This window comes from Trichosurus vulpecula, chromosome 3 (genome assembly GCF_011100635.1).
Source record: "Trichosurus vulpecula isolate mTriVul1 chromosome 3, mTriVul1.pri, whole genome shotgun sequence".
Lineage (NCBI taxonomy): Eukaryota > Metazoa > Chordata > Mammalia > Diprotodontia > Phalangeridae > Trichosurus > Trichosurus vulpecula.
Genome location: NC_050575.1, coordinates 168812397 through 168884485, shown reverse-complemented (window position 1 = coordinate 168884485; position 72089 = coordinate 168812397). Strand labels below are relative to the sequence as shown.

Sequence of the window (72089 nt, the reverse complement as noted above, 5' to 3'; positions counted from 1 at the left end):
TTCTTCCTATATATCAAAAGTAAATATACCTTTGTAAGAGCTAAAAACAAAAAAAAACCCTAAAACCTAGAGAGAATCCAGGAGGAAGTAGTGATCAACAGTTTCAAAGGTTGGGGAGAGGTCAAGAGGATAAGGACTGGTCTCCCAGCACATACAAATTCAGCAAGTCCATTTAATTTACAAGTAGTTCCTAGCTCAACATAAGGATCATTGATTTCCCCAGATCTAGTCCTGGTCTTCCTGGGTTTATATGACTACAAGACAAATAGATTTGTTTCCTCTCATTCTAGGTTTCTAATATCTCTTTCAAGATAGAAACTAAGAATTCAGGCATAAACCATGTTGACTACTCCATACTTCTGCCAATTTCTCTGCCACCCATTATGGGAAAATAGAAATTTTGAACTGGAAGGAACTATAGAGATCATCAGATCCAGAGGTATCAAATTCAGTGTCAAACCCCTTGCAGCCAGCAAAACTCCAGGAATGAAGCCCAACCAGATGAGAATGCAATTGGGAAATATCTTTAAAAAGTAAATAAAGGCATATTCAGAAACAGGGGAGCCAAGATGGAGAAGTAAACAGAAAATTGCCATAACTCTCCCATATTCACCTCCAAACAACCATAAAATAGTGTCCTGAAACAAATTCTGGAATAGCAGAACCAGCAAAAAGATGGAAAGAAACAATCTTTTAGCCCAAGAAACTTGAAAGATCAGCAAGAAAGGTCTGTCTCATTTGAGCAAAAGGGAAACGCAATCCAGGATAGGAAATATCCCAAAAAGACTGCAGTAAGCTCCACCTCAGAAAACCAGTGGGAGATCCTGAGCCCCAGAATGGTAGAGCAGGAAAACCCCAACACCAGGACCCCCCCCCCATGTGCCTCAACATAGCCAGGAGAATGGGCAGACTCCAGTTCCAAGAACCACTTCATGCTTCAGCACAGCCCTGGGCAGCCCCCAATGGCCAGACCACATGCTTCAGCACAGCCCTGGGCAAACAGGTGGACACCAACCTATAGATGCCTAAGCAAATAGGCAGCCCAACAGCCAGCACCAGCTAGTTAGCTTCACCATAGCCCCAGGTAAATAGGCAGCCTCCAGAGACCAGACCACATGCTTCAGTTTATCCCTGGGGAAAAGCAGAAATATCCCACCAGCCTCAGCACATGCCAGACACTAGCACTAGAACTCTGGCTCTGCATCAGGTAAGCTGCCAGGCCACTCTGACCTCCAACAGTGCCACCCAGCCCCTACTCCAACCCTCTAGGACAGCACCAGATACCAGGGTCCCCCATGGGCCTCGGGGCAACATCAGTGTAGCACTAGGAAAACAGCCAGGGCCTGCAGCCACTGGCACATGAAGCCTAACACAATGTACTTTCCACCTGGGAACAGAGCTCAAATGTAAAAGAAAGGTAAAAGGCCAAAAAAGATGAGCAAAAAATAACAAAAACAAAGAATTTGACCATAGAAAGTTATTATGGTGACAGGGAAGATCAAGACACAAACTCAGAAGAGGATAACAATGTAAAAACACCCGTGGGCAAACCCCCAAAGAAAAATAGGAATGGTCTCAAGCCCAGAAACAACTCATAGAAAAGTTCAAAAAGGAGCTCAAAAATCATATAAGAGAAGTAGAAGAAAAAAACTGGGAAAAGAAATGAGAGTAAAGAAAGGGAACTATGAAAAAAGAGTTAACAGCTTAGAAGAAGAAAACAACTGCTTAAAAGGTAGAATTGGCCTAATGGAAAAGGAAATACAAAAATCCACTGAAGAAAACAACTCTTTAGAAGGCACAATTGGCCAAATGGAAAAGGAAGTACAAAAGCTAATTGAGGAAAAAACACCTTAAAAGTCATTATTGAGCAAATGGAAACTAATGACTCTTTGAGCCATCAAGAATCAATCAAACAAATTCAAAAGAATGAAAAAATAGAAGAAAATGTAAAATACCTCATTGGAAAAACAACTGACCCGGAAAATAGATCCAGGAGATACAATGCCAGAATCACTGGACTACCTGAAAACAACAATCAAAAGGAGGACCTGTACAGCATCTTTCAAGAAATTATCAAGGAAAACTGCCCTGATATCCTGAAACAGGTGGCAAAATGGGCATTGAAAGAATCCACTGATCACCTCAGGAAAGACATCCCAAAACAAAAACTCCAAGGAACATTATAAGCAAATTACAGAACTATCAAGTCAAGGAAAAAATACTGCAAGTGGCCAGAAAAAAAAATTAAAATGTTGGGGATTACATACTACTTAGCAGCTGCAACATTAAAGGATCCAAAATCATGGAATATGATATTCTGGAAGGCAAAGGAACTAGGACTACAACCAAGAATCACCTACCCAGTGAAATTAACCATAATACTTGAAGGGAAAAAAATGGTCTTTCAATGAAATAGGATTTCAAGCTTTCATAAGGAGAAGACCAGAATCGAACAAAAATTTTTATCTCCAATATCAAGACCCAAGAGAAGCCTAAAAAGGCAAAAAGGGAAAAGAAAACATAAGGGATTCAACGGAGCTGAACTGTTTACATCCCTATATGGGAAGATGATACTTGTAATTCTTAAAAATTGTACCACTAATACTATAGCTAGAAGGAATATACAGACACAGAAAGTATGGGCATAAGGTGTTTTTGGTTTTTTGCAATGTAATTTTTTAAAAATTTTTTTCTTTTAAATTCCATAATTTATTATTTAATATTTTTTAGTTTTCAGCATTGATTTCCACAAGATTTTGAGTTACAAATTTTCTCCCCATTTCTACCCTCCCCCCCACTCCAAGATGGCAAATATTCTGATTGCCCTGTTCCTCAGTCAGCCCTCCCTTCTGTCACCCACCCTCCACCTCCCCCCCATACCTTTTCCCTTTATTTTCTTGTAGGGCAAGATAGATTTCTATACCCCATTGCCTGTATATCTTATTTCCCAGTTGCATGCAAAAACAACTTTTTTTTTGAGTATCTGATTTTAAAACTTTGAGTTCCAAATTCTCTCCCCTCTTCCCTCCCCACTCACTCTCCCCAAGAAGGCAAGCAATTCAACATAGGCCCCACATATATCATTATGCAAAACACTCCCATAAATAGTCATGTTGTGAAGAACTAACTATATTTCCCTCCATCCTATCTTGTCCCCCTTTATTCAATTTTCTCCCTCAAACCTGTCCCTTTTCAAAAGTGTTTGCTTTTAATTACTTCTTCCCCCTATCTGCCCTCCTTTTCTTATCCCCTTCCCTCCTACTTTCGTGTAGGGTAAGATACCCAATTGAGTGTGTATGTTATTCCCTCCTCAAGTCAAATCTGATGAGAGCAAGATTCACTCATTCCCCCTTACCTGCCCCCTCTTCCCTCCCAATGGACTGCTTTTTCTTGCCACTTTTATGTGAAATAATTTACCCCATTCTATCTCTCCCTTTCCCCCTCTCTCAATATATTCCTTTCTCATCCCTTAATTTTATTTCATTTCTTTAGATATCATCCCTTCATATTGAACTCACCCTGTGCCCTCTGTCTATATATATATATATATATATATATATATATATATATATATATATATATATATATATGTATGTATGTATATGTTTATACCCTTTACCCTTCAACTACCTGAATACTGAGAAAGGTCTCATGAATTATACACATCATCTTTCCATGTAGGAATGTAAACAAAACAGTTCAATTTTAGTAAGTCCCTTATGATTTCTCTTTCTTCTTTCCCTTTTCGTGCTTCTCTTGATTCTTGTATTTGAAAGTCAAATTTTCTATTCAGCTCTGGTCTTTTCACTGAGAATGCTTGAAAGTCCTCTATTTTATTGAAAATCCATATTTTGCCTTGGAGCATTATACTCAGTTTTGCTGGGTAGGTGATTCTTGATTTTAATCCTAACTCCTTTGACTTCTGGAATATCATATTCCAAGCCTTTCAATCCCTTAATGTGGAAGCTGCTAGATCTTGTATTATCCTGATTGTGTTTCCACAATACTCAAATTGTTTCTTTCTGGCTGCTTCCAGTAGTCTCTCCTTGACCTGGGAACTCTGGAATTTGGTGACAATATTTCTAGGAGTTTTCTTTTGGGAATCTTTTTCAGGAGGTGATTGGTGGATTCTTTCAATTTCTATTTTACCCTCTGGCTCTAGAATATCAGGGTAGTCCTTCTTGATAATTTCTTGAAAGATGATATCTAGGCTCTTTTTTTGATCATGGCTTTCAGGTAGTCCAATAATTTTTGAATTATCTCTTCTGGATCTATTCTCCAGGTCAGTGGTTTTTCCAATGAGATATTTCATATTGTCTTCCATTTTTTCATTCCTTTGGTTCTGTTTTATAATATCTTGATTTCTCGTAAAGTCACTAGCTTCCACTTGTTCCAATCTAATTTTTAAGGCAGTATTTTCTTCAGTGGCCTTTTGGACCTCCTTTTCCATCGGGCTAATTCTGCCTTTCAAGGCATTCTTCTCCTCATTGGCTTTTTGGAGCTCTTTTGCCATTTGAATTAGTCTATTTTTAAGGTGTTATTTTCTTCAGTATTTTGTGGTCTCCTTTAGCAAGTCATTGACTTGTTTTTTGAGATTTTCTTGCATCACTGTCATTTCTCTTCCCAATTTTTCCTCTGCCTCTATTACTTATTTTTCCAAATCCTTTTTGAGCTCTTGCATGGCCTGAGACCAGTTCAGGCTTTTCTTGGAGGTTTTTGATGTAGGCTCTTTGACTTTGTTGACTTTTTCTGGCTATATGTTTTGATCTTCTTTGTCACCAAGGAAAGACTCTAAAGTCTGAGTCTGAATCTGAGTCCATTTTCACTGCCTGTTCATGTTCCCAGCCAACTACTTGACCCTTGAGCTTTTTGTCAGTGTGTGACTACTTGCAGAGTAGAGAGTACTTTGTCCCAAGCTTTAAGGGCTGCACTGCTGTTTTTAGAGCTACTTCTACACAGCAAACTCTGCCACACCAGCACTCCTCCTCCCCCAAGAACTGCCAACCTGGACCGGGACCCAGGTCCAAGCAGACTCTGCACTTCTGCTCTGATCCATTGCTTAATTCCTCCCACAGGGTGCACCTGGGGCCGGAAGCAACCAGAGCTGGAGCTCTGGAAGCAGCCCCAGAGCTGCTCCACCTCCACTGCCCCTGGTGCTAGGGCTGACCATGCACTCCTTTCACTCTGATCTAGCAGTTTTTCCACTAACCTTCTCTGTTGTCTTTGGTGTTTGTGGGTTGAGAAGTCTGGTATCTGCCACAGCTCAATGATTCAGGGCCCTACCGCCTGTTCCACCCCATTCCCGGTCTGCTTGGTCCTGGTGCAGCCCATGCTGGGCTGGGCTGCACTCCACTCCCAGCTCCGTGCAATAGACCTTTCCCAGAGACTATCCAGGCTTTCCTGGGCTGGAGCCCTGCTTCCCACTGCTATTTTGTGGGTTCTGCAGCTCTAAAATTTGTTCAGAGCCATTTTTTACTGGTGTTTGGAGGGACCTGGGGGAGAGCTTAAGCAAGTCCCTGCTTTCCAGCTGCCATCTTGCCTCCATCACTTGGGCATAAGGTGTTTTTGAGGGAATAACATGAAAAAATAACTAAGGAATGAGAAAGAGGAGTAGACTGGGTATGCATGGAAGAGAGAGGTAGAATTGGGGTAAATTATTTCACATGAAGAGGCATGGAAAACCTATTACAATGGACGGGAAAAAATGGGAGGGTGGGTGATGGGCATCACTTGAACCTTCTGATCAACAGTATTGGCTCAAAAAGGGAATAATATACACAATCAGTTGAATATACAAATCTATCTTACTGAACAGGAAAGTAGGAGGGGAGGAAATTAAGTAAAGGGGAGGGAGGAATTGACAGAAGAGAGGGCACATCAGGGGAGGCAGTAGACAGAAACATAACACTGGTGAGGAGGGAAAGTGTGAAAAGAGACGGAGGACAAACAGGAGGAAAATAGGATGGTTGGAAATACACAGTTAGTAATCATAACTGTGAATGTGAATGAATGAACTCTCACATAAAACAGAAGTGTATAGCAGAGTGGATCAAAAACCACAGTCCTACAATATATTGTTTTCAACAAACATACTTGAAGCAGAGAGAGATACACACAGAGCAAGGGTAAGGGGCCTTATTATGCTTTAGCTGAAGTAAAAAAAAGAAAAAAGCAGGAATAGCAATCCAGATCTCAGACAAAGCAAAAGCAAAAACAGACCTAATTAAAAGAGATAAGGAAGAAAACTACATCTTGCTAAAAGGTACCATAGACAATGAAGTAATATCAATACTAAACATATATGCACCAAGTGGTATAGCATCTAAATTCTTTTTTCATTTGTTTTTTACTAGGCAATCAAGGTTAAGTGACATGCCCAGGGTCATACAGCTAGTAAATATCAAGTGTCTGAGCCTGGATTTGAACTCAGGTCTTCCTGACTCCAGGGCTGCACTATCCACTGCACCACCTAGTTGCCCCTAGCATCTAAATTCTTAAAGGAGAGGTTAAGTAAGTTACAGGTTCGTGAACAAACAAGAGACAGAAAGCATTACAAAATGTGAACTAGATAGTTTTAATTTTATTAAATTAAAAAGGTTTTGCACAAACAAAACCAATACAACCAAGATTAGAAGAAAAGCAGAAAGCTGGGAAAGAATCTTTACAGCAAGTGTCTCTGATAAAGGCCTCATTTCTCAAATATATAAATAACTGAATTTATATGAATACAATGCATTCCCTAATTGGTAAATAGTCCAAGGATATGAACAGGTAGTTTTCAGATGAAGAAATCAAAGCTTTAGGCATATGAAGAAGTGCTCTAAATCTCTTTTGATTAGAGAAATGCAAATTAAAACAAGTCTGAGGTACCACCTCACACCTATCAGATTGGCTAATATGACAAAAAAGAAAAATGATAAATGTTGGACGAAATGTGGGAAAACTGGGACACTAATGCACTGTTGGTGGAGTTGTGAACTGATCCAGCCATTCTGGAGAGCAATTTGGAACTATGCTCAAAGGGCAACCAAATTATGCATACCCTTTGATTCAGCAATACCACTACTAGGTCTGAATCCCAAAGAGATCATAAAAAGGACCTACATGTGCAAAAATATTTATAGTAGCCATTTTTGTGGTGGCAAAATATTGGAAAGCAAAAGGATGCTCATCAATTGGAGAATAGCTGAACAAGCTGTGGTATATGAATGTCATGGAAAGCTATTGTGCAATGAGAAATGATGAGCAGGCAGATTTCAGAAAAACCTGGAAAAACTTGTATGAACTGATGCAAAGTGAAATGAGCAGAACCAGGAAAACATTGTACGCAGTATCAGCAACATTGTGTGATGATCAATTATGAATGACTCAGCTCTTCTAAGCAACACAATGATCCAAGACAAGTACAAAGGACTCACAAAGGAAAATGCTATCCACATCCAGATAAAAAACTGATGGACTCTGAATGAAGATTGAAACATACTTTTTTCACTTACTTTATTCTTTGTCATGTTTTTTTTTCCTTTTGAAATGTTTCTTCTTTCACAACTGTTACTAATTTGTAAATATGTTCTTCATAATAGCACATGTATAACCTATATCAAATTGCCTATCATTTTAGGAAGAGGGGAGGGAAGAAGAAAAATTTGGAATTCAAAGTCTTGTAAAAGTGAATGCTAAAAATTTTCTTGACATGTAATTGGGGAAAAAATAAAATATCATTTTAAAAGGAAATAAAAATACAGCATAGATAATGTTAATTTGTGGTTTTCTAAATTAATAGGAAGACCACAATGACTTTGATACCCACTGATCTGATCCTCCCGTCTCACATTTCATATGAGACAACTGAAACCCAGAGAGATTATATGACTTGTCCCAGGTCATACAGGTAGTTAGGGACAAACTCAGTTCCTCTAGATTCAAAAGTAATGCTCATTCCACTGAACTCTGCTGACTCAGAGAGTTCCAGGAATTTTCTGAAGGATGGGGCATTGAATATGGATGGAAATGCAAAAGCAACCACAGGACATAAAAGAAACCCATACATCACACTGAACTGCATGAGGGAGACACACCCCAACCCTTTGTGTTCTTTGGAAATACTGTCGGAGACTAGTTGGGAGCCACCCACCATTTTGGTTAAGTACAGAGATGCTGGAAGGGAAAGAGGAAGCAGGGGTTTTCTCCATAAAGACATTTGAGAACATGGCAGACTTGGCTTGACTTGATGTTCCCAATATCCACCCAACAGAATTTTTCCTGGAGTTTAAAATCCTTCAGGCTAACTTTAGTAGTCTTAGAGAAGGAGGAAAGCTATAAGGAGACAGGGTACAAGGATGGTACCCCCTGAGAATATGCCAAGGGCCTGGGCAGCTCGCAGGGAGCTGTTGCAGAGATCAGTCTGACAGCAGTGGATGTGCACCCCAGGTAGTTCCTGCTGCTGGCAGTGGCGAGAGGTGGCACAGCCACTGGTAAGCAGGATTCCCAGGACCACTGTGAGGATACAAGAGGAGAAGAAAAGTACCATGTTAGGAAAAATAAGAGCAGAAAAGGAGACTTAGCCCCAAACCACCCAGAAGTGGGTCAGAGTCCCCCTTTAATTTCACGATCTATAATCATGGAATTGTAGAATTGTAGAGTCACAAATTGGGAGACTAGTAGGATCCTAGAGCTGAGAGAGACCTCCCACAATCCTCTGGCCATCTAAAATAGCCTTCACCAGCCTGGTCTGCCCAGTTTGCACCCATCTTTTCAGTCCCATACAAATGCTGAGAAGCTTTTCCAAATCCATACACCTACCAGGGATTCCCTCCCCGTTTCAGGTCCCTTAGTTCTCTGAACCTCTGTCATTGTGCTTTCACATGATGCCTTACTTATCTCATTGTGGTTTGTTTGATGACTTTCCTGTTAGATCATTAGCTCCTTGATAGGAGGGTCTACATCTCACCCATCTTTGTTTACCTTCAATGCCCAGAACAATACCTTGAACATACTAAGACTCGGTGAATGTCTGTTGGATGAATGAATGAAGCCCATGGTCTGCCAGTAGCTTGCTGTGTATCACTTTGAGCGAATCCCCCTCCTCCCTCTGAAAAGAGGGTGGAGAACGGAGAGATCCTCCCAGAACCTCCCTTTAAAGAGGGTGCCAGACCAGTCTTCTCTTCATTTCCCACCCAGCTGCATGCCTCTGGACTTTTCCATCTTACCCCTAAACTAGGACTCCCCCACTCCTTCACTTTTTATCTTTTTGGTTTTGTCTTCCCCCATTAGATTATAAGCTCATTGAGGGCAGGGACTTCCTTTTGCCTTTTTTTGTATCCCCAGCACTTAGCACAAGTGCCCAGCACATACTAGGTACCTAATAAATGTTTATTGACTGATCTCTTTCACCTCAGTTTCCTCATCTGTAAAATGGGAATGATGTTCTTCCTCCCTCACCACAGAGTTGTGATGAGAGCCAAATGAGGTCACCTATGATGTAGTGGACAGTGTCAAATTTGGAATCTGAGAGCTGGGCTCAATCTCATCTCATATTTGTTAGCTATGTGGCCATGTCATTTAATTTCTCTAAATCCATTTCCTCATCGGTAAAATGAAGGGTTTGGACTAGATGTCCTCCCTCAAAAGTCTCATCGAGATCTAAATCTACACTCCTGTGATTTTAATGCATAAACAGAAAGTGCTGTAGAGTTCAACAATAATCTGATTCAGCCAAAATACAGTAAGTGCCTGTTATATGTGTGTAAGGGCCTGAGTTGGGCACTGGGCATACAGAGTCAAAATCCCAACAGTTCCTGCCCTCAAGAAGCTTCCATTCTTTTTTCATATACGCCATAAAGAGATACACGAAGGGGAAGAGATGTGATATGCCCTAAACTTTCCTTTGGAATCATTTATGGCAGAAAGACTAGACAGAAGGACTCACCACTTTCAGTTTTTATGCAGAATTTGTGCTTGAAGCCCTGGTGTGACTCGGAGCAGGTGATAATCTCTGGCTTGGAGCAGCCCGGGTCAATGTGCTGGGTACCAATCACGATATTGCAGGCATAACACTGCAGTCCATGAGCTAGGGAAAAATGGTGGCCAAGGTCAGGCTTTGGGGAGGTAGGCCCTTTTGGGCTTCTGGGTCATGGCGGTAAGGTCCCAGCTGCTAACTCCCCTCCTCTTTGCCTGTTGTTCAGTCTCCTTTTTTGTTTCTTTCTCATTTTCCACTCACTCCCATATACAAAGAAACTTTCCATGATCCCCCATTGTTGATTGCAGGAGACTCCCAACTAATTAACTGTTAAATCCCCAAGAAAGCTGAATTCGGAGTTATAGGATCTAGATTAAAATCCTAGCTTTGTTACTTGCTACCTGTGTGACCTTAGGTAGGGCATTTCCCTCCTCTTGGCAGAAGCTACTTACTGACAGAGAGGTGATGACACCAGGCACAATCATTGTAACATTTATTAAAATCAAAAAATAAGCAATATAGCCAGCGTGGTAGTACATGCCTATAATCCTTGTTACTAGGGAGGTTAAGGCCAGTGGATTGCTTGAGTTCAGGAGTTCTGTGCATCAGAAAAAAACCCCAATGTGCAAAATCCCAGTTGGCGTTTTGCATTAAAGTCTAGCACCAATATGGCAGACCTCTAAGAAAGGGAGGTAGGCACCAGGTTGTAAGAGGAGGACCAAATCAGCCTAGGTAAGAAATGGAGCCAGCCAAAGCTTGTGGGCCTGTAAGTGCCCATTATACTTCTATCCTGAGCAAAGTAGGGTCAGTCCGTCAATAAAAAAATCTCAAAAAACAAAAACCGCAAAAACTGAAAAGTAAACAGTGTGATACAGAGATTCACAGTTTCATGTAGAATCCTATTTTATGTGTTCTGCTGTGTATATGTGAATGCTTTTCTTTGGTGTTTAAGTAAAGGATTAAAAAAATCAAATTTAAAAAATAAAAATAGAAACCTAGGACTCAATGAATGTTTACTGAATGAATGAATGAATGAATGAAGTTTGGGGTCTGCCAGTGGTTAATAACTGGCAGGCACTCCACATCCAGTTATCTGTTGTTAGCATAGTCTTTCTTCTACTGTTAGGTAATTCTTTTTAATTAAATGTTTTATTAAAACATTATTATCTGAAATTTTAAAAATCTCATTGTATCAAAGACTTACCATGTGTCCTATGGTCAATTCCAGGACACCAAAATGATGATAATAATAATAATAATAACTATCATTTATATACTTCTTCATCCATATTCATTCATTTGATCCTGTCAGATAGGTGCTACTATCGTCCCTATTTTATCATTGGGGAAACAGGCTGAGAAATATGAAATGACTTGTCCAGGTTCATGTAGCTAGGAAGTCTCTGAGACTGGATTTGAACTCAAGTCTTCCTGACTCCAAATCCAATGTTGGATCCACTGTACCACACAGTTGCCCAGAGAAATATGTAATGGACTCTCTCCTCAAGCCTAGGCTGGGAGACAGACCACACATATGAATTAACAAGATTACAATGCCATAACAAAATATATACAATTAATCTTTCTTATACTAACTAAAGTACTCATAAAAGATAATAACAATAGCTGCCATTTATTTAATTCTTACAAAGAACATTACATACACAATTTCACTTGAGTCTCAAAACAATCCTGTAAAGTGAATGCTGTTATCATTTGGGTTTTACAGATAAAGAGGATGAGAAGGTAAGTGACCTGCTGAGGGTCACACAACTAGGCACTGTCTGAGGTAGGATTTGAATCCAGGCCTTAGCTCTATCCACTGTACCCCCCTGCCTTAGGTCATGGTGTTACCTTTACATGGTATTACCTTTCCGGGGGTATTTGGATTTTAACAGATTATTATTTTTTTATTATTTATGTATTATTATATATTATTTATGTATTATTATTTATACTTTTACCCAAAGGAATCAGTGTCTCATGGTGGAAGTTCAGACACCAGAGTCAGCCCTGGGCAGCTACATGACTCAGTGGATAGAGTGCCAGGTCTGGAGTGAGAAAGATTTATTTTCCTGAGTTCAAATCTGGCCTCAGATTCTAACCTAGCTGTGTGACCCTGGGTAAGTTAGGGAACCCAGTTTGCCTCAGTTTTCTCATCTGTAAAATGAGCTGGAGAAGAAATGGCAAACCGTTCTGGTATGTATGCCAAGAAAATCCCAAATGGGGTGGTAAAGAGTCAGACATAACTAAAAATGACTAAACAATGACAAATAATGTATTATATTATTACCAAACAAGATACTCACTGTTTATAAAAAGTGCTGAGCCCAATGCCTGGCACAGAGTAGGTGCTTAATAAATGCTTATTCCCTTATTTTCTTGTCCTTTGTGGATCATCTTCCCCCTTTTCTCCCAACTAGAATGATAACTCCCTTAGAGCAAAGAGCTCATCTTTTCTAAGCTTTATCTTTCTCAAAACCCCCGACTACAAGCAGCAAGTATTTAATAAAATGTTTGGTCATTTAAGTGAGTGATACCACTGGCTTCTCCCCTGTATAATGAACCCACTGACACCCACTAAGGGCCCAGCTCTAGTTCTAACTATAAAACCCACACTGGCACTGGCACTGGCACTGAGACCTCCCTCTTCTCTGTACCCCTTTCCACAGAGAGGGAAAGCCCCAAAGTGATTTCTCCCGTCCTCCACATGGGCTTCTCATTCCTCTTCTAAGAGACCAGAATGCTTGCCAGGGCCGAGGAAAGTGACTTACCAGCTGGAAAGAAAGAAATCACCATGAGAGGAAGGAAAAGCCCACAGGGGGAGCCAACTCCAGATTTGGACAGCATGGGGGCGAAATTAGAAGACTCTTTTGCTTTCCAAAAGCAAGAAAGGCAGCTATGGGCCTAGAGAGGCTGAGAAATCCAAGCTGTAACCGACAGCCTCTCCTTTCCAGGGGACGCTTCCAATGGAGATGATTATCCGGCAATGCAAATGACCATTTTGCTGAGCCACCTTAGTCACCAAGGCCTGCTCTTCCAAACAAAAAGCAATGGTTTGAGTTTGTTGATGTCCATCTGGAAGAGAAGTTATTTAGGAATAAATGGTATCATTGTTAGGTTCTTTTATTTCCCCTCTAGAGAGTGTTTCTGGGTAGGCTGGATATCACTGTGGCATCTCCTGAGTCCACGATCCCAAGAAGTGGCTGGCTGGCTCTTGTGGCAGACAGGAGGGGAGTGTGAGAGCCCTGATGTTCCTCTGCACAGGTGGAGCCCCCGCCTGGGGCGGCGAGGAGGGGAAGAGGAGGTGCTTCCCCAGCCCCAGTTCTGTTGTTCTTCAAATTACTAGCCATTAATACGATCAAGTTTTAGCTCTAAATCCACTTCAAAATCCTCTGATTCTGGAGGATTAAGTGGGGTGGTTGGATTGTATTTTCATCTTTGAGCTTAGTTTTTCATCTTGGAGAACTGAGCCGTGGTGAAGCTATCGTCCAAGCTGATTTTCACGGAAAGGAATACTCCCTTTATCAAACCTTGACCTTCATACCTGAAGCTTGACCCAAAGACCATGCTTGAATATCAAAGAGAGGTCAGAACCAATAATATAGATTTAATTCAATTCAACAAATATTTCTTTGGTTTTTAAAGTGTCTACTATGTATAAAGCCTTGAACTTGGCATTGAGAATGAAATGATAAAAGTAACACAGATCCTGATTAAATCTAATCAATGAACAGTCATTTACTAAGGGCCTACTATGTGCCAAGTATTGTGCTAGTCATTGGAAATACAAATGAAATAGTCCCTGGAGTTTATATCTACCATGGGGAGATGAGATGTATGTGTATAAGTATAAAGAGGCCTGGCCAATTGAGGTCCAACTTTTAGAACATTGTACATTATGCCTTCCCTGCCCCTAATCCACTTGGATGCTTGGTGAGCCTGTTTCTGGGCATATGTACTGGAGGAGTCCTTCCCCTCAACTTGAGAGTATGTGTGCAGGTGTTTTCTGACAGTTTGTTGTTGACTTATTGTATGGTAACAAAAAAAAATCCTTTTAATTGGCTATCGAGAGGAAACTGAGTGTGTCAATGAAAGGTTTGAGCAGACAACTTCTCACTCTCTTCCCTGATAGCTTTCAAAGAGGAAGAACTGAAAGACTCCAGGTCAGGGGAAAGGCGGGGTGGCTTGAGCTGCTTTGTCTCTCCACCCAAACACTACATGTCCAGGAATCCATGCATCTCTATTCCTGATATGTTACTTCTTTCCTGATCTTAGGTAATAATAGCTAGCATTTCTATAGCATCTACTATGTGCGCAAAGAGGAGAAGTTCACAGGAGCAGGTCACAGTCCAGACACTGCTTGGGTCTCTCTCTAGGGGGCATCCTGCCTATGACCACACTATGAGCTCCTCTCCTGCAGCAGCCACCAGCCACCATCCCAGTGCTGTTCCTCTCTCACCAGCCACCCTCCAGAGCAAGACTCCAGTGCAAGGATTGTCAGCTATCTGCCCCTTTCTGTCTAAAGGCCAGACCCCACCCAGCCCCCTGGCCTGACATGGATGCCTGGGAAGAAAGCACCAGAACTCGTCCGATTGAGTGATCCCTATCATCGGCCTCTGCAACCTGCAGATCCACAAGTTAATCTAAGGGCTATTGAATCGGCCAAACTAATACAAGAAATTGGAGACAAGCTATATTTTGAATATCTTGTCCACAATTTATTGTCCATATTTTTTGACACAATCTGATGTTGACTTGACAGATGACTTTAGCACTAAAGATACTCAATATGTCCACATTTCATCAGTAAGAGATTACAAAAGAGTATGAGGGGAAAACATGAAAAAAAAATCTTAGAAGGTTTAAAAGGAGCTTTTTAGTGAATGCTCCTAAACAAGTAGGATCCATACCAGAAAAAAAAATTTGCCTTGGAGGTTTATCAAAAGCCATTCTTTTCAACCACAGAAAAATTATCAAGAGCAAGATACATTAAAAGCCACAAGGATGTTTCAAACCTGGAGGGTTTTTTCCTCCATTTCAGCATTTTTGCCAAGGTTCAGTGTGGAAAACTAATATGCATATGAATGAATGTTACATGTCACTACAAGTGCAAATAAAGTGTTTTTACCTGGTGAACAATGTCTCAGCTCTAAAACAACAGGATTTCTAGTTACATCTGCTTCATGTGACCGCTGAATGTGTTGCAATATGCTGCATACATTGAAAGATCAATAATTTACAACTGCACGTATACGTGAAGATCTTGTTTCTTACTAACAAGTAAGGAGACAGATAGATGGCACGATGGATAGAGCATTGAGCCTGAAGTCAGGAAGACCTCAGTTCAAATCTGTTTGCCCTAATCTACTGGAGAAGGAAATGGCAAACCATTCCAGTATCTTTACCAAGAAAACTCCATGGATAGTATGGTCCACAGAGTTACAAAGAGGTGGACATGAAACAACCACCACAACCAACATTTTGGACCTCATCTGAACTCTCCCTGAAATAATGACTGATTACTTGTACAAAAGGGGCAGCTAGGTGGCACAGTAGATAAAGTGCTGGATCTGAAGTCAAGAAGACTCATTTTCCTGGGTTCAAATCTGGTCTCTGACACTTACTAGCTGTGTGAGACTAGGCTAATCACTTAATCCTGTTTGCCTCAGTTTCCTCACCTATAAAATGAGCTGGAGAAGCAGGGGCCACAAAGAGTCAGACACAACTGAACAACAAACAACAACAAAATGTGTACTAAGCATTTTATGATATTATCTTATTTGATCCTTATAACCCCATGAGGTAGGTGCTATTATTATCTCAAATTACACTTGGGTAAACGGAGGCAGACAGCAGTGGTTTGGTTTTTTGTGGTTTTTTTTAGTAACTTGAACAAGATTATCTAGCCAGTAAATGTCTGAGGCAAAATTTGAACTCAGGTCTTCTTGACTCCAGATTCAGCTGTCAACCCATTGTACCACCTCCCTGCCTGAATGAGTATTCTGAGATAGGATCTCCTAGGTTATTGGTGAGACCAAGAGATCCATCAAGGGGAGCTTCCAGGAGACCAGCAAGACCTGGAGACCCATCGAAGCAAGCCTTCATAAGTTCCACTGACAACTGGCATCCCAGAACTGGTGATGGCAGCAGCCTAGTCTGGTGAGAAGACTACACGGAAGCCCAGAAGATCGTCTCCTGCTTGACCAAGCCCAGAGACAAACCAGTACAGCTGAGCATAGGAGCAATTTATTCATCCTCTATGTCACTTCCAGAAGGGAACATGGCGGGGATGCCACGAATGGAGGAAAGGACTCGTTGACCTGGGACATAAGCTAAGCTTTGAAAGGAACTAGAGAGTCTAAGGGGCACAGGTTAGGAATTAGTGCATTCAAAGAACGGGGAGCAGAATCACAAAGATGAAAGACAGAAGAGATTGTGTGAAGGGCGTCATGAAGACCAGCATGTATAGAACACAGAGGGAGTGTGCATGATAAGGCGGGAAAAGTAGATTAACTTCATCGGGAAAAAGAGTTGCATACAAATGACTGTGATACTCCCCTGGTGCATCCCCTTACCCATGAGCCCCCAGAAAATCTACCACAGATTCAGTGGATCAGCACCCACTCAAAACCATAGTTCACAAGCTTCCCATGGGCATGTTTACTTTTCCTAGTCAGCCAAAGGGCACACTAGTTCAATCAAAAGACATTTAATTGAATAGCATAGAAAATAAAATGACAATTTTCAAATCTCCCTAGGTGTGCAAGGAATAAACTCTTTCACAGGTTCCTGTGCCACCAGTGAGGAATGGCACACAAGAAAAGAATACTTGTGAACACAGAATATACTCAAAGAGTGCACAAACACACAGAGACACATATGTGAACCAGACAGTTCACATCTCTGACACAACAATAACCTAAAAAGCTCAGGTCCTGTAGTCAGAGAATTTGCAATCAAATGCCACCTCCGATGCTTAGCTGGGGGTGTGACCTTTGGAAAGTCACTTAACTCCCTCACTTCTCTCATTTATAAAATGAAGGCTTGCACTTGATGGTCTCAGAGATAATAACAACATCGATCTCATTGGGTTGTTGTGAGCTAAGTGCTTAACAGTGCCTGGAATGCAGGAGGCACTTAATAAAAGCTGTTCCCTTGCCTCTCTTCTGAGAGCCCTTCATAACCTTCAAGACCAAAGATCCTCCGTCATCAAGCTGATCTCTAATAGAATCTTTGATTAGTGTGACATCTCTGCTGAATATCTCCTAATCTTACAGCTGCTGAACTTTCTGCTCTTTAGGGTCATCTGGTCTTGGCTACCATCTACTAAGGTCTACCATCTACTAGAAAGCCTCTCCATACAAAGGTCAACTAATAGCTATTTGGTCTAAAACCTAGGCTATGAGCCAGCATGCCTAGTGAAAAGAAGCCAACAAAAGCCAGCCAGAGCTTCCCAAACTGAGATTAAATTTACTCTTTTGAGTTCCTGTGATTAGGAGTAATTTGAAGTCTGAGATACCAGACACCTATGTGATGTAGGAATAGACATTCCTTGTAACAGCTTTACATATATATGCAATCTTCTTTATTCTTCTTTGTGTAGTGAAGTGTTCATGTTTAAATTAATAATAATAATAATAAATAAAAAGGTAGAAAAAAAGTTCCTCGAAACTCTCCTTTTACCTTTTGTGGGATTCTTGTGTCTCACCAAATCCAATCTGGAGACTCTTTCTTCTAAAAAATACATGAGTAATGTAGAGTCTGGAGCTAAGTAGCAGACTTTGTTCCCAAGTGCTTATCTGATTGCCAAGCAAATGAAACTGAGCAAGATCCAAAGCTAAGCCACGAAGACAGTCCTTGGCCTCCACCCTACTGGTCCACATTCCTGCCGTCATTATGTATATTAGCAGACAAAAGTCTTTAACTCTCATGGTGCATGCTGGTCCAGGCAAGATCTTGTCTTCTTAGACATAATATAACCTTGAAGGATCAGTCCAGGCAAAGTACTAATTAGGGCTTTGATAAGGGAGAGATTGATATCATGGGGGCGAAGGTAGGAAGTAAAGAATGTCAGTGAAGATTTCTTGAAGGAGGTGATAGTTGAGTTGGGCCTTAAAGGAAGAGAAAAGCTTTAACAAATGAAGATGAGATGGATTGACCCCAGTGGAGGGTGTCTATTTGTGGCATGGAAATGTGGTGAGCCAAGGCATGGAGGCAAGAGATAATAGGACATGAATGGAAAACCAAGAGTAGTCCAATTTGATTAAAAATGGAATATAGGAAGGAGAGCAACATTAGATAAATCTAGAGCCACAGCCAATAGATCTGGCTGTCATTAGCAAAAAGTTGATAGCAGAACTCATATGGAGGGTAGCTTGCAAAGGGAGAGAAGAGAGGCATATTTGTAGAGAACTATATGAGATCATATTCAATGAAAAGTTGGAGGATCACATATCTAAAGCTAGAGGCTGTCTGGTCAAACCCTACCATTTTACAGATGAGAAAACTGAGGCCTAGGAAAGTTACACTACTTGTTCACCACAATAAGTCCCCTGACTCCAGAGCCATGCTCTTTATATTGTATCATGCTGCCTGCAAAATAGGAGATAGTTATCATAGGCTCATGATCACCACCCTATGTTGCATAGCTGAGGAAACTGAGGTCTAATCAATAAATCAACAAACATTTTCCCCTTTGAATATTTTTTTACAACTGCATGTAAAAACAATTTTTAACATTCTTTTTTTTTTTAATTTTTGAGTTCCAAATTCTCTCCCCCTCTGAGACAGCAAGCAATTTGATATAGATTATACATGCGCAGTCATGCAAAACATATTTCCATATTAGTCATGTTGTGAGAGAAAACACCAAAAAAACCCAAGAAAAATAAAGTTTTAAAAAGTATGCTTTGATCTGCATTCAGACTCCATCAGTTCTTTCTCTGGAGGTGTATAGCATTTTTTCATCATAAGTCCCTCAGAATTGTCTTAGATGGATGTATTGCTAAGAATAACTAAGTCATTCACAGTTGATGATTGTGCAGTCTCTGTTACTGTGTATACTCTTTTGGTTCTGCTCACTTCACTTTTCATCAGTAAGTCCTTCTAGTCAACAAGCATTTTTTAAGCACCTGCTGTATACCAGGCACTAAGCTAGAAGCTGTGCATACAAAGACACAGTCCCTACCCTCAAGCTGCTTGCAATCTGTCTCATAAGACAACACGTTATATATGAGTATGTGTAGATGTGTAGTTTAAGGAGACCGGGCAGTAGCAGTCGAGGGGAATAGAAAAGTCTTCACATAAAAGGTAGTGATTGAGCTGGGTCTTGAAGGAATTAAGGGATTCTGGAAGGTCCAGAGGGATCATAGAGTTAGTCGGTCAGTTGGTTTACTAGCATTTACTAAGCACTTACTATGTGTCAGTTATTGTGCTAAGCTCTGAAGATACGAAGAAACACAGAAAGTGGCCCCTGCTTTCGAGGAGCTCGTGGTCTAATGGAGGAGACAATGGGCAAGAGATGAAAACAAGCATCAGTATCTCTAGAATCAATCTCGGGGTTAGTCTCAGAGGAAAGGCATCAAGATTAAGGAGGACTGGAAAAGGCTTCTTGTAGAAGAAGGTGGGATGTCTGCTGAGACTCGAAGGAAGCCAGACAAGTTAGAGAAGGGATGAGCATTCGGGGAGGGAGAAGAGCCAATGAAAATACTCTGAGCTGGTAGATGGAGGATCTGGTGGGAAGAACAGATGGGAGGTCAGTGTCATTGAATTACAGAATATGTGGAGGGGAGAAAGGTTTAAGAAGACGGGGAAGATGAAAAGGGGGCCAGGTTACAAAGGACTTTTAAAAGTCAGACGAAGAATTTTATATTTGATCCCAAAGGTAATAGGGAGCTAAGAATGACTTAAGAGTAGTGTCTAGAGCCAGCCCGCTCCCCTTAAAGATGAAGAACTGAGGCCCAGAGAAGTTGGCGGGCTTGCCCAGAGTCCCTGGCACACAAGTGCTTAGTGTTAGAGCCAGAATCCAGGCAGAGAGTCCTCTAATTGTAAAGCCACATAAAGGGATTTACATGTAAGGTCACACAATGAGTCAACACCAGTCCAAAGGAAAGCCTAATTTTCTAGCTTTCTAATTGATCATTGTGTGCATTCAATTCAGAGCTGAAAAATGAGTGTCTGATAGTATAAACAAGTTCTTTAAATCATTAAGCCACCCGCAGGGATGTACAATGTCACAACTGACTTTTAAAATAATCATCTAACCCTGAACAACTAGCCGCCAAACTAGCAAGCCATAAGTTGGAGGGGAAAAGGAAGGAAATTAGATCAAATGAATTCCTGCATAGAATGTGATTATTAAGAGATGAAAGGTTTCCTCTCCTTAACTTAATGGGTCTGTTTTGGACCAGAAAGGAGTCTGACTGCTGCATATTTGGCCAACAGCCGTTCACACAAAATGTGGCAAGGATACATGAGCAGTGTGTATAATTAGAAACACCAAGCCCAAGAGAATTTTTTTTTTAAGTCAGCTGCAAAATTGAGTTTACCATGCCCCAAAGCAAGAAGGCTGGGATGCTGCTGGTGAATTGATTTCTGGATAATTAACAATTCATTCCACTACTAAATACTCAGTCTTTCCCTTAAACCATTCAGATACCCAGAGACAGAGAGGATCCCAGATTAGAACAGACTTGGAGCTAAATCTCTTTTTGAGCTCATCTCCAATCACAAAATCACAGAAGACTGGAGGGTCCTGACAACATGGAATGCCAGAACTCCTAATCATCCATTTGCTTCATTCCTCCAAATCTACTCTTTATTCTCCCTAAAGGATTTCTACCACTTCCTGTCTTATCAGACAATCTATGACCTCGACTCTACCCTCACTTTTTTCCCTTCAGTTTTGAACCCCGGAGTTGATAAGTTCAATAGAACACTAGCCTTCTCTCAGTCCTTATGGTCTTTTCTCACTCTTCTTTCTTTTGACTTCTCTACAGCCTTTGACATTACCGATCAATTTGTTGTTGTATTGTTTCAATCATGTCTGACTTTTTGTGATCCCATTTGGGGTTTTCTTGGCAAAGATACTGGAGTGGTCTGCCATTGCCTTCTCCAGCTCATTTTACAGATGAGGAAACTGAGGTAAACAGGATTAAGTAACATGCTCAGAGTTACACAGCTAGTGTGTGTCTGAGGCTAGATTTGAATTCAGGAAGATGAGTCTTGCTGCTTCCAGGCTGATCAATAGCTCCTCTTGAGTATTCTCTCCTTTCTAGGTATTTGTGACATAGCTCTCTCCTGGTTCCCTTGCTACCGGTCTGATGATTCCTTCTTAGGCTCCCTTGCTGGTTTTTCATCCAATACACATTTACTCTGCCTTGAGCCCTTTTCTCTTCTCCTTCTATACGTTCTCATTTGGTAATCTCATCAGTTCCCATGGGTACATGCAGATCTAAATATCTAGCCCTAATCTCTTTCCTGAACTCCAGTCCTGCATCACCAACTGCCCCAAACTCAATTAAGTCCAAAATAGAATTCAATATCTTTACTCCCAGATCCTCCCTTCTCAATTTTCCAGCTACTGTCAAGAGTACCACAATCTTCCCGATCACTCAGGCTTACAACCTCCATGTCATTCCAAAACCCAACAATAGGCTTCCCCCCCACACACACTCCATCCACTTTCTTTACACCTACTAAAATGCTCCTGGAAAAGACTTTAAAATTCTGATCAGTGCAATGATTGGTCACAACTCCAGAGTCCTGATGATGAAGCATTCTGCCTACCTCCTATAGAGATGCAAATTGAGATATACATTTTAGGACAAATTATGGGCTCATTTTGCTTGACTAGGCTTATTTGTTACAAAGATTGCGTTTTTCTTTTTTTCAATAAAGGAGTCAAGGACTTGAGGGAGGAGAGGGAAGCCAGTGATAGTGTGCCCAAGAAAAGAGAGAAAGGCTATTGAAACATTTTTTTAAATGCACAAAAGAGAACAAACAGGAGGAAACACAGACAAGCAATACCAGTTTGAAAGTACTATGTTTAATTTATCATACACTTTTTGAAAAATCAAGTTGTATGTAACAGATTCTTAATTTGACATATTGAAATACAATTAAAATAATGGCAACCCAATAAAAGTAAAGAGAAACAAAAAGTATGCTACTGGAGAAAGTTAAACAACCTGCTTACTTATTATTACTGATCTTGACTGGAACTTCAATATCCTCCATCCTTTTATTATTCTTCCTTGACTAATTTTCTATCACACTCCCTGTAGTGACTATTGCAAACCAGCTCTTCTCTTATCAATCCTAACACCCCCACTATACACTCATATGTACAAAACTCTCACCTCCTTCTCAGCAAAATGAATAAAGAATGTATTTGTTAAGCAATTAACATGTGCCAGGCATTGTGCTAAACACTGGGTATATACATATAAAAGTGAAGACAGTCCTACTTCATTCAAGAAGCTTACGTTCTAAAAGGGGAAAGCAATACAGGTGACTGGTGGCCAGGTAAAGTTATTGTGATTTGTAAAGTTACAGGGATGATGCATGGAATCAGAGGAGAGAAGACTGACATAACTTTTCTAGTAGCAATGGCAATATTTATTAAATTATGGTTCCAGAACTTGAAGGGATGGAAGAGAGAGTTGGTGGGATGAACAGTGCACACAGTAAGGCATGGCTGGAGCATACTTGGCACCTGTGTTACTAAAAAAAAATTGAGGCCATACATTGTGAATTCACCTCTTCTCCCTTACTCCATTCCTCAAACTCCCTCTCAATAATTTCCCATTCTCTTCCCCTTCCCTCCAGTCTCTGGAGAAGAGATGGCTTTTCTCCTTGCCAAGGTCAATCCCTCTATTTGTGCCTTTATGGGGCAATGGGATAATGCCCCATTAATCACTCACTTTTTTTCTCCTCTTCAGTCCAATTCTTTATCTACTGGATCCTTTCCTTCTGTTTATAAGCATACCCAGAGCTCTTCCATTCTAAAAAATGTATACCTTTCACTTGATCCTGTCATCCCTTCAAACTATAGTCCCTATATCTCATCCCTTTCACAGCAGAGCCCTTAAAGGATGTGCCAATAGAGCACACATTTGGGCAGGTTCTATTTAGCTATAAGGTAGGCTACACAGGACAATGGAAAAATACTGTACTTTGGGGCACAGGACCTGAGTTTTAATCCAGGCTCTGGATTCTCTGGAACTCAGAAGAATCCAGGCTCTGGATTCTCAGTCTCTGCCACCTACATGACATGGGCCAGTCATTTAACCTTTCTGGGTCTTAGTTTCTTCATCTGTAGAATGAACTAGATGACCTCTTCTAGATCCATGATTTCAAGAAAGGTTTCCAGTATGGTTCCAACAATAGACTATTGCTATTGTCTGAAAACCAGGTTGGTTAAGGAAGGAAAGGCTTATAAGCAATGAGCTGGCCACTTGGTAATTTGATTCCTTGGCCATGGCAACTCACAAAACAAACAATACAATACAAAATGCCCTTAATTCTTTGTGGTTCCCATTCTCTTCTTTGGTGAGGTTGACAGAGTGGCCAAAAATGGGGCCAATGGAGCAAAGAATCACACCAGCTAAACCCAGTTAACTGGAGGTATTCTGATTTTTTGGCCCTTGTCCAATGATTGAGTTGACATATTAAGACATAGAGGAATCGAACCAATAATACTGATATTCTCAGCAAAAATGAAACCAGAAGATATAAGGAGGTTGCAGGTAAATGAAAAGAGAATGGCTCAAAGGATCTTCTAGGGAGACAAATGAAAAAGTTATCAGAAGTGATTTCATCTTGGGCCCAAAGGCAACCTATGACATCATGGAACACCTAGCAGTCAGTGCTCATGATGCAGCTGAAAAGGTAGCCAAAAGTGTTAGTCCATCAGTACCTTGGACAGGTACTGGCAGAAGGATGATGAGTTGGGTACACCATTGAAGAGGAAAAAGAGAGTGGGTTACACTGTATTTGGGAAATGGTGCCACACATAAAACTCTACAAGGCTGTTCTCTGACACAAACCTCTATATTTTGACATCGATATCTTCTAGATACATGGCTACAAATCATGAAATAGCATAATCTAGATTTGTGGTTGATTCAAAGGGCAACAGACAGAGAAATGGTGGACATAAAGCAGGCTAAAACATATCGCCAGAAATATGCAAGCAATACTTAAAGATGACACCAAGAAGATGTCACATCAGAAATTAAAGTGGGTTTGTCATATAGCAAGAGGAAGGGATAAGAGATGGCTTGTCTGCATGCCTAGAGCTAGGATAAGACTTCAAGAGTGTAGGATAAATCCTCTTAGAAGGACATAGGCAGAAATCACAAAGGATGAAAAGGCACAAGTAGGATGCCATTTGCACTACGGAAGGAGTACCTACATTGAGGAGATTATGGATGAATTCAATTCAACAAACCTTTTTTAAAGTTCTCTGTGTAAGTAGGAGTACTGCCATAAGAGGAAGCATAGTACAGTGAATAGAGGGTGACTTTCAAGTCAGAAAGACCTAGATTCAAATATTGCCACTGACACATACTAGCAGTGAGATTTAACCTCTCAGTGACCGAGGCAACAAGATGATAAATTGCAGAAAACTGAAGATCTGTATCTGTGAAATGAGTTACCACACTAGGAATTCTCCACGTAGATGAAATCACAAGTCTGGGCACCCCCTCCCTGAGAAATGTGTAAGGCATCTGTGCTAGGTGTTTAGGATACAAAGACAAAACCAAAATATTATTCCTTGCCTTCAGAGATCTTACATTCTACTGAGTGATAGATGTTCAGAGATAAGTAAAACATAAGGTAATTGGGGGGCTAAATACCGGGGACAGGAGGGGAGGTAGAAAGGAAAGCCTTTCTATAGTAAATGTCACTTGAAGGAAACTGAGGATGCTATGAAGCAGAGTATCCTTGATCTGGGAGACTACTGCACAAAGATGTGAGGGAGGAGGTGAAATGGCAAACATCAAACATAGGAAACAGCTAATCAACCAGTTTGACTAGAATGGAGAATGTATGAAGGGAAGTAATATAAGTGAAAAAAGGGAAGGTGGGAGTCAAGTGGATTGAAGGTCTTTTGATGCTAAGCTGAGGAGTTTGTATTTTGGAAAGAGGGAGACAAGTGATGTCTTTGAGATGGGCAATACCATGGTCAGACCTGTGTTTGAGGGATATTAATTTTGCAGCATCATGGAGGACATACTGTAGAGGAGAGAGGCTGGAGGCAGGGAAATCAATTAAGCTATTCCAATGGTATAGCAGGTGAAGAGAGCCTGAACTAGCAAAGTAACCACAGAAGTGGATAGAAAAAAATGCAAGAGAAATTTTGGGGAAAGAAATGACAAGATTTAGCAACCAATTGTATATGGGAGGTAAGGGAGAAAAAAAATCAAAGATTAGTCTGAGGGCATGAACCGAATGGATGAATGTACCCTCAACAGAAATAGGGAAATAAAGAGGAAAGACATGTTTAAGAGGAATATAATGAGTTCGTTCCATTTGGGACATGACAAGTTTGGGATGACGATAAGACATCCAGATGAAAATAGTTCAAAGAGAGTTAGAGACATAGTACTGGAGAGATGTCAGGACTAGATAGATCGATTTGTGGGTCATCTACATAGAAACAGCCATTGAACCCATAGAAGACAATGAAATAACCAAAGAAGAGAGAACAGGGAGAAAACAATAGGGCCTAAGATGAAGGACATCCATATTTAGGGGGCCAATCCACTGAAGTAAAAATAACATTTTTAATCTGACTTTTTAAATTTTAAAATTTGTTGGTATCTTTTGTTTTTACATCATGGCAGTTGGGAGGCATAGTAGATACAGTGTTGGGCCTGAGTCAGGAAGACCTGAGTTTAAATGTGGCCTCAGACACTTACTACTTGTGTAACCTTGGGCAAGTCATTTAACTGTTTGCCTCAGTTTCCTCATCTGTGAAATGAGCCAGAAAAGGAAATGGCAAACCATTCCAGTATCTTTGCCAAGAAAACTCCAAATGGGGTCATGAAGAGTGGGATGTGACCGAACAACAAATTTGTTTCTACATATTCCTCCTCTCTGCTCCCCACCAGCCATCCCTTACAACAAAAAATTTTAAAAAGGAGAAAAATTCAGCAAAACTAACCAACACATCACAAATAAAACCAATATTTTATGTGGTTTTCCACATCTGTAGTCTTCTACCTCTGTAAAGAAGGAAGGGAAGCACCTTCTCATACCTCTTTGGGGCTAAGCTTGGTCATTATAATTTATTGGCATTCGGTTTGGATCGTTTTGTTGTGATACTTTCCATTTACGTTGTTTTGGTATGGTGTATATTGTTTTCCTGGCTCTGCTTAGTTAATCCTTCATCAGTTAATATGTTTTTCCATGTTACTCTGACTTTTTACAAATACATTTTTAAAGCCAGAAAATTCCTCTCTATAGACCATGGAAATATTTCTTTAATAATAAATTTAAACAAGTACAATATATTATGGGGACGGATCAAAGCCCCTAGGGGATGGTAACGTACAGTTAATTATAAAGGGGACCAGGGTTGATTCCGAGTCTTGCCCAGGACACGTGACCAGAGGCACTTTTTTGAGCAGCCATTTCTCACCCTCGTCTCAACGTCATTGCTGCGGTTCTTGGGTTTAACTGCCAGTTACAATCTCGCCTTAGGATCCGTTAACTTTTGGGGTTGCTGTAGCCCCTGGATCAGGGTAGTGAAGGGAGGAGGTGATTAAATAACAAGGCCTACTAATTAAGGCATTGAATCCACGCTAGGGGAGACTATCATTCAAAACTCTGACTCAGACACTTATTAGCTGTGGGCAAGTAATTTAACCTCTCTGTGCCTTGGTTTCTTCATCTGTAGAGTGAGGGGGGCTGGACTCCATGACTTCTAGGGTCTTTCCAGCTGTCAATCTGCTTTACAACGAATTCAACATTTGCTGCAGAGAAACAGAGGGATGTACTCTTTGCGCTCTTTTTCCAAGCCCAGTGTTCTAAGAAGCCAGGGAGACCCCATCAAAGCAGAGGATGAAGCTGTAAAAATTACAACAGCAAAAAGAGTATTAATGATGATTAACAAATCTTTAATGTCCAACCCTTAATGTGGAAAGATGTTCCAATACTTCCAAATGTCTATGAAAATTAAATGTCTATCAAATTAAAAAGGTTTTTTTCCTGTTCTTTATTTTTTTAAAAAATCAATAAAACGCAGAAATGCTTTTAGAGCAGCATGGTGACATGGGAAGACACGAGTTTAAATGCCACTTCTGATCAGTACTTAGCTGTGTGGCTATTAGCAAGTGACTTAATATCTCCCTCAGTTTCCGGATCTGTAATACGGGCATAATAATGTTTTCACTACCTACCACAGAGAGTGGTTGCTCAAAGGAGATAATAGATGTAAAAGCTCTTAGCGATCCTTAAAGCACTTTATAAGTGACAGTGATATTTACGCTTTTTAGTAGGTACTTTCAATGCTTTCCCCCAATCAAACTTGACTCGAACCAGTGATCTCGAGCGCCCTCGGGCGTCTCACCCTCGGAAACACAGGCATTTATTCTGGGCTAGTCACCCGCACTAAGCACGGAACGCAGGTCAAAAGAAGTTAACTTCCTAGTTCGTATTCGCAGATTCGTCCCTACGCGTTTTCCATTTCGATATAAAACTATCAAATATTTAAGCCATCAAATACAATATCTTCATATCTTCGTGACATAGGTCCTTTCTTTAATAATTATTTTTTAACTATACTTTAAAAAAAAGTTATATTTACTGTGATTCTTGTTGTAGTTTCGGTATTTCCATTGACGGGTTTCTTTTAGCTTGTCTGTGATTGGACAGTTTTATGAATAAATTATAGACACAAATTAAAAGTCTCATTTCCTCATAACGCCATTCATATAAGCCAGTTTTAATTTTCGCCATGGAATATTACAACGCTGAATTTTAAAATTCTTCTATAGCTGTATTTTTAAAGCGAACAAAAATTTCCACCATAACCAAAAAGTAATCTCTGTTTTGCGCCTCTATATATAGGAGTTTGTGAGCTCGGAGTCGTGTTGTATGAAAGGAGAGAAGGTTAGCACTCCCCTTGATAAGGATGGAAGAGGTCCTAGTGGCCTTTACAACACATATACGGTTAAGGCATTGCCACCTACTCTGTGGCATCTAACCATGTTTTTTTCAGAGGAGGAAACTCTTGTCAATTCCAATTTGCATCAATTAATTCTCAGAATTTGAGCTAGAAAGAGCGACAAAGGACCATGTAGGTGCAACTCTTACGTGAATGGAACTCTCCTATTAAATATCCTCTGAGAGGAATGTAGCACCCAAGGTGATAATTATAATAATAATTTTAATTGTTTTTAAAAGTGAACGTTTAATAGGTTTTTTTAAGGATAATTTTAATTGTTAGGAAGTTTTTTTCGGCTGTTGATCAAAAAACAAAAAGAATTCTCCCTTCAACTTACTTATCTAACCAGGGTGCTTCCCTTAATGTAGAGGAGAGGGAGTTCAAATCCAAACTTAGACATTCACTGTCTGGCCAAGTCACCTCCCCTACCCTCAGTTTTCTCACCCGGGAAATGGGGACAATAGAACTAGCTCGAGGGATTGTAGTGGGGAACAAATGAGAAAGCAGAGATTAAGAAAGCTCTTTGCAAATCTTAAAGTGCTATGTAAATGCTAGTCTATTATTATGTTGGGATCCAACTTCTAGGGGCTTTTTGCTCAGATTGCCAGCTCCAAAGAATCTGACTTTGTAAGTGCTGACACAACCGCGGCAGAAAAGATGGTGGGATGGAGAAACCTGTATCACTATTCTGATGCCATGGATTTTACCTCTGGCACTGTCCCCAACCCCCACGGGTGACCTAGGGCAAAGCATCTGCTAAACATTGACTGAACATTTGGCAAATTCTTTATCTTGGCATTCAAACCCCTCCACAATCTGGCTCCAATCTCTTTCTAGTTGGTGGTAGAATCGCAGAATCTCAGAAGTGAAAAGGACCTCAGAATTCATCCTGAGCAGGAAGGGTCTGCTACAGCATTCCCAACAAAGTCATCCAGCCTTCCTTGGAAAACCCTGAATAACTGAGAACCTCTCACCTTCTGAGGCAGCCCAGACTCCAGGGACTACTCTGGTTAGTAGGAAGTTTCTACTTACAGGCAGCAAAAAAAAAAAAAAAAAAATTAACTTTCTGCAGCAAACTAATTACATCCTCTGGGGCCTAGTCTAACTACCTACCTCTGTTCACATGACAACCTTTGAAAATGTTTGATGACAGCTAGAATATCTACTTTTTTCTTCACCTAGTTTACCATTCCCAGGTACTCCTGCTATCCTGCTGCCCTTTGTCCCAGTTGCTAGCATCCATCCCACCTCGCTCTATACCCACTGGAAATTATTTTGTATATCCTTTGTATATACTTTTTGTATTTATTTACTTGTATTTCCTTTAAAAAAAAGAAGAAGAAACAGACTTTTTATTTTATGGTGCAAACACTTTTCTGTATGACTGAAACTATTCACAGTGGAATTGGGGTACACATGGATAATCATGACCTGGGGGATAAGCCAGATGCAAAGTGCTCCTCTTGCCACCGCAATCCATTGTTTGTTACTCCCAAGTTGCATTTATTCCATTTCTTGCAGGGACTTCAGTCTTCATGGATGCTGAAGAGCCTTACTGCTTCGAGTTCTTCGTGCTCCTCAGTGTCCTTAATGACCTTCCTTGCTAGTGGCATCTGGTTAAAGATGTTCCACAGCAAAATCCCCACCATGACTTTATCCCTAAGATAAAAGATGACCCTTTTGCCAAAGTCTTCCCCCTGTAGGGGGCTCTGTGGGGTCTTGGCATTGCTGGCAGGTTTGTCAATGTCAGATTCTGTCACATCCTCTGAATAGATTGCAGTCCCTGATTGTCCGGTTGCAGATTTAAGGGTATCTTTTGCAGAAGCTTTTACAGCAGGTGCAAAATTTGGAAGGTGATTATCTCCAATAAAATGGAAGTTTCTTGAGAGCATGGTGTTTCATTTTTGTCTTTGTATTCCTAATGCCAAGCACAGAGCCAAAGGGATATTCCTAATGCAATGTCACATACCTGCCCAATAAACTCCAGTGGTTCCCTATTGAGACAAATGATCATTTTTCTATTATTAATAACCAATTATTAGTAGGTTAGTTATTAGTAGGGCTTTTTTTTTCTTTTTACCTAGTCATTGAGGGACAGGCCCTTGAAGGTCAGACAGTCTCTGAAGGGTAGGGCTTGGTAATGAGATTGACCTAACCTTCCAGAACATACTCCTCAATCTTGAGTGCGATCCCACCCAAGTGGGAAAGTTTATTTCTGATTAAATTGTAAAGAGAATCTAATCTAGATTAATTAGAGCCCTAAAAAGCATTAGGCTCCTCCCCTGGAATGCTCCTACCCCAATTCCCATTGTTCAACTTAAATGGTGTGGGTGGGGATGGAGTCTTTTGTCTAGATAGCTGGAAGATGTTAAATCTCTTCTAGCCACCTTCTCAGCAAGGGGAGCAGAAGACAGGCATTCTGTGCACCTGCTTGTCCACTCCCTCATTGATTGTCCTGCAGAGTGGATCTCCACCTGTCAGAGGTACCCACTTTTCCAAGGGTATTTAAGCATTCAAGATCTCAGTAGTTTGTCTTTGATTACCTATGACCATCAACTTATTCATTATTTACTAGCCTAACTAATAATTTGATTATTAATTACCCAGAGACTCTGTCTCTCAGACTTTTCATTTATCTCTAGAATCAAATACATACTCCTGTTTGGCATTTAAAGCTTTTTTTACAAATGGATCACAAACTTCCTTTCCAAGTTGTTCACAAATAGCCAAGCTAGCCTTGCTGTTTCTCCCACAGAATATTCCATCTTTCATCTCTGTTCTCACACCAGTTGTCCTTCATGCCTAGAATGCAATCTCTCTTCATCTCTGCCTCTTAGAACACACAGCTACTTTCAAAGCTTAGCTCAAAGACCACCCATTATATGAAATCTGCTTGCGCCTGCCCCCCACCAAATTTCCCCGTATGTATTGACCAGATAAGATTGTATATTATTGTAGATTGTATATTATTGTATGTCATTTCCCTGAAAGCAGAAATGATTTTTTGCCTTTGTATCCCCAGCATCTAGCATGAGGTCAGTGCTTAATAAATGATTATGAATTGATTCCTGCTTAATAAATGCTTGCTGAATGAACAAATGAACTAACCCTTCAGTGGTAGTGCCATCCTGATCACACTTCTCTAGACACACCTAAATTGGTTCAGGTTCTCCTTAAAATATGCTATCCTAAACTGAACTCAGTACTTCAGTCGTGGTCTGAGTCTAGCTGAGAATAAGACTATGTATTGCCTACCTTGGCCTGGGCACCATGACCCTATTTATTATCGATGTCTTGTTTTTATGTTACAAACACTTACAGAGAGTACCTCTACACATGGAAGGTCTCTTGTAACAAAGTAAAACAATTAAATGAAACCAGTAAGATAGTAACTTCATCTGAAAGCACATGAAACATTCCCCCCTCTTGTCCTACTAAAAAAAATTAACAGGAATCTATGTTACTCTCCCTCCTATCTCGCTCCCACCCCAAGGTGTGTGGGGGGCGGGGAGGCGGGAAGGAGAGAAAAACAAATTTCTTTTAACAAATATGCATGGTCAAACAAAACAAATTCCATCAGTAGTTGGATGCAAAAATACATATACCTGAATCGCACCCTATATCCATCACCTCTGTCATGGATAACATATTCATCATTAATCCTCTGGAATCATGGGTGTTCATTGTATTGACCATAGTTCTTACCTTAAACCCAGTTCACTCTGAAGTTCATAGATTGGACCACCATAGGTCCCTGCCCAAGCTCCACTTAATGGCTGTATTTTGAGCCCTCCTGCCTTAGAGTGAATGCCAATGGTACCTGTGTCTCTTTGAAACAGCAACCCTGAGGGTCTTCCGCTCCCAGCTTGATTTTTTTAAATCTTTTTTCTAATTAAAGGGGCCATCCCTTGACTCACTTCTTAAAGAGGCCTATTCACCGAATGGGCGTTACCTCCCTCCAAGCGAGAACATGGAAAGGCCTTAGCCCAAAAGGGCCAGCGTCTCCCACTGCATCCTGGGCCATCTCCAGTCATCCTGATGAATATCTGGTCACTGGATCCAGATGGCTCTGGAGGAGAAAGTGAGGTTGGTGACCTTGCACAGCCCTCTCTCGCTCAAACCAAAGTCAACTGCAAGTCATATCATCATTTCCCTGATGCCATGGTCCTCTTCAAAAACGAAGGACAAACACAAGTTCCTACAACTTTCAAAGCTGTTTGATTTACAGCGTTGTTACTGGATCTATTGCTCTCCAGGTTCTGCTCAATTCATTCTTTGCCATTTTATAAACGTCTTCAAAGCTGTTCATCTCTATGATATTTTATTATAAATTGTTCTTCCGGATCTGCTTACTTTCCATCAAATCAGTTCATAGAATTCTTTCTATGTCTTTTTGAAGTCATCTGTTTCATTTCTAACAGCACTATAGTATCTATCACATTCTCACACTCCAATTTATTCAGGTATTCCTGGATTGATGGCCATCCCCTTTTAGTTTCTGTCACCAAAAAAGTTGCTGCTTATTATTTTTCTACACATAGGACCTTATCTTATTTTCTCTCTTTTGCGTATAGACCTAGCAATGGTATAGCTCAGAAAAGGAGCACACTGTTTATTGTGCCCATTTACAAATTCATCAACAGTGCCTCAATGTGCCTGTTTTCTTACAGCCCCTCTAATATTTATTATTTTCCTTTCTGTCATCTTTGCCACTCTGATGGGGGAGGTAGAATTTTAGAATTACTTTAACTTGCATTTCTCTAATTAATAATAATCTTAGCCAGCTTTATATAGAGCTTTAAGGGTTGCAAAACTCTTTACATATCTCATTTGACTCTCACAACAGCCCAGGGAGGTATGTTATTACTATCCTAATTTTACAGAGAAGGCAGCAATCAAGTGACTTGCCCAGGGTCAATGTCAGAGGCTGGATTTGAAGTTATACCTTCCACTCCTTAGACTATTTATCAAGTGGGAAATTGCTTTTACCCCCTCAAACATTGGAATCAGTTCTTTATCTATCTTGGAAATGAGATCTCCAACAGAAAGACTTGCTGAAGACTGCCCCCCCACTTCAGTTGTTTCTATTTTAATCTTAGCTTTATTGGATTATTTGTGCAAAAACTTCTGAATTTCACGTAATCAAAATTTATCTATTTTTCTTCTGTCATCCTCTCTATCCATTGTTTGGTCATGAACTTTTCCTATAGCCGCGGGTCTGATCGTTCCTTTCCCACCCACCACCCACTCCATGTTTCTCTAGTTTGCTTATGATGTGACCTTTTATAGCAAAATCATGTACACTTGGAGTTTATCTTAGCATATGAGGTATGAATTATTGGTCTAAATTCAATTTCATCTATACTGCTGTCCAATATCCCCAGCAAATTTTGCAAAATTTTGTCAAATTTTTATTCCAGTAGTTGGGATCCTTATGTTTATCAAATACTAAGATACTAGATATATTTGCTTCTATAAGTTGTGTACCTAATTTGTTCCACTGACCAAACTCTCTATTTTTTAAATTACTGCTCTATTGTGTAGTTCAATCTGGTAATAGTAAGCCCCTTTTATTCCTACTTCTGTTCATTATTATCTTGAGATTCCTGACACCCTCCCCCCATATAAGTTTAATTACTATTTTTTCTTGTTCAATAAAGTAATCCTTTGGCAATTTGATTGTCATGACATTGAATAATCAATTAATTTAGGTAGTGTTGCCATTTTTATTATATTGGCTCATCCAATGATGAGCAATTAATATTTTTCTAAGCATTCGGGTCTATATTTCTGTAAACAGTTGTTTGTAGTAGTATTTCTTTTTTTTTTTTTTTTTTTTAAATGCAATTTATTTATTTAACATATTTGGTTTTCAGCATTGATTTTCACAACATTTTGAATTACAAATTTTCTCCCCATTTCTACCCTCCCCCCCACTCCAAGATGGCTTATATTCTGGTTGCCCTGTTCCCCAGTCAGCCCTCCCCTCTATCACCCCCCTCCCCTCTCATCCCCTTTTCCCTTCCTTTCTTGTAGGACAAGATAAATTTCTACACCCCATTGCCTGTGTATCTTATTTTTTAGTTGCATACAAAAACTTTTTTTGTTTTTGAACATCTGATTTTAAAACTTTGAGTTCCAAATTCCCTTCCCTCTTCCCTTCCCACCCACCCTCCCTATGAAGTTGAGCAATTCAACCTAGGCCACACATGTATTATTATGTATAACCCTTCCACAATACTCATGTTGTGAAAGGCTAACTACATTTTGCTTGTAGTAGTATTTCTATAGTGCATTTGTGTATCTTGGAAGGGAAACGCTCATGTATTTCATACATTCTGTAGAATTTTAAATGGAATTTCTCTAACTCTTCCTCCTCAACTTTATTGTTAATATAAACACATGCTAATGATGTGTGCGGACTTATTTTATGTATTGCATGTTTATTGAATTTATTGTTTCAATTAATTTCTAGGTGACTCTTTAGGGGTAAGTACACCATAAAATCTGCAATAAAAAAAAGGTAATTTTATTTACGTACAATTATTCTCTATATTTCTTTTTCTTGTCTTTGCATTCCTAGTACTGTCAAGTAAAAGTGGTAACAATGGACAACTGTTTTTCCTCTGAATTTATTGGAAAGGATTCTATTTTATCTCCATTACATAAAATAGTAGCTCTTAATTTTAGGTATGGCCTGTTTATTATCATTTTAAGGGAAAGATTCACTTATTCCTGTTTTCTACATTTTTTTTTAACAGAAATGGATGTTGTATTTTGTTAGTTTTTTTCTGCCATTTTCTTCTTTGGAAGTTCATTTATGGCTTGCTCAGTTTCTTCCTTAGATTGTGTAAATTCTCTATTTCTCATTCTGTTAATTTGGGTATTTTATATTTTTGTTAACATCTATTTCATTTAAGTTGTTGGTTTTATTGGCATGTAATTGGGCAAAATAGATTCTAACAATATTTTTTTCTTCATTTGTTGTGAATTCTTTTTTGATACTGGTAACTTGGTTTTTCTCTTTCTGTTTTTTAATCAAATTAACTAATGGTTTACCAATTTTATTGTTATTCCCCTCTCCAAGAAGCTCCAAATTTTATTAATTCAATGAAAATATTTTTTCAGTTTTGTTAATTTCTACTCTAATTTTCAGGATTTCCAGTTTGGTGCTTAATTGGGGTTTAAAAACTTTTTGGTTTTCTGGTATTTTTAGTTGCATTCCCAATTTATTACCTACTTTTTTTAATTAATAAAAGCATTTATGATATACATTTTCCTACCAACAAAATTTCCCCTGGGAATTGCTTTAGCTATGTAAGCATTTATTATAATTTCTATCACATTGTGATCAGTAAAAGATTTGTGTATTTCTGCTTTTCTGGATTTCTGAGCATTTTGTGTTCAAAGATATGATCAGTTTTAGTAAGGATGTCATGAATATGTACATGCTTTTCTATTTCTATTCAATGATTGCTAGAAGTCTATCATTATCTAATTTTTCTAAATGTCTCTTCAGCTCCTTAACTTTCCTGTTTATTTTTTGGTTTACAGGGATAAATTGAGGTCTCCCCACTATTATAGTCTCTCATAACTTAGTTCTTCCTTTAAAAATGTACAAGCTATGTCACTAAGTGTATATATTTTAAGTACTGATATCAAATCACTATTACCTTTCAGCAAAATGTCGTTTCTCTTTCTCTTTTAACTAAGTCAATTTTTGCAGTCTCCTCATTTGAAATCATAATGGCTACTCCTGGTTTTTTACATTCAACTGAGGTAGAATAGTTTGCTCCTACTCAGTTGAACTCTTAGAGGCTTAATGTTTCAAGTGTGTTTGTTGTAAACAACATATTGTGGATTTTGCTTTTTAATGGATTCTACTAGTAATCTCTTCCCTTTGGTAAATAAGTTCATCTCATTCGGTTAGGATAATTATTTCTTTCCATTCTATTCTCTTACTTTTTCTTCTTTATACCCCATTTACTCCAAGACAGTTACTTTTTTCTTCCCCTTTTAACCTTTTCTTCACTATCTCCTTTCCAAGTTTGGGGTTTGTTTTGCTTATGACTAATCTTTCCCTGAATGCAGTCTCTTTTATATTCCCCATTCCACTCTTTCTGTTCCTATCTGTATCCTTGATGAATTATACCAAATTCTATGCACATTCAGCTTTCTTTTGACACTCACTCCTCTACACCTTCCATGACTCTACTAATGAAGCCTAAGGTTACATTAGGCTCCTTGGTTACTTGCCACTAACTCATTGATTTTGCAGACCCTATGTTGTGGTCATCTTCTGACCTCTTTGCCAGCTACTATCTTTGTGCATTCATTACTATTGCCCCCATCAACTGCACAGAAACCCCCCTGCATCTCCTTGACCTAAATGTTCAGGCTCCTTCAAGGCTTAACACTTAATAAAATTAAAGATCTTCTGAGAAGTCTTTTCTCAATCCTCCCAGGGCAGAAATTATCGCCACTTGATGAATCAGAAAGCCACTGTTTGGAATGTTCGCATTCACTTAAATTCTAACCATGTGTATTATTCCCCAATGCCCACCCCAAGTATTGCCAATTCCTTAAGAACAGGGATTATCATTTTCTAGCTTTGTAACTTCCCCAGAGCCTAGCAAATTGTAAGCAGAACCTTCCAGTCATCTGACTTTTCATGACCCCATTTGGGGTTTTCTTAACAGAGAATGGAGTGGTTTGCCATTTCCTTCTCCAGCTCATTTTACAGATGAGGAAACAGGTAAACAGGGTTAAGTGACATGCCCTGGGTCACAAAGTTAGCAAGCATATGAGGCCAGATTTGAACTCAGGAAGAAGTTCCTAACTTAATCTTTGCTAAATTCAAATGCAATTGCCTACGTACCTGGCACAATGCAAGGAGCTCAATTTACTAAGGGAAATGAGCCACAGACGCAAACTAATGCAAAGCAAGACATGAGCTATGGCAAAAGATACCTGAATGAGTTTAGAGGAGGGACCTATTGCTTATCAACCGGAGGATGGGAGGTGAGTAGAGAGAGTAGAAGAAAATAAGGAAATGGCTCCTGGAGAGGGCATCTGACCTGGGCTTTAAAGAGCTGAGGTTAGGACAAAAGAAAGGTAATCTAAAAAAAAAAATTACAAATATTACTTATAAGTGCACTTCGATGACTTTTGATGAAACTAGTGAAGTTTTTCTAAACCCAAATGGATTTTCTTATTAAAGCACTTCTAGGATACGCTATATGATTATACCATGCAAAAAAAGATAGTTTGTCCCGTACCCTTTTCTCTCAGGAGTAAAACAGGAGTAAAACTGGCTCCAGTAATCAAATTCAGGCCTTTGACTTAATTCCTACCTCCAACAAGCTGTAAAGCAAAGTTGACTTGATGGCACGAAGCATTCTATACAAGTTCCTCGAAGGCAGGGATTGTCTTTTGCCCTTCTTTGTATTCCCAATGCTTAGCACAGTGCCTGGTACACAGTAGGCACTTAATAAATGTTTACTGACTGATTTAATTCCACTCAAAAGTTCCTTCATCTCCCATAAATTTTGAATTGCAGAAGGTTTCAGCCAGGGCATAAGTAGAAAATAGAAGAAATACACTGTTACAAATTCGGAAACAGACCAAGTACAACTGGGCATTTCAAGTATAGTAAGAAACTGCTCAATTTGTGACACATTGTAGACATGGAAATCTTTATTCTTTTAAAAAAAAAAAAGGCATGTGCTTTTACATAAATCTACAAAGAATTCAAATATAGAAAAAATAAACTATATGCAATGATAGGAGCTATGCAAATAGCTCACCTCATTCCTGCAAGGAGTGACTTATGGCAGGAGAGCAAACTTGAAAAAAAATTTCAGTTATACCTAAGAGAACCAAAACTGATGTAGTTTTGGTTCAAGTTGACTCACAAACATTGAGACTCTTTTTTTTTTGCATTTCAATCACTTGTATTAGGCTTATATACAAATTTTTTTTGACCCTTAGGCTGGAAAAGTCTTTATGGATGAACAAGCCAACCTAATACACGTGTGCTAATATCAGCCCACATAGAACGTAGACACATGAGTCAAAAATGGGAAGAAAACTGTCAGAAGCTTATTTTCAAGTGCCTTACATGACTGTTCTACTCAATAACTGCAGCCAACTTTTGCAAGATATTTTAGAAAACTGTTGTATTTTACAGTCAATCCCGTTGCCCAGTTATCAGTGAGCACCACATTCAGAAAGCCTAGTCCACAGGAGAAGCTACAACTGCTTCATCCAATCAAGTCACAGTTTGTAGTCTTAGCACCAATTCCAAACGGGCTCATGGTTTCATTCTGGCAGTTTTAACAGAAACAGAACATTGACTTTTCCTAAAGGAGACGAGGATCAGTCTCTTCAGCAGCATGCAATCACACTAACACTGTCTATAGAGGTGCATATCAATAAAATGGCTTGTGGCATTCCATGGAGTAATACATCTCATTCAGGTTTCAAACAAGGTGGAAAGCAAGACACTGACTAAAAAAACCTGACCTACTCAACTAGTTCTAAAAGGCTCTCACTCCCTGCCCATCCCACCCTCCCCTTAGGATTCAAAAAAGAGTTGAATGAATACCAGAAGATTGTCACGGTTTGTTACAAGCACTACAAAATCCAGTTCTTAAAATGCGTTCCCTTTACCTTAGTTTTCCCTAAGCATCCACTTCAGATTCTCTCCCCAGGGGAATCATTAACCAGTTCTGAAGTTCAAAAGATTATGACTAAGAAAGATTTTGTCTCACAAAGGTAAAGGAAGTTAAAGTCCAACTTGGGCTACGTTATTCAGAGTTCCAACTATATGTTTCTATCACAGAAATGAGAAGTCCAGATTGAATACTTTGCACCTTCCTGAAAGCTGTCATGCCACTGAACAAATTGGATGCTAGAGAAGTGCCCAAACCGGGAAATCTGGGTACTTCATATTGATAAGCATATTATCTCTTCAGGATAAATTTAGTGGACCCGCCAAGACCTTCATTTAAGCTTTTTTTTTTTTTTAATTAGGAAAGGTGTTGGGAAGCTAACACTGATGTTAACTGAGTGTGACAGCAGGCCATTTAATTGTAGCTGTGCCTGTCACACTCAACTCCACATCGGACCACTAATTTGACCTTCAGTGGGAGCCATTTCAGCAATTAACATGCTGCTGCTTTTCACATTTGAGGTGTGGCTTCTTTTCCTGTCTATTCCACTGAAATGTAGTATCCTGTTTATTATTTCCCAAGTACAAAATATAGCCTGAAACATACCCTTCAAAGACAAGTTTATGGCTACATGTCACTTAAATGTAGAGTGATAAGGAAGACTGAATAAACCACTAGGGCAATTATGTCTTGCCAAGAGTTTTTCTGCCACTTGTGAATGTAAGAAACTAAACAGACACAAACACTGCATATTAGAACACGGCTGCCACACACGTACACAAAATCCCACCTTTTTATTACAGCACAAGGTACTGTCATTTGTGTAAACAAGAGTGTGACAAACGGGAAAATATTGAGGCTGAAGTATACAGTCATGCCATTAACAGTTCCGTACTATGAACTTTAAAGATACAAAATTGTCTTTACATTGAAAAAACTTTACAATGTTCTGAGTTTTGTTTTGTTTTTCCCCAGAAAGACTTCAAAATGTGCTGTGAACTTCTACAAGCAGGAATTAATGGTTTGGGGGGAAAAAAGTAGACAACTTGTGATATAGTATCTATTAAACATACACAGCAAGAGGCAAAACTATACAGAAGATTAAAAGATATTTCACTATAAGGTCAGTGAAACTGGGGGATAGAAGGCCAAAAACTTACATGGTTGTATTTGGTCACAGAGTTAGAAGTGGGTAAGTGATATCTTTTTAAAAATTACAGAACATTTAGTTAAGGAAAAATTCATGATGAAATGAAATTTATCCTTCTGTAATAAAAAATTAAAAATTCAGGTTTTTGCTGACTCGATTTATACACAATATAGATTGAAACTCTTCCTTTGACAGCATCAGGAGAGTTGGCAAGAAGCATCACCAAAGTCTTTTGGGACCTTCTAGTAATACAAGCAAATTTTTTCCCCTTAAAGCAAAAAAAATAAGAAAAGGATCCATTTGTCAAATAAGGCAGATGCTGCCTCTTCTCACCAGGCCACCCATTCCAGGGAAGAAAAAAGGGGATTTCCCTTTAGGCCAAGAAACCATTCTCAAATATCTTAGTTTCTTGCCTCACAGGATCTACTTCTTCTTGATACAGTCTTTCTAACATGATATCGAAAGGGCTTAACAGTCACTCTTCCAGAGTTTAATTGTTTTGTCATTTTCTAACGCAGCTGATGCAATGATGTTTTCTGTAGGGTGACAAGCTGTTGAAATCACAACATCTGGAAAAAAAAAAAGACAACCCCATAGTGTGCAAGCTATTCATGTATGGTCCTCAATTGGAAGATGTGGCTCTAAGTTGTCCCCTAGAAATTGATGGGGGTCCTGCACCCTTCAGTCTACACTCATACTCCATTCTCCCTCATAACCAAAGGATACACTTTTTAAAAGTTGGCACTCAGATCTTTGGTACTTTGGCCCTAATGAAATTATCTGATTTTTGAGAGAAGACTGGAGGGGGAGAAGAGAGGGGAAGAGAAAGGGAAAACATAAGCAGTCAACTAAACCTAATACTATCCTCATTTTTAGAGCATCATGTTCTAAATAGAGCTAAAAGTGGACAAAATGACATATTCATCTTGATCTTAGAAGTCAGCAACTTTTTCAGCCAAATCAAAGAGCTTAAAAAAACATTTTTAGAAGGGGTCTAGCTTTTATTTCCCTGTGCTTAAAAGAAATCAAGACCTACTTCAAGCAAACCCTTTTGTTTCAGTCTCTCCATAAATACAAGGAATGAACACATCATGTGAATTGTCAGGACATGAAAAAGCAATCAGTATTGCCTCTGTATATAAAGTGCATGAAGCATGAGGACCTAAGGGAACAAAGTATCAAAAACTTAGACATAATAGTCAGATGAGTAAGTACTAAGTGAACATCAAAGATAAAAAAGGCAGCAAACTTTGTAAGTCCTGAACCTGAATCCCAACTTGATTTTTGGACTTAAACTTGCCTGTCAATTGACTGAGTTAACAGTTAGGGACTTTCATGGCCAGCGCTATGCTATGGGTAGTGGAATACAAAGAAGACATGATTTTTCATAGAGCAAACAGTTTTAATAAGGACAAAAATATGCTAGAAAGAACCAGGTATACAACTATGTGATAATAATGAAGTATAGTAGGAGCTGAGAGTAGAAATTGCCATGGGCTAGAGTGGTCAGAGAATGTTATTTGTGGGGGTTGAACTAGACTTTACAGAAAGATGAAAGAGAAAGATGTTTGATGGAGAAGGGAATATTCTAACTGAGACAAATCACAGTGAACAAAGCTTGTTCAGAAATTAATCAAGAAATCTGCCAAACTAGATCTGTCTATGAATAGACCAACATGTTAAGAGTATCAAGAGATAAAGAGATACTGTGAGATGGAACATTAAGCTAATTTTAGTTCAGAATAGACTTTTATATACACAAAAACTGAGAACACTGAATATGGCCTGGCCAAAGCCAGAGGAAAGAGAATGCTTGTTTGATGCCTTAAACGGTGCAGAAAGAGCAAAAAGGGAAACCATGGACAAGAAAGCACCAGCTCTGTGTTTAACAAGGTGGGTACAAAGCTGTCACAGTTTGAAACAAACAAAATGCAGATTTGATAGTTTAGGAAATCTTCATTAGTTAAAAAAAAAAAAAAAGAGCCTTGTTCTCACCTGTATGGCCTTGTAATTTCTGTACGATCTCTTTTGTCTGAAGGTTCCAAATGTAAACCAGGTTATCTTCTGACCCAGACACAATCCACTGCAATATAAGGAGGTAGAGTTAGAAAGATTAAGGTGAAGAGAAGTTCTGTTTCTCCAAATTTACACTGTCAATTATTAAGCCTGTCTTTGAAGACTCACTTCATGTTATTTGCAATGTATCAAGTCTGAAAATTGCATTCTTCTAGCAGGTTTATGGTATATAACTAACTGATAGTTATTGCTAAATTCAAACCTATCTGGGCAGAATTTAGATACATTTGCTTTCTTTTGGATTATTCTGTTCTCACATAGCAGAAAAGTTTCCCTTTCATTTTTATATACTTATATATGTATATATCTCCTGCTAGAAAGTAAGCTCCTTGAAAGCAAGGATTTTTTTTTGTTTGTTTTTGTCTACCTGGGGCCAGGTACACAGCAATCCCTCAATGAGTAACTTCATTTACTATAGAACAGGTATTTTGCATAAACCAAGTAGTATGTCTTACAAAGAAAGGTATCCACTGTCATCTAAACTTTCTATCATCACTTACTTACTTTTATCTTTCAACAACCTTTCAAAGTCTCAAGACCCTAAAAATAGCCACATGAAACATACCTTTCCACCAGTGACTGAAAAATTCGCAAAAATGCAGTATTTCTCATTCTTGTGACCAGTGTATGTCTTCAGGCACTGAAAGAAAAGAAAGTTATTCTCAGGTTTATCTTAGACTCAAGGAAAAAGTAGTAACTTGCCCCAGAACCTATATAAGTCAGTTACTTTATTGTTAAGTTCATTTGAATCAGTCAATCCTGGACACAGAGCACAAAGGCAATGATCATTATCATCACCACAGTTCCATCTGTCTAAAAGAACTGGGCCATTTGGTTTATCTTACTGATTTCTTGATCTTCCATTTTGTTAATTCCACAAAATTCAAGCTAAGTCAGGCAGTTCTGTTAATGGACTCTTCTTTCCTATATGAACCACCTAGTGAAGTCAATAAACACTTATCAAAAAATTCCTACTACAAGCAGAGGCAGAGTTGGGTAATTCTTCACCTTTGTGAGCATTTAAATTTTAGTCAGCATTATGTTGATGTGATTGGAACCAATTCAAGTCATTTTGCATTTTCTAGTGCATTCTTCATGCATACTTTCATCCTGCTCAAAGTGGCTACTCAATTAGCCTAGTCCCAGAAAAGCTTCAACAGCCAAGCCTTCTCTAAGCATAGATATTCATCTACTTTTTTATTACTTTTCCTACACCTGAGACTTTTTATTTAATTACCAGGTAAATGTATCCTCTACCAAAATCCTCAGAAATAAGAGAGGACCTTTAGCTCCTAAAAGTTATGATCTCCAGATAGTGCACAAGTTAACAAGACTTTGAATTGGAAAGATAGATTATCTTATCTAAGATCAGTCATTATAAGACCAGAAAAACTCAGCACCAGGTTAGCCACAAGATGCCAAATTTTTTAGCCACAGCAACTATCAAAGATCATCTAAGTCAGAAGCGTTCCAATACCCAATCCTGGAGAATACTCACACAAATGAAACTACAGAGTCTTGAAATATTTTATTGTTGTAGATGTTTGTTATCTCTTACAACTTTTATATTTGTGTCAATCTATGAAATTAAACTTTTTGGCAACGTAACCAAGTCTATGAGGCACCTAGCTCTCACTAAGATTTCTCCTTCTAACCTTGTGGCATTACTATCACATAACAACCAAAGTAGGAAACCTGATAGAATGATATTATGTCTTTATAATTCATCCAATTTAAACAAGTGCTTACCTTCCCTTTGCTGTAGTCCCATAGCTTAAGAGTGCTAGAGATTGAAAGAAAGTAATGAATCAATTTTGAATTCAGGTCAGTTTCTCCAATTAAATTTGCTTCTTGTGCTGGTCTATTCAAGACTTCCTACTAAAATAACAGTACTTACATTTGAGTTTTACACTTTGCTTTATAATTAGAATTCTAGGACTACAAACAAGGGTGGAGAACCTATTTTGATCATGTAATTCATTCTGTCAAAATGAGTAACTCAAACCTGCCCCCAAATTTAAAAATAAACACTTATGCCTAAAAGGCTTAGATAGCTAATTAGCTTTTAACATTCATAAAGATCTCAGAGCAGAGGAACTTCCTGATATAATGAAGAAAATAACTTCTTCTAATCATGATCACCATTCAGCACATAGCCTCAGTGATTCCAGAAACATGGGGACAAAAATTCAAGTTGTCAGAGAATACATTTCATAGTAAATGTATCACAGTCTGCCCTGTAGCAGGACAAAATGAAATTCTTATGCCAACTTTTAACTCCCAGTCAATGAGATTCTGCTATACAGTACACCTTATCTTACTCATTCAAGTATAATCAAGAAATTACAAATGCTAAAAGCTATTTCAAAGATTAAAGTGACTACCAAGCCTTTTTACAATTAGTCTTCCCAATTTGTAAAATGAAGGACCTGGACTAGGGCTAAGGTTTCTCCTAACTCAATATCCTAGATTTTAAGTGCTTATACTTGTTTTAAAATAATTTATTCTCATTTATATGTTTGATTAGTATGACTACTGAGAGAATCTTAACATTGGTGTAAAGGAAGTCCTTTTTGTAAAATTATATTATTACAATCAAAAAAAGTGCATAAAATACTTACTTGTCCAGAGTTGCAGCAAGAATGTATTTACCATTTGGAGAGAATTTCACAAAAGACACAGGAGGATTATCATCATCTGTATTAAAAATGAAAATCTTAAGACCCATTTCAAATGTTTGGTCCAATTTCTACTAAATTATGCCACTATCTAGATACAATAAAAAATTTTGTATAAGATGTCACTACTAGTATTGAACCTCATGGCTTTGTGGCTCCTTTCAAAAAGAGAGTTTGAACTTACTTTGCCTAGGAATACAAAAAAAATGGGAAAAGGTTAGATTTATTTCAGTTATTTCCTCAATCCATTAGAAAAGCCACTTACCATGAATAGAAAAAATAGTCCTGAAGTGTCCTACTTACATATTCTTTTAGAAACTAATCCTCCATTTGTCTTAGAGCAAATTATTATTTATAGATTCTTCTGGAAACATTTTAACTTCAAAAGTGCAGACGCTTAGGATACTGATCAGAAGCGTGTCTCAAATATGCACCTCCTTCTCCCTGCATTCTGCTTTGCCCCAGCCTCTAAGATGATGGACCAAACTCAAACCAAACACCTTTTATAGCTTGGTAGGGAGAAACTGATGCTTGGGGAAAAACAGTCAATGACTTTTCACTGAAGTTCTGTGGATCATTTTCCTGATGGGCATTACATATGAATTACCCCATCTTCGTCTCAAATATTCTGGGTCTATGTAACACTTTACCACCAAATGATGGAAGCAGTATGGGGATAGTGGATAGGTGAGGAAGACCTCAGTACAAATCCCACCTCTGAACCTAACTATGTGACTCTGGCAAGTCACTTAAACCTTTAGTCCCAATTTCCCAAACTGCAGAGAGAGAGAGAGAGAGAGAGAGAGAGAGAGAGTGTGTGTGTGTGTGTGTGTGTGTGTTACACTCAATATCCTCTTAAGGTCCATCTCTAAATTTGGGATTTTAAGAATGATCCTGAGGGAAAGATATAAGCATTGGCTTATAGACTCAAATAGCTGAAAAACAGTGTCAGTTAAGAAATGGTTAATCCTTAAATATTAGGGTATTTTTGCTTTTGTTTTGGTGGGAATGAGAGTGGTGGTTAAGACCTGTGATGCTATTGTTGTGACAAACTCCCAAGGCAAATTTCTTCCATGGGAGATTAACAACTTCAGTCATATTTGCCTTTGAGAGTTTCTGTGATTTGCCCACCACCACCACCACACAGCTAATATGTGTCAGAGGTAGGATTTGAAAAATGTTTCTGACTTCAAGGTGACCTTCTTGCTGTTTCATCACTCTGATTTTCTGTATGATCCAAAGGTCACAATATCACTTAATCCTCTAATTCTCTGAACTGAAACATTCAAGTTTTTCCCCATGACAACTGGGTTCTAGACCCCACTATATTCAATATTTGATATTATAAGGCCCCTAACCAACTCTCATAGTTCATGACTAATTTTACCCTTTTGCTTACAATCTATGTTGAAAGTGAGAAAATTTACCCAGAGTGCTCGTGTACCATACATGCTCACCCTCAAATAACAGTGAAACACATTTATTACCCAATTTTCTGGTAGGTTTAACATGCCAATCGATCTTCAGAATTGAGGGATACTCTGTAAAAGGTGTGAAGAATTCAAATACAGTGCCCTATTACAGATGTTCATTTAATCTTATCTATTCTATTTCATACTACTTGGCACAAATGCCAATTACTGTAAATTAGTAAAATTATAGTAAAACTTCTACAACTGGAACTAAGGACAAGAACGAGATATATCTAATTCTTAAGAAGCTTTCAAACCCAATAACAAAATATATAAGAAAGATTAAAGGCTAGATTTGGTTTTAATGATTTTTTTAAATCCGTACTCAACTGTCAATAGGGCCTATTTCACCCATGAAAACAATACTATAAAAAGATGTTCTTTCATAGGCAGTTCTCAAAGGAAGAAATTCAAGCTCTCTATAGCCATGTGAAAAAATGTTCCAAATCACAAATAATTAGAGAAATGCAAATTAAAGCAATTCTAAGGTTCTACCTCACACCCAGATTTGCAAAGTTAATCCAAACAACAAAAATGTAATAGAAGCTATACTTACACAGTACTCAAAGGTTTGCAAAGCATTTTACTTAAGTTAACTAATTTGAACCTCACAACAATCCTATGAGGGAGGTGCTGTGATCCCCATTTTACAGATGGCAGAGAGAGGTTAAGTGACTTGCCTAAGGTCTATGTAGGTGAATGAAGCTGGATTGGAACTCAAATCTTCTTAACACCAAAGCCAACATTCTATTCACAACTAGATGGCTCACTGACCACTAGGTGCCTAAAATGACAAATATGGGAGGGACTGTAGCAAAACCAGCACAATGGTGGAGACAGAAATTTGCATGGCCACCATAGAAAGCAATTTGGACATAAGCCCAAAAAGTTACTAAATGACCCCGCAATATTTCTACTAGGCCTATGCCCCAAAGAAATCAAAGAAAGAGGAAAAGGTTGTATATGTAGAAAAACATTTACTGCAATTCTTTTTGTAATGGCAAAGAACTAGAAAAATAAAGGAGTACTCATCAATTGATGAATGGCTAAACAAATTATGGTGGAGAAGTAACAGAAAAGTACTGTGTTGTAAGAAATGAAGAGAAACTTGGAAGACTTAAAGAATGATGAGGAATGCTGTTATCTCCTGGTAAAGAAGTGATGGTCTAATATGAAGAAAAAGATACAGTCTTGGATATGACCACGATGGAGATTTGTTTGCTTAAATATAGTTATTTGTTGCAAGGTTTTGTTTTTTTCAAGGGAGAGGAAGATAAAGGAGATAGAAGGGAAGAAAAAAATGCTTGATAATTTTTAAAAAAGGAAATTTAATTTAAAATCTTGGTAGACAAAATTTTGACTATAAAAATGTTAAAACAGATCTTTACTGAAGCCTGAGCAAATCAAAACACTAGAACTAGGCTGAGGAAGCCAGATTCGCCAAAGAGTCTGAGATGTTAAAAAGCATTTTAACTGTATGTTAATGATATTATCTGAGATCCATGTAAGAGAATTATCTGCCAAAACATTCTTTGAGACACATCTGCATAACAGCAAAAGTTCACAAAGAATGCAAGCTTCTCTTCTTCCCCACCCCAAGTCCTTGTCCAAATTCTCCAGTCAAGATTTATGAGATTTCCATATGGCACAGCACTTGATGTTTCAATGCAAGTTAATTAACTTTATAAAAGTTAACAGTTAAAAATTAACAAAAATAAAGGTAAATTAATTTAATCAAAGAATAAAGACTAGCATGTAGAACTGCATAAGGAGCAAAGTAAGGTAGAACCTGGCTCCAGTTTTCTACCTAGGAAGGAGACACAGGATTTGGAATGACTACATTTACTCAATCATCAAGTTTATTCACAGAAAGACTGCATTCCAGATCTTTGAACCCTAGTTCAGTAGGGCTTTTCAGAATCCTTTTGTTTTCATAATCCCCTGAAACCAAGCCTATGTAAAATTATTGCAGTAGGCAGTTTCTTTTAGCTCCCCCTTATCTCAACTCTTAACATCCTACCAAAGCTATTAGCTGACAAAGACTTTAATAGAGTTGGGATAGGGAGAGGGAGAAAGATACAGAATGAACGCTACAAAACCCTGGAGAGGGATTTAAGGTAGTAGTAGGTAATATAGTGCATCAATGCATGTTTTTTTTTCTATACAGGAACTACACGAAAGCATTAATGAACATTATTATAATATGTATGGGGCAGAGAAGAGCTGGAAAATATAGATTAAGATACTGACACAGAGCACTGAGTGGGTACAGATCCAAGAATGGACCAAAATATTTAATAAAGAATCCAATATGGAAAAAGAATAAACAATGTTTTGTTAGGGTTGGCTAACTGGGAAGAGAAAGAGGAGACTTCAAAAGGATGTGATTTGCTCAATTTCAAATGTGTATTTTCATTTTTCAGGCAGATCTTTACACAAATGTAAAGGTCTTTCATAAGTAAAGAGGGGGAAAGAGAAGTCAGGACTGAAGACTCAGGAAGATGTACTGATGATTCAGAAAATAAACAGTGTTAGATAGCCCCAGGAGCAACTAAAAATTAATGGTATGGGAAGAGGAAAAGACAAGAACAAATGATAAGGGTGAGACGAGACCATTAAATTTGGACAAGAGATTAGAGCTAATGACGTCAGAAAACATACTAATCTATTAGGGAAAATAAGTGAAGAATAAAAATTGCCTTTCAAAAGATAAGTGGGAATAAGAATTGTTAAAGTATCACTTCAAGATCAGAAATGTATAGGAACTCAAGAGAAGATGGAAGAAGCTCAGGGAGAGACTCTATGCCTGTCAGGTCTTTGAGGGCAAGGGTCAAGTCATTCTCACCTTTGTATGGCTTGAGTCTAGCAAAGCATTTGCACATAAATGTCATTTGAGGAACTATAAGCTATGTTCAGAAGGATGGTTGCTGGAGGGTGAAACTAATGAGAACTTTCTCAGGTAACACAGTAAGAAATTGAGGAAATTTGAAATAAAAATTAATTTTCTTTTGTTTAACCTAAAGATCAACCCCTAGGGAAAGAAATGGGAAAGTGGAGGGAAGACACCAAAAGAACACCAGTTTTAAATCTGACCTGATTTAGGGAAGAGATTCATCAAAACCAGACCCAAGAAATGTCAGTGAAGGAAGAAGTTAAGAAGAGCTAAGAGAAGTCAAAACCAAGCTCTCTCTTTGCATTTCAAACCACCATGCCAAGAATAGTTATTACCTTAAGATTTCTTTTAACTAACTTCATCCTTTAGAAGAGAAGTGTAATGGAGTAGAGACAGAATAGAACAAGAAAAAATTCTCAGAGAATTGTGAATCATTAAACAAACAAAAATAAACTTTGTTTACTTACCAATAAGTGTTTTTAAACATTGACCTGATGCTGTATCCCAGATTCGGCTTTTTAGAAAAAACAAACAACCAGTGTATTAATATAGGTAAAAAATTGATAATCTTTGAATTTTAAGGATTAAAATACAAGCAAAAAAAACCCTAAATTATTTGTTTTTAATGCATTAAATGAATAACTATTAAAAACAAATAATCAAACATAAAGTTTGCTCAGTCCCTTTCCAGTTATGAAGTCCTACCATGTTTGGCTTTGACAATTACTGAATAAGGATATGTACACACGGTTCTGACTGATCTCACATAAATCTTATTTCTTCAAATGCTTTTTTAAAATTGTTCTAAACTCTTTGGTAACACAATTTAATGTAGTCAGCCATTCCTGATTATTAAACAGTCTGATTCTATTTTTCTGCCATTACAAATAGTGCAGCTGTGAATATTTTTATTAAAAATCTTTTACCTTTTCTTTATACACTTGTTAATTTCTTTTAATTCCCCATCTCCTGCAACTGAACTTTATTAAAACAATCATAGCTAGTATTTATAAAGCAATTTAAGATTTGCAAAGAGTTTTACAAATACCTCACTTTATTCTCACAACCATTCCTGGTGATAGATGCTATTCTTATCCCCATCTTACAGATAAGGAAAATGAGGTTGAAGTTAACTGACTTGCTCCAGATCACATTCACATTGTTTGTGCCAGAAACTGCATTTGAACTCAGATCTGCCTAACTATAGGTCCAGTGCTCTAACCAGTACACCAACCTAGCTGCCCCCAGCAAAAGAAAAAACAAAACTAAGTCAACTAACACTGAAATCCTGTCTGGCAATGGATTCTATATTACCATCCATAGTCCCCCACCTGGGAGGAATGTTCTCCTCTTCTATTCATTAACATTCTGCTTGACTTCTTTAATGTTGTTTCAGTATTGTAGCCATTTTGTAAATTCTCTTCTTGGTTCTTTTTTTTTTTAACTCTGCGTCACTTTGTACAAGTACTCCCATGTTTCCCTGAACTCATTTTTTCATTGTTTATGGTATTAAATTCATATGATCACTATTTGTTCAGCCAACCTTAGCTAATTTTTTGCTACCATAGCAAATGCCACAAATACTTTATTAAACCCAGGATCTATCATTCACCTTATTAGAGTACATGATCAATAAAGGGTCTGCTGGGAGAAAAGATAGGACCCATTTAGTCTCTTTTACTCATGTGACTCCAAATTATTTTTCAGAATGTTTAGACCAATTCACAGCTCCCCAATCAGTGTGACTCCTCACACTGATTGTTGTTGTTTATTATCTTTGCCAATTTTATAAGATTTTAAGGAAGAAGTGCTATGCAACAGAATTGATGTGTTGAAAGGTATTCACTGTGACTTGTCTTATTTAATGTTTGGATTAATCAAAAGTCCCACAAATGTAGAGCACCTGTTGTCATAAAACTAGTTTCACTTTTGGGGCCATTTTTTGTGATTATGGTGGGTGTTAGGGGATACCTTAAGATTGTCTTGATTTGCTTTCCACTGGTTACTAAGGAATTTGATTAATTTTTTGTTAACAGCTTACATTTTCACCTCTAAATACTTTTATCCCCTTATAATTAGTCACTGGGAGAATTTTTTTAATCTCATATTTACCAGTCTATTGGATTCTGGCTCATGGATTTAGACTTTGAAGGGACCTTAGAAGTATAATGCAACTTTCTCTTATAGATAAGGAAATCAAGAGTTAGGGAGGTGAATGACTTGCCCAAAGTCACACAAGTAGGAATCAGCAGAGCCAAGACTCAAACCCATATCTTGTAATTCCAAATCCAGTACTCTTTCTACTGAATCATGCCACTTTTTCTCAACCTGTGTTTTTCAATGACATTTTAAGTATCATCCATTGATTTGTGCAGAGAAACTGTGTTAAGTCAAAGGCTAATAAAAAGTTTACACTTACCAAAGACCATCGTAACTACTTGACACTATCAAGGATCCGTCACGATTAAAATGAACCTACAATTGAGGAAGAGAATCAGCAAACACTTAAAAATAAATCCATCCATTTATGGACCATTTCATAACAAAACAGTTCTTAAGAGTTATAATTCTTAGATACCTGAATAACACTTATGTACAAAGTGAGATTAGAACCTTAATTCAGGTAAGTTTTAAAAACAGAAATCATGGATTTGTGATTTATTTTACTGTATGGTTCTCCAGATTAACTGCTAAATCCAATGACTATTACTCATTGCCCAACCTTCCCAACTTTTCTACAGTTCTGGATACTGTAGAACATGTTGTCATGAACAACCACCCCTGGGCCCCTTCCAAATGCTGTTTCCTCCCTTAGCTTTCAAGGCAGTTGCCTCTCTCAATTTTTGGTTCTCCTTCTAGACTGATCCTTTTCAGTCTCCTTTCCTAAATCATCCTTCTCTTCATGCCCTCTAAGGATGCCCCACAAGGTTCTTTCCCTTCACTCTCTTGTTAAAGCTTATCAGCTACCATGGGTTCAACTATCATCTTTAGGCAGATGATTCCCACCACATTTATATATTCAGTCTTCATCTCTTGAACTCTACTACCACATAACTCCCTAAAGGACCCATAGGAAACTCAAACTTATGGCCAAAACTTAAGCTGTTCTCCCCATCCCCAACCCAATATGGCCCCTCCCCCCAACCCAACTTCTTCCAACCTTCCATTTCCGTTGGAACACCACCATCTCTCTAGTCACCAAGATTTACAGCCTGGGTCATCTTCAAGTCTTTGCTCTTCTTCAATCCTCATATTCATTCAGTTGCTAAGTCCTTTGACCCTAACTCTAAATGCTGTATCCATCTTCCCCTCTTCTGGACTCAGAGCCTCCATCCTAGTTCAGGGCACCACACCTCTTACCTGAACTGCTTAACAGCCTAATTCATCTTCCTATTTCTAGTCTCTTCATCTATCTTCCACATAGCTACAAGTTAATATTGCTAAGAGATCTGACCCTATCTCCCCGACCCCAAGCCTCCAATTGCCCTATGCTTCCTCTAAAATAAAACACAAAGTCCTCAGACTAGTATTCAAAACTCTCTATAATCTAGCCCTCACCTACCTTTCTAGACTTATTTCATATTACTCCCCTCCCACATATTCCATCTCCCTTCTCTGTGCCTTTGCATGAGTAGGTTCCCCATGCATAAAATGCATTCTTTCCTCATTTTCAAGTTGAAGGATGCCAACATTCCTTCACTGTATAGTTCAGGTGCCACTTCTTACATGAAGTCTTTTCTAATAATCATAATAGTAGTAGAAGTAGTAGTAGTTGCTGCAGCAGCTAGCATTTATATAATGCCTATGTGCTAGACACTAGCTAAGGATTTTATAAATATTATCTTATTTGATCCTTAACAACAACCTTAGAAGGTTGGTGCTTTTATGATCCCCATTTTACAATTGAGGAAACTGAGTCAAGAAGAGGTTAAGTGACTTGCCCATAATCACTATGTCCAGCACTCTATCCACTGCACCACCTAGCTGCCTCAATTGTAATCCAGCCCTCCCTTTTTCCCTCACCAGTTATTAATGCTCTTGCCCTCCTGAAATTATTTTTGTATTAATTTACTTTGAAATATGCTGCTTCTAGTAGAATTTAAGCATCTTCCTTATAAGTAGAGACTGTTAGCTTTGTGTTTGTATTGCCAGCGTCTTACACACCATCATTAGTGTTTGTTGAGTTGAACTAAATTTAACTTCATGCATAAATGGACAGTATGCCCGTTATGTTTCAGGATGGATAGCACACGTGGACAAATATAATAGAATCATTTACTGATATGCCTAATTTAGTCTAGGAGTCGGTAAATATTTACTGAGGAAATCTAAAGGCAGTCCCAACTCTTATCATCTACCAGGGAAGACAGATATGTATACAAATAACTCTATTACATCACCCTCCCATTCCATATTTTCCCAGGGGGGTGCTATTTACATTAGAATAAGACTATCTAGGTGTGTTCTGAAAGACTAGACCAAACCATCTGGGTCTGAATTACCCTCTCAATTTGTAATAAGAAAATGAATGCTTATTTGAGCTTTAGTCTTTCCATTTATGGCACTGAAACTGATCTGCACTTCTCTTTGGAAATTAAAAACCTTGCCTTTTGCCAAAGATAACTAGGTCTCATGTCACAGATATCAATAGCACATATCCCTTAGGTCCAAGAGCATTGCTAAGGCTCTTTAGGGAAAGCTTTTTGACATTCACCATGGTCTATGTATCCCACCCAAAGTAGCCATTATTCGCAATACCATGTTCTGCTCGTGTCCTTTTCTTTACCTATTCTATAAAGATTACACCCTATCAAGCCAAGATAAAATTCCATATATGTACCCTGAAGTCCTTTCTGCATCACCCTAGCAGCACTGGCTGGTTAATAATCCAACCTACTCTCTCATACTTCAAGCACTTTGAACATTTACTAATTACCTAGACCAGGAGTTCTTAATCTAGTTTGTGGAGTTTTTTTTGATAACTGTATTTCAATGTAATTGAATACAATGATTCCTTTGTAACCCTATGTGTTTTACATATTTCAAAAACTCTGAAAAGAGATCTGGAGGTTTCATCAGACTGTCAAAAGGGTCCATGACACAAGCAAGGTTAGGAACCCTTGTGGGTCTAGGTGCTTTCCTGCCCACGCTCATATTTCACTTTCTCCAAATGCTGTGAATGGGGTTCCCGTTGTTCCTATTTTATAGATGGGCAAACCAAGGCATAAAAAGACTGATCAATGTTCACATAAATTTGGATTACATGGTTTAATGCTCAGTTCTTAGTTTTGTGGGTTGGTCTTATCCTTATTGTTATGGCTATTTAGTTGTTTTTCAGTTGTGGCCAGCTCTTCATGACCCCATTTGGGGTTTTCTTGGCAAAGATACTGCAATGGTTTGCCATTTTCTTCCTCCAGCTCATTTTACAGATGAGGAAACTGAGGCCAACAGAGTGAAGTGACTTGCCCAGGATCACACTACTAATAAGTGTCTGAGACTGGATTTCAATTTATGAAGATGAGTCTTCCTGTGCTCTATCCACTGCACTTCCTAGCTGATCCTGGTTTTATCTCCAAGTAAATAAAAAATACTTGCCTATGGAGTCCATAAATTACCTTTTTCTCATTTTTAAAAATCAAACCTGTGATTTGATTTGCATAGGGAACTCTCAGTGACGAAACTCCCTATTGCCAATGAAGACCAGTAGCTTGTAACTATAGTCTTAGAGAGTTCTTAGGAAATTGAGAGGTGAATTGTTTTGTCCAGGTTCACACAGGCAGTATGATATAGATTGAATCCAGGTCTTCTTGCCTTTTGGGTCAACTTTCTATCCATTGTGCCATGATGTGCTGTAATAAATTAAACTTGAAATGTATATAAGGGGACTTACAGCTGAAACTGGGTCAGAATGAGCAGGTAAAGTCTTGAGGCACTTTCCTGTTTTCACATCCCATATCCTTACACTTTCGTCAAACTAAAGGAGAAAAACAAACATTAAGCAGTCAAGATGGAGATTTCTGCAATACTGGCAATCTCATGAAAGGCAATATTGATTCCCTGAAGATTACCCGCTGCCCCCATTATCTTTATTATACATGTTCATATACAAGTTATTTGATATGATTAAAAACTTACAGATCCTGAAACGATGAGGTTGGACTGGGGATTGAAGTTGCAGCAAAAAACATAATTACTGTGACCCTTCAGTGTTTTTAGACATTTCCCCTAAAAAACAAAAGTATCAAAGTTTTTTTTTCAAAAATACTAGCATTTACCTAAAAAAAAAAAATCACTATTCAAACTAAACTTATCAGAAGGTCAAGGAAACTATATTCTAGAATCTCTTGAAATTCATGCTTCCTCCTACATACAGGTTATATAAAATATTCACACATCACAGAGCTGAACTGGTTGACCTAAGGTCCCTTTGCAAATTCTTCATTTTACTTAGCCAGAAAGAGAGAAGGATTGGGTCCTAAAGTATACTGCTTACAAATATTAAATCCCTTGTCCATCTCTGTTATAGTCAATAAATGGGGGGGGGGGGGGCGGGGAGGAGAGAGAACCTAACTACTTACAGAGCTAACATCCCATATCTTAAGAGTTTTATCATCGGAAGCAGATACAAGAAGATTGGAATCTGATGACCAGGCAACATCTGAGATTCCCTTTAAAAAAAGAAAAGGAAGGAAAAAGGCAGATTAATTCCCAGGTGATATACGCAAGAGATATTTTTAAAAAAAAAAAAAAGCACTAGCCACTTAATTGCCAGAAAAAGCTTAGCTAATGTATTAATAATACATAAGACTTATATTCTTAGAAAAATGAAGTACTGCCAAGACACTCAATTTAGCTGCTTTGTTGAAAGTTAGCAACTACTGATGAAATAGTCATGAAATGACCTGACATTTGCAAGAAATGACAGACAGAAAGTATAGCAAAGCTTTAAATTAGTCCATTCCCAAATCTAAAATCAAAGCGCCACACCTTTTAGCTTTTAAAATGCTCTTGTCCCCTCAGGTTCCACTGTACAACATTAACTTATATTTTATAATAAACCCCAAAGAGGTATTTTTTTTAAAAAGCCTACCAGTTTGTGCCCAGATATTGTTTTCTCAAATTTTCCATCATATGCTCCCCAAATTTTAATGAGCTTATCTGCAGCTAAAAGACAAAAATATTTATTGTTAGTCTATGAGAGATGGGTAATAACTTCGGCTTTCACATGGTCTCATTTGATGCTCAGAGATAACTTGTGAGGTGAGCAGTTGGTTGTTGTCCCCACCTCCAACTTCTGGTAAAAAAAAGTCCACACCCAAGTAGGATAAAAGGTCTGACTACAGCAAAAAGTATGCTTTGTCATTACATTTATGCCTTTATTAGATTAACGGTAAGCAGTGAGGAGACCTTTTCTAACTGTACCTGAAGTACCAAGATTAAGAGGAAAATTGTGACATTTCTCAGTGTGAGTACACAATACATACCTCATGAGGGAGGAGTGTCCCTGTGAGTTTTCTGACTACAGACTGTGGAGAAAACTGACGGACATGACACTCTGCTTTAGCTCTGCATTTCACACAGTGTGAAGAAAGTTTTTGCTTTACACCTCAAGTATGAAATGAATCAAAAAGGATTTAAATGCCAGTCTGTCTCCATTAGACCTAATTTGATGGTTTTTTTAGGAGTAACTCTAAAAATATTACCCTTGTCATCCAGCAAGATCTGGATAACAAGAGGAGTCAACAACCAGACTTAAAAGAGTTGTTATTACTAACTTAAAGTAAACCCGGAGGGAGATCTCTCAATGGAATTCCCCAGTATGCTGTTCAACATTTTTATCAATGAATGAGGATGACACATGCCTGATAAGGGCTTGCGGCTGGGAGTGACAGTTAATATAGTAATGACAGATTCAGGATGCAAAAAGATCTGACAAGATAGAACAACTGTCCAAATCTATTAAGGTTAAATTTAATTGGAATTAGTTGTATACTTGGGTGAAAAAAAATAGAACTACAAAGGTGAAAGATGAAGATACGGCTATGCAAGAGTTTATTTCAGAGATCTGGGAGTTTTGGGGAGACTAAGGTTTACAGGAGCCAGTAAAGTATGGCAACTGAAAAAGGTTAATTCACTCTTACTTTGGGGATCTAAAATTTCTGGGAACTCTAACCAATGCAAACAGCAATCATTCTTTGCTTTAGTGGATGGTACTCATGAATTGCTACGGCTAAATCGCCTGGTAGTCAGCCTTCTGGCATTAGCTAAGGTGATTCGCAGATAGGCCTTAAGGTCTATGTATAAAGCCTTCCCAACTGACTGGGTCAGGCCTGCTGGAATTCAGGCTCTACTGATGGTTTTCAAGAAGACAGTCACTTCCACACACTAAAGCATTACCTGGGTCTAACTTTAGAAGAGGAATGCCATCTTAACCTGGACATTATGCTTCTTTAACATAGAACAAAGGAAGAAATCAGAGTAAAACATAAGAAGACTCCATCTGAAGCTCTGTATCCAAATCTGGATACATTTTTTTAAAGGCGCCTTAAAATTATGTCATTGGAATAACTGAATTTCGACTTAAGATCTTCAACTTAAGACCTGGAGGGTGATGCATAATTTTGACATTACCTATGACCTTGTACAAGTCACTCACCCTCGCTGAGCCAGAGTTCCTCATCTGTAAAATGAGGGCTTGGACTATATGGCCTACAAGATCCCTGGAAAGCTCTGGGTATAATAACCTAAGATAGTTTCAGGATTATCATATGAAAGAGATCAAACTTGCTCTCTTTGGTTCCATAAGAGTTCAGTTTCAGAGAAGCAGATTTATGCTCTATATAAAGAACAATTTCCTAACAACTGGAGCTAGCCAAAAGTGGAATGAATTTTCTCAGAACAAAGTGGATTCTCCCTCACTAAGGTTTTTTTAAATGGGAGCTAGCTGAATAACTACAGCTTTTTATAGAGTTCCTATTCAGATATGGGTAAGCCAAAGTAACCTGAGGTCTCTTCAACTCAGATTGTCAGCAATATTGACAAGAACAATCAACTTAATATGGAAGGGTTGCTAAATCGGTAGTATCTCAAGGACTGAAACCCCAGCCTCAATTTTCTCAACAACCAAATTAGGTAGTGACATCACATATTTGAGATTATACTTACAAGAACTTGCTAACCATTCTCCATTTGGACTAAATTTTACTGAAGATACAGCTTTAGTGTGTCCTGCTAATGTGAACTTTAATGCGTAGTTTGGCTTTACAGGTGCAGGCTAGAAAGAACAAAATTAAATATCAGAAAGGGATCCTGGTCAACCTACTCAGATCCTTACAAAGTTAGAATGGGTGCAAAAGTATTATTGACAGCATTTTACTTAGGGAGAAAAAGAGAAACAACAATTTTCAACAATATAGTAAGTGGCCAAGAGATCAACCCCAGTGTGCTAGTAAATGTTTAATAACCTGCTCTCTGAGGAAAAAATATGTACATGACACACTTTTAAGTTTAATCTCTATTAACATTTTCCCCATCACTTTGTCTACATAATCAACAAAACAATAAAGCAAGGCCAGATCTATAGCATTAACCAGATTTTCACGGTATAAATGCTCACACTGAAAATTCAGCAGTTGGCTCAGCTGCTCTGAGCTTTAGCTCTAACACACCCACCTTTGGATTAACCTTACTTCAATATGAAACTTTACTCGCTTAATTTCCCCCAAAAGTACATCAGACCTTTTAGAACACACCTTGCTCTGATTGGCTGATGAGGAAGGTGTAGATTGTGTTTTTGTGGCTTCTGCTTCTGGTTTCTTTTCTTCAGTTGCCATGGTTCTGAAACTAGCAAGTCAAACTGAGGGTGCTTAGGGATGAAGGGATGATCAACCAGAATGCTTCAACAGTGAAAAGAAAACCTGTGTTCAGTAATTGGTACCTGTAAGGGGAACAGGAAGACGTAGGGACAACCACTATTAAAAGGAAATTTTATTTAAAATAGCAATATCTAGAAAAAGTTAATAATAAACATTTAGCCATAATACTGAACCCTATCATACAAGTTAAGGATAAATTTATAATTGAAATAAGTTAATTTAGAGAAAGTATATAGTAATCCTAAATTTCCTGTTCCTACCTTTCAGTTTATTATTCATAGCCAAACTACCCTTGAGCTATCTTTGCATTCCATACATAGTAATAGTCCAAATTATGGAGTCGTTTTTCCATTGTTATTCAAAAGTCTAGGAATGCTTGCTGGGAATAGCTGAGATACAGTTTTTTCTTTAAAGATTATTTTTAAAGGATTTTTTTTTTGTTTTTCAATTCATAGGATTGACAGGAAACTAGGATACTAAGTGACAGGAGGAAAACTAAATCCCAGCAGGATATAGCAGTTTCAGAAGTCACCCAGATTCCAAGATACACACCATCTGAGACAAGTCAAACAGATACACTAAAATACAAGCCCAGTGTGCTTTTGGAGCCTTATGGTTGTTATCTGCTGCTACAGCTTCCATACTATAGAGGTAAGGATGTTTTCTAGAATGTTTCCCTGGTGAGCTGAGAAGTTCATTTGCTTATGAGAGACAACCAGGAAACACAGCTGAAAGTTCGAGCCAAAGTCAGCTTTGTGTTGGAATTTCAACTGCCTTGCCTTCTGTAGCAAAGCTTGAAATGCTGCACTGATACTCTGCAATCAAGACTCATACTGCAGATGAAAAAAAAATCTCTACTGCAGCTCAATTAGATTTCAGCTTGACAATGGAAAGTATTGAAAATCTGTACTGTAAGTAATAATTTCACCTGCCTCTTGGATCAGTAGCTCTGGATGTAGCCTCAACACTAACTTCCATTACTTGCCTACATCAAGCACATACCAGTTTAATGAGAAGAGGTAAAACGTTTATTTTTGAAACCTAGTATTTTTCCATCAGAAAATCTTAAAAATCGCTACACTAGAAATTGTAATTTCTCCATATAATTTAGATAGAATAAATTCTTAGTTTAAAATGTCTTACCAGAACTTCTGATTGCTCTGAGGGGAAACAAGTCATTAAAAATAATACTAACATCGGCCAGTCATGAAAAAGAGAAGGGTGGAGGTGGGAGAGAGGGATTACATCATAAGCACCCACTTTACAAGTCTTCTAGCAGACAAAAAATACACAGGTACCAGGCCCGCCATTAAAGTGATTCCCCCCACACAAAACCCAGAGGTTTTAATTAGTGACCCTAACACCTAGTACATCTAGGAAAGGCTTAGGAGACCTGGTGGTCAAAGTTTGTCTTTTGAGGTCTGAAGGAAAAGAAGAGAGAAGGGCATCAGAGAGATGAAGAGCAAAAAAATAACATTTAGTAGCTCGCCTAACCACTTAAAAAAAATAGCAAAATATTTGAATAAGGAGAAGACCAGGCCAGGAACACACCTGAGGACTACTGGCTGAAGAAATGAAAAGAGTACTCCCTCTGCCTTCAAATGCATGAGGTAATCTCAAGTGAAAGGCTCTGGTAAAGCCAGAAACCTATCCCTCAATGAAAAATAAAGAGCCCCAGTGGGGGAAGCGGTCATTGCTAGGATGTGGGCAAGAGAGAAAAGTGTGATTGGATGGGGAAAAGAAGGAAAATGTGCAATTAGAAAGGTGGAGATCCCTGAAAAGAGGGGAAACCTATCCTACAGTGTGACCCAAAATTAAGGGTTTTGAGTAAGGGGATGAGGTGCAGTGAAGTGGGCCATGGCTGCCTGGTTAAAAAAAAAAAATACCACAAAGGGATCACTAAAGAAAGGAGAAGCCTGCTCTCTATTCATTCACACCTAATGGTTCACAGAATTTTTAGGGGAAAGGAAGGAGAATGAGTCAAAATAAGGCTGTCTGAATAAATGAGTGGAATGGGGGAAAAGGAACAACTGAAAGGGCAGTTATTGAAGAAAAAAGGAATGCTGCCCTCTTAGTCTTCACCTGGTTGTTTCAGTATACATTTTTCTTATGTGTGATGAGTGGCAATACAGGAAAACACTTGGGGTTTGGCTGCTTAGAGGTTAGGGTGCACTGGAGATAAAAAAGGTAACAGAACTAGTGCATTCCTTCTGAGTCCAAGCCCAGATGTTTCTAGATAGGGTAAAGAAAGGGTAAAAATGGGGATTCAACTGTGTAATGAAGCATCCTGAATCCAAATCCAGGCGTTACAAAGTGAAGTTTTGGGGGGTTTTCTTTAGAGGAGTAGGGGATAGTGAGGACTCTACGATTAGGTGAAAGTGACCTGTCCCTATTGACCTGGAAAAAGGGTGGTTGAAGATGCTTTCTGAATCCAATCCAAAGGTTTCAGGGTAAAGAAGAAATAGTGCAGCTATGGAAGTGAGGGAAGGAGGTAATTGGGGGTACCCTCCCAATTCATGGAAGGCTATTTCTAAAGGTGTTGGAGGAGTGGGGGGAGAAGAGGGAAAGGCAACTGAAGCTTTGGGGCTTGGCTAACCTGGAGATACATGGAAGGAGTCTTGAGGAATGGGGGGCACCGCCTTAGTCTTTGCCAAGATATTTCTGGGAAGATTGGGGTGAGAGGGTGAAGGAAGAAGGGGGAACAAACTGGGGCCTGTCCTTCCAGGGAGGAGGAATAGGAAACAAACGGGGTCCATACTTATGGATTATAGGGTTGGGGGAAAGGGGAGACCATCGGTGGTTAGCTGGAGGAGGGAGTGAAATGGGGAGGACGTGGACATGCAGGGCGAAGGGGCCCCTGAAAGAAGAGGTGCACCTCACTCCATCTATCCCTTGCAGGCTGCATGGGAGTGGGGGGCACTGAGCAGCCGGAGGGACCAGATTCTCCTCGGAGAAGGGGGGCAGGGGGCCTCTGAGGGGCGCACCCCGGGCTGGCGAGCAGGCGGTCCTGGCGGCCCAGGCCCGTCCCCTGCGGTCTGGCAGGCGGCCGGGGTCCGGGGTCCGGGCGCGGCCGTTCCTCCGGGCTCGCAGGCCAAGGCCCAGGCCGGGCTCTGAGACGCAGACGGATGCCGCCCGCCGCGGGCTTACCTCACCTCCGCTCAGGGCGAAGCCTCATCAGCCGCCGCCGCTCATGAGGAGCGCAGCGCTGCTGGGCCCGGGCGAGGACCGACGACTAGGCGCCCGCCGGGACGAAGTGGAGGTGGCAGCGGCAGGGAAAGCTCCTCCTCCCGGCGCCAGGCGGGTAATGTGGACAGGCAACTCCCCCGGGCGCATGCGTGGCGACGGGGCCGGGGCGAGCGCAGGGGCGGAGCAAAGGACCGGGAGAGAGGGCGGAGGACAAGGAGGAGGGAGTAAGGACACAATACTAGGCTGTTTCCGAGATGGGCTACGGCAAGCCGCAGAGGCCGAATTTCTCAGATACCGCAAACTCCTTAAAGCATTTACTAGCGTGCTTTCACTGCGTCTCTATGGTATAGTGGGAAGAAACTTCAGACCTCCCCTAATTCAAACCCCTCGTTTTACAGATGAGCAGAACGAAGTTCACAGAGAAGTGACTTGTTTTTCTGAGTCTTTGACCGAGAAGGGACCTTTCATCTGGGCAGGAGGGGTACACGAGTTATGAGAGAGATAGAGAGACAGAGGGGGAAGGGAGAGACACACAAGAGAGTGTGACACCGAGAGACAGATATGCAGAGACCGACGAGAGAGAGGTGGGGGGGAAAGAGAGAGTAAGAAAAAGACAGACAGGCAGACAGACAGACAGAAGGCGGTGGGGAGGGAGGCAAGGAAACAGAGAGACAGAGAAGGGGGAAAGAGAGACAGTGAAGGGGAGGGAGATAGAGAAGCAGACAGAAACGGGGGCGGGGGGGGGGTGGAGAGGTCATTCCAAAATTTTTACATTATTAAACCTTAAAACTGCACTAAGACTTTTAGGAGACCCGATGATTGAACACACACGGGTGTATAATTGCATATGTGTGTGTGTATGTGTGTGTGTATATATATGTATATATATGTATATGTATGTGTGTGTGTATAATACATATATGAGTGTGTGTGTCTAGGTATAGAATTATATATATATACACGCATGTTTAATTTTCTATGCCTATTTCCTATACATTTTCACACGTGTACATCTATGTCTATAATTTCCTATGTATTCGATACATGTGGTACATATAGGCATGTGTGTTATATGTGTGACTTCATATACATGTATATTTACAGAATGTCCCAAAAGTCTTAGTGCAGTCTTAATTTTTTTTAAATAATGTAAAAAATTTTGGAACATATATATATATATATATATATATATATATATATATATATATATATACACACACACACATATACATACATATTTGTATAAGTACATGTCTATATATATATCTTCTGAGAAATAGAAATAAGGAAAGGGTGAACATCCTAGTACAGTGGAGAAAACATTGCACTGGAAATCTGGTGATAATTTAAGTTCCCAGCTCTAAAACTCTGGGCAAGACTCTTAATATTCCTGTGCCTCAATTTCCTCACCTGTAAAATTAGGGTAATAATACTTCAATACCTATCTTATAGAGTTGATGTGAAGAAATTGCTTTGGAAACCTTAACGTGATTTATATGTATGTGTGTATACATATATGTGTATGTGTGTGTGTATATATATGTATATATATATATGTATATACATATATATATATACATACATACATACATACATATATACTGTCATTATTACTTTTGTTGCAGCTGTGGGTTGTGAGAAGGGAGAGGAGAGGAATTGGCCTGTCAGAAGGCAGTGAGGTAAGAAATAAAATGCCAAGTTCAGAGATTACCTAGTGTGACTAGAACATAGAGTTTATAAGCAAAGAATAAGAAGTAAAGCTGGACAAGTAGATAGGAGCCAGATTGTAGAAGGCATTTGACTACCGGTCTGAGCAGTTCATATCTTATCCTAGGGGCCATGGGGAGCCACTGAAAGTTTTTGAGTGCAGAAGAGATATGGTCATACCTGTGCCTTAGCAAGTTTAGATCAGTAGGTATGTGAAGAATAGATTAGAGAAGGATTATAGGTTTATAGCTAGAAGAAACCTCAGAGATCATCTGATTTACCTGTCCATTTTTCAGATAAGGAAACTGAGGCCCAGAGAAGTAAAATGACTTGGCTAAGGTAGAACAAGTTAATATATGGCTGACTCCAAAACCAATGTTGTTTCTACCATACCACATTGTACTGGAGAGACTGGATGTATTGAGATCATTAGGAGACTATTACAATACTATAATCAAGAGGCCTGAATTAAGGTGAGGTACCAAACTGAAGAGGATGCATATGAGAGATCTTAATGGATATAGAATCTGTAAGTCTTGGGAACTGGTTGGATATTAAGGGATTGGGAGTGAAAGAGAAGGAAGAGCCAGTTATTACTTTGAATTACAAATCTGGGTGACTGGGAAGATGGTGGAACCCTCAGAGGAAGAGGGAAATTTGGAGGAGGGGAAAAGATAATCAACTTTATTTTGGATATGTTGAATTTGACTTTCGGTAGCCACACAACTAATGGTTCTCTTCTGTTCACAGCATCAAATGAGTATTCCTGAGCGTTTCTGAGAATTTATGGTTCTCCCAAATTATTATTTGAAATTTAAATTACTGGAGGCAGTATAGCTTAGTGGAAAGAACATAACTGAGCGTGTGAGTTTTGATTCTGGCTTTGTCACTTGATTTATATCAAGTCACTTTCTCTATGTGTGCCCCAGTTTATATATTTATTTTGTAAAATAAGAGGATTGGATTAGATGGAATCCAAGGTCCCTCCCAGTTCTTACTTCCTCTGTAGTATTTCTACAGGTTTTAGCCCTCTGACAACATCCTTAGGCTGGTTAGTTGGAACATACCCCATGTTGGGAAATATCCTTTCCCAACATGGGGTATATTACTAAGCAAGCTTGGAGTCCCCCTTAATAACATAGCTTCAACCCTCCACATAGATTTTTACCCAATACATGAGGAGAATTTGTGACACCTTCCTATGTAGTTGGGATGTGAGGTTCAGTTGACAGCTTGATAAGCAAGAGCAGCATAGGCACATATAATATGAACAATCTCATTCAAGTTCAAAGCCTATGAAATTAGTCAGACTGGAGACCTTATAATAATGTCTTATATTTAAATAATGCTCCACCATTTCAAAGCACTTTCACATTCTTTTACAACCCTGTGAAGTAAGTAGCGCAATGAAAGAGTTAAAAAGCATTTATTAGATGTTTACTGTTTCCCTGTGCTATGTTAAACACTGGGAACACAAATATAAGAATTTCTGCCCTCAAGGAGCTTGCATTCTAATAGGAGAAAACAGATAAAGGGGAGTAGAGGCCAGAAAGGGATTTTTATGGTTTGGAAAATTATGGGGTAATGAGTGGAACCATTGATGAACCCTTTCTAGTATCAATGGCAGTATTAATTTTGATTCAGGGAAGGGAGGACAAGGTGTCAGAGGCAAGAGAGATTGTGAGAAGATGGCCTGGGTGTAAAGGGAAGCTTTTCTGGGGTTGGCCTGTCCTGAGATAGTGGTCCTTGGGTGGGACTCATCATTCAAGACAGTTGGGCCCCAGGGCAGGAATTCCACTGATGGAAAGGTTAAGTCCATGATGTGTTCTCTGTAGAGGGGACAGGAGCAGTCAGTCAATAAACACTAAATGCCTACTATGCAGTGCTAACCACTGGGGATACAAAGAAAGATAAAATACAGTCTCTGGCCTCCAACAGCTCACAACAACGAGGTATCGGTTGAGATGACTGGAGAGTCAAGTATTATTTTCTCCATTTTACTAAGAAGGAAATTAAGCCACATAGTAAGAGACAGAGCTAGAATTAGAACTCAGATCTGGAACTTTTTCTGACTATGATCAGGATGCATGATTTCTCAAGAATATGAGTTTTGAACTTGAAGTAGATAAAGTTAAATTGGTCCAATAGCCAGTGAGTGGCTAAAGAGCTCAGCTTAAAAGCTGGAAAAAGTCTGGTGATATGATGACACCCTACATTTAGTAAGCTACCACTCACTTCCTCCTGTGATGCTTCATTGTACACTGAGGTGACCCTGAGCTATCAAAGGGCTATGCCAATGGATGTCAAGCTCTGGAAAATCCTACCAAAATGTAAAGGCACCAAATACTGAAGTGGCAACAGATTGTAAGTCCTGTCTGAGGCCTAGGCTAGCTAAATACAGAGAGGTTCATCACCAGTAGTCTGGCTACAGGCTGCAGCAGAATACAGTCTTTGGGAGTGGAAGGGCCAAAAGAAGGTGACCTTGGGTCTGCGGGGACATGGGGGAAGTGGTCTACAAAGTGATGGATATGATCTGACCCCAAGGAGTATGTGATCAACCAATCGGAAAGGTGGGTGGGAAGATGGGTTGCATCTCACCTTCCTGAATTGTCCCCAACACAACCATACTTACTCTTGCCCCCAATACTCTCCCACTCTACCCCTTCCCTCCTGCATGAGCTCCCAACCTCCCCCCTTGGGGTGAGGTGTTAGCTCTCCAGGCCAGTTTTAACCTAATTGCTACCCAGGTACCCACAGCATAAACTGTGCAGATGCCAATAGGAAAAGTCTAACCCCCCAATCGTACTGACCCCCTGTCTCCCAGATCACACCAGGTAACTTTGCCAAGCACCCTGAGAAAGTGGGTTCTGTGCTCCAGGGCAGTGATTCATGAATGGGGCAGTGACTGGTGAATGAGAAACCTGCTTCCTTGATTTTCATTTTGGTGGGGCAGAGCAAGTTGCGCAGGATGCACAGGAATGGATGGCTTGTGACAGATTGCAGATTTCATTACACTATCTTTTCCCTCCAACTCATACCTCTTCTAAACTTCCCTATCACTCTGAAGGACACCGTTATCCATCAGATTATCCACGTTCACGATCTAGGAGCTGTCTTCCCTCTTCTTACTATCACTCACCCTAAATATCCAATCAGTTGCCAAATTTTGTCAATTCTGTCTCCAGCATATATCTCACTTGTCTTGTCCTCGACATTCATGTATAGTTTAAGCCTCCATCTCCTCTCACCTGGGCTACTGCAACGGCCTCTTACTGTCTCCCTGCCTCAGGCCTTTCCCTATTCCATTGCGTCCTCCATACAGCTGTCTTTCATAAAAGGAAGGCAGGCCTGATGTCACCCCCTTACTCAGCAAAGGTCCAGTGGCTCCCTCTTACCTTAAGGATCAAATATAAACTTTTCTATTTGACTTTTAAACCTCTTCACAACCTGGCCCTTTCCTACCTCCACTCCCTCTTGTATGCTAAAAATACACTTATACTTTCACATTCTTTTGCAACCCTGTGAAGTAAGTGGTGCAATGAAAGAGTTAAAAAGCATTTATTAAATGTTTACTATTTCCCTGTGCTATGCTAAACCCTGGGAACACAAAAATATAAGAATTCCTGGCAGCTGGTGGCACAGTCAGAAAGCACTGGGCTTGGAGCCAGGAAGACCTGAGTTCAAATACAGCCTTAGACACTAATGAGCAGTGTGATCCTGGGCTATAACTTACCCTCTGTCTCAGTTTCTTCAACTGTAAAATGGGGATCATAACAGCTTGTGAGGACCAAATGATACATTATTTGTAAAGCACTTGGCACAATGCCTAGCACATAGTAAGCTATATGTGTGTGTATGTGTATACGTGTGTATATATATATATATGTATATATAGTTAGATGCACATACAAACACACACACACGCACACACACATGTTCCCTTCCCTACTCTAGTCTGTAACTCAGTCTCCTGTTTCTCTCCCTTTGCACCAGTGATTCCCCCATGCCTGGAATGCCCTCCCTCCTCACAGCTGCCTTGTAGCTTTTCAGCTTTTCAGGACTCAAGTGCTGCTTTCTTCATGAGGCCTTCCTTGATTCTCCAGTTCCTGATGCATCCCCTCCAAAAGCTACTTTGTATTTACCTTGTTCATATTCTACTATGCCTGTATGTGTATACATTGTCTTCCCTCATTAGTATGCAAGCTCCTCGAGGGCAGGGTCCCCAGCACTTAAAGCAGTGCTAACACATAGTGCTTAGTAATGCTTATTGATCGATCAATTGTGATGAAGAAAAAAAGTATAAAACAAAGATATCTGATATAGTGAGCCCATCTCACAGTGTATACAATATTCTGTCCTGGCAGCACCTTTCTCTTCCCTCCCCCCCTCCACCCCCCCCCCAGCTCCCCCACCCTGTGATGAGAAACCAGATCTATTTCATTATCTATTCTCTGGGACCTTTCTGTAATTAATAAATAAAAAATTTTCAGTTCTGAAAGAGGTAATTAAGTAATAAAGTGGATGAAGTACTGGGCCCGAAGTCAGGAAAACCTGAGTTTGTATCCAGCCTCACATACCTAATAGCTGGTGAGCTTGGATAAGTCACTTAACTGCTGCCTGCCTCAGTTTCCCTGACTGTAAAATAGGGTAATAATAGCACATACATAATACTAATAGCACATAAATCCCAGACTTGTTGTGAAGATCAAATGAGATACTTAACACAGTGTAAGAGTTTAAAAAATGTTTGTTTCCTTCCTTCCTTTTGAGACTTATGAGTGAATATTTGTAAGGGGCAGATGGTGGATATGTCACGACAGTGTCAGATACTGCTATTTCCTGGTTCCACCTGAGCAGGGTCAACAACTGCAAAGGAAGTGGTTTCTCAAATGTCCCATGACCCCTTGTGTCAAATGGTCTCTTCCTGGCATAAGTGTTACAAATTATAAATTGCTATATGAGTTAAGAGATGAGATAGCATGGACAGTCAAGAACAGCTTCAGAGGAGGAGACTTGGAAGACAACAATAATACCTTACACTTCCATAACATCTTTGCCTTTTTTTTTTTTAAAGTACATTCATGTATTGTGCTTTAGCAGTAAATATTCCACCGAAGAGCAGAACATCAAACTTGCTAAATGCTGTGAATTCCCTTGGTGGGGAGGGGAGGGCAGAAGGGAGAAGGTACCATAAAGTAGCTAAGATATTATATTATTGTTATGATTTGTTGTTATTAAGTCATGTCCAATTCTTCATGATCCCATGGATCATTTTGTCCATTTTATTGACAGAGATACTTTAGTGGTTTGCCATTTCCTTTTCCAGTGGATTAAGGCAAAGAGAGGCACAGCTATTAAGTATCTGGAGCCAGATTTAAACTTAGGTCTTCCTGATTCCAGGTCAAGCACTCTATCCACTGAGCCACCTACCTGCCCCATTCAGATTCTCCTTTGATCCTTCGTAGTATGGATAGAGATGACATTGGGATCTTAAAGACTCAAGAACTCTTGTAGGTCCGACCAATTGGTGATGCTTTGGATTTGCTTCCTGAGGATTGGCTCGGCTAAGGGCAAAGAGCATGGTACATCCTGAAGAGTCCTCCCTGCCTCTAGTTAGAAGACCTGGGATTAAATCCCATCTCTGACACTACCTTTCTGACCTCGGACTAGTTGGCTTAGATGACCTTCGAGGACCCTTCCACCTCTAAATCTGATTGTATTACCACTTGGCTGCAGCATAACAATCTTCCCAGCTCAAGACCTTTTACTACATTGTGAAGGGGTTGCAATATGCATTGGTGGAGGGAGTCACCACACCGATCCTTTGAAGTACCAAAGCATTTATCCCTATGGTAGTTTTAGGTCAGATAGGCCAAAGGCACCCTGCCAGGAGCAATATCCCTTTAACAGGCAGGTCCAGAGCTTTGGAGGAGGGCAGATTCTAATGGCAGTTGGGGATGACTGTGTATCTATGGCTGTTTAGTGTAGCCCCAGGGACAGAGGATTTGCCAGGACCTCTCTCCTTACTGTTTAGGGAATTGGAGCTGTATTCCATGGGCATTGGTTCTGGGATAGCTGTTAAAGACAACCAGAGACCCACAAAGTTCCAGGTCAGTCTGCTTTTGTGTCAAGCCTCAATAATTAGAAAATAGTGCCCTGCCAGATAAGATTTCTACGCTGTTCTTCATTTCAATAACTCCTCTCTTTTCTTTCCCCAAAGTCAGTCACCGATTATGTCAAAACAACAGATTTCCCCCCACCAACAGTGGCCCACATGGGCAATGTCTGCTGAACTCATCATAGTAGTAAGTTCACGTTAATTGCTTGCTTGCAACATGCTGGACACTGGCTGGACAGGATACCTACTATTTAGGACCTGGATTATTGGTTTCTGCCTCCCTAACTTGAAGCCAAATTGGATTCCCTTCCCTCCCTTTTAAACTCTTTTTTCTTAAAATGTTTCTTTTTCCCCTTCTTTTTGGTCCCCTGTTCCCACCTTGTCTGTTTTTTCATCTCAGATACACTTTCCTTTAATGTTCCTGTCTCCCATACCTTTCTTTCTCTTCTTCACACACCAGTTTGAGTTTCTCTGCCCTGTGGTTTCTCCACAGAAAAACATTTTTCTTTTGGTCTTCCTTCTTCCTGTATTTTCCCCTGGGTCCCCCAAGTCTTGCTGTTATTGCAGAGGCCAGTTAAGTCCCTAATCCTGTGTATTTTACAGTTTTACTCCTAGGTGGTGCTGTGAGTGCATGATCACTTAAAAATTTGGAAGGTACATTAGTTGGGAAAGAAGTATTTTTCTGAAATATGGCCACTAGCAACGAAGAAAGCAGCAGCTTGAAGTGCCAAACACTGGGTAGAATTTCTGAGCCAAAAATCTCAGATATGTTTATTCACTCTTAGTGATAGATTGGATTCCTGCTCTGTCAATATGCTCTGCAGATGGCAGTTCAGTCCTTTGGGGGTGACCAGCTTCATATCTCCATTTAAAATAGAAAGTGGTTCTGGCATCCATAATAACTCTTTACTCCTGTTACATCATCTTGGTTTCATCAGGCCTGGCTGGAAAATGGTGACCCAAAAAAACTAAGGAGACATTGAATAGATTTTGCAGTTTTTATACTACACAAAGGGGCTGTATTTCATGAGGAAAAAAAAAAGAGCCCTCCCTTTTCTTTTTAATTAAAGGAACTGGACAGAATCACAAGTCTAGAGGTGGAAGGGATGTTGGAGGTCAACTAGTAGAGTCCTTTCATTTTACAGATAAGAAAGCTGAGTCTCAGAGACAATAATCACTTGCCTAAAGTCACATGTAGTAAGTATTAGCAGCAGGATTTGAACTCTGATTCTTTAACTGCAGTACCATTGGTTTTCCCATGATATGGCTGGTATGCAAGTAGTCCTGGATTTGTCAATGTCTTTCTTAGTAATCCTGATTCTACCATATGTATTCAACTTCTTATTTTAAAGTCAAACATCTTATCCTAGTAGGCCAGACTCCTTATATACTATTCTCTTTTCTAGCTTATGGCTTTCATTCATGTCATCATACCTCTCTCCCTGAAATACCTTCCTCTTCCTTCTCCCTAATCAAATCCTTTTCACCTTTCAAGGTTTACCTCCTCCATGAAGCCTTCTTTGACCAATCCTCATCTATCTCTTCTATGAATCCCTGTGTTACTATATGTGACATATAAAAAGTTCAAGAGACATAGGTTCTGGGTAATTAGCCATTTTGTTAATTATTGCTAGTAGGCAATTAATAAAAAGGGTCAGTGGCACTCTCAAATGCCAAAGATTGATCATGGTGGCTTATTGATGCTTATATGCCCTTGGAAGAGTGAGTATTCAAGACAGGCTGCAATTAACTCTGATTGGTTAACAATTAATGAGAAGAATGAATATTATAATAAGAGGTGGACCTATTTAATGAGCCTAATGAGGGGCTGCCAGACACTACTTTGATTATGTCACTTTTATTTCCAGACCACCCCCAGCCCAAGAAATCTAGGTAAGGATCTACCCACCCACTCAAACCTGAGTGGAACAGAATGAGCTTCCCCAGGTGGGTGGGGTCTAAACAAGATTGTGGAGAAAATTAAGCTAATCTCATTATCAGCAATGTCCTTCAGATGTGATTTGACTTAGTAGAGAATGAGGAAATAAGGGGAAAAAACCCTGGATCTTCCCCATAATTAGTTATTTAGTAATCATTTCTCTCATTTGCAATTTAACACTCATAT

At 39.2% G+C, this 72089-nt stretch overlaps 1 protein-coding gene and 1 non-coding gene across 3 annotated transcripts; one reads left to right on the top strand and one right to left on the bottom strand.

The window, feature by feature from the left end:
• The first annotated feature begins 28059 nt into the window (after positions 1–28059).
• Positions 28060–28187, top strand: LOC118845206. The gene has a single exon (XR_005010070.1). It is a non-coding gene; the product is annotated as a U6atac minor spliceosomal RNA (small nuclear RNA).
• Positions 28188–39114: 10927 nt separating this feature from the next.
• Positions 39115–62304, bottom strand: WDR5 (WD repeat domain 5). Of its 2 annotated transcripts, none has more exons than XM_036751101.1 (14): positions 62101–62304; positions 58831–59015; positions 58244–58352; positions 56169–56242; positions 55657–55746; positions 55214–55303; positions 54969–55052; positions 51498–51553; positions 49546–49592; positions 44657–44732; positions 43785–43818; positions 42601–42675; positions 41955–42042; positions 39115–40528 (listed from the first exon to the last, which is right to left on the bottom strand). In XM_036751101.1, exons 2-14 carry the CDS (start codon positions 58909–58911, stop codon positions 40428–40430), a joined length of 1005 nt encoding a protein of 334 aa, XP_036606996.1. In that variant the 5' UTR covers positions 58912–59015; positions 62101–62304; the 3' UTR covers positions 39115–40427. The 2 variants fall into 2 exon arrangements, with proteins under 2 accessions (XP_036606996.1, XP_036606997.1); XM_036751102.1 differs by having other exon boundaries at positions 62106–62245.
• Between the last annotated feature and the right edge of the window lie 9785 nt (positions 62305–72089).

Coding starts and splice junctions, on each gene's coding strand:
- WDR5 (XM_036751101.1), bottom strand. CDS start 58,911: ATGGCAACTGAAGAAAAGAAACCAGAAGCAGAAGCCACAAAAACACAA. Junction 42,676..43,784: donor GGGACTACAGCAAAGGGAAG/GTAAGCACTTGT, acceptor CTTTTCTTTCAG/TGCCTGAAGACATACACTGG. Junction 40,529..41,954: donor GAAATTACAAGGCCATACAG/GTGAGAACAAGG, acceptor TTTTTTTTCCAG/ATGTTGTGATTTCAACAGCT.